The sequence below is a fragment of the Schistocerca gregaria genome, unplaced genomic scaffold, assembly GCF_023897955.1.
Source record: "Schistocerca gregaria isolate iqSchGreg1 unplaced genomic scaffold, iqSchGreg1.2 ptg000156l, whole genome shotgun sequence".
Taxonomy (NCBI): Eukaryota; Metazoa; Arthropoda; class Insecta; order Orthoptera; family Acrididae; genus Schistocerca; species Schistocerca gregaria.
The window spans coordinates 3814014-3874961 of record NW_026061720.1 but is presented as its reverse complement, the minus strand read 5'-3'; the positions used below and the strand labels follow the sequence as shown (position 1 = coordinate 3874961).

General features: G+C 49.7%; 7 non-coding genes across 7 annotated transcripts; all 7 read right to left on the bottom strand.

Moving 5' to 3' along the window:
• Positions 1-7981: 7981 nt before the first annotated feature.
• Trnat-agu (transfer RNA threonine (anticodon AGU)) lies at positions 7982-8055 on the bottom strand. The gene has a single exon. It is a non-coding gene; the product is annotated as a tRNA-Thr (tRNA).
• Positions 8056-9571: 1516 nt separating this feature from the next.
• On the bottom strand, positions 9572-9645 carry Trnat-agu (transfer RNA threonine (anticodon AGU)). The gene has a single exon. It is a non-coding gene; the product is annotated as a tRNA-Thr (tRNA).
• Positions 9646-11161: 1516 nt separating this feature from the next.
• On the bottom strand, positions 11162-11235 carry Trnat-agu (transfer RNA threonine (anticodon AGU)). Its single transcript has one exon. It is a non-coding gene; the product is annotated as a tRNA-Thr (tRNA).
• Positions 11236-12751: 1516 nt separating this feature from the next.
• Positions 12752-12825, bottom strand: Trnat-agu (transfer RNA threonine (anticodon AGU)). The gene has a single exon. It is a non-coding gene; the product is annotated as a tRNA-Thr (tRNA).
• Positions 12826-15920: 3095 nt separating this feature from the next.
• Positions 15921-15994, bottom strand: Trnat-agu (transfer RNA threonine (anticodon AGU)). The gene has a single exon. It is a non-coding gene; the product is annotated as a tRNA-Thr (tRNA).
• Positions 15995-30158: 14164 nt separating this feature from the next.
• Trnan-auu (transfer RNA asparagine (anticodon AUU)) lies at positions 30159-30232 on the bottom strand. Its single transcript has one exon. It is a non-coding gene; the product is annotated as a tRNA-Asn (tRNA).
• Positions 30233-33329: 3097 nt separating this feature from the next.
• Trnan-auu (transfer RNA asparagine (anticodon AUU)) lies at positions 33330-33403 on the bottom strand. Its single transcript has one exon. It is a non-coding gene; the product is annotated as a tRNA-Asn (tRNA).
• Between the last annotated feature and the right edge of the window lie 27545 nt (positions 33404-60948).

Here is a 60948-nt window from a genome sequence, read left to right as displayed (position 1 = left end):
CTTGCATGGCAAGGTGCGCATGTAGGAGTGTTAAAAATTCTGGAGGCGCTGGGTATCGATCCCAGTACCTCTCGCACACTAAGCGAGCGCTCTACCATCTGAGCTACGCCCACCCCCCCGTTGACTAATAGTGCTACATACAGCCACATCAACGTCACAGACCCTTACACTCCCATTATTCCGCAGACAAACACTACTCTCTATGTATCAGTGAGGGTGTCTTTCAGGTTTCGTGCATTCTGTATCGAATCGTAGTTGGCCACATTAAGAGTGGCACGCATAACGCCGAAAGTAGAATCCGGCACCGCTCTGAGTAAGACGAACGTGTTGTCCACTCTCTAGGCTTCAATGACGTTAAGCCGTGATACCTAAGACAGATCTGCACTCGATGACACCACGATAACAGCCGGTCGCCACACTTACATCTTGCTCTCCTTATAACAGTATACATCATATCAGTCTGTGACGCTGGTTTTGCAACTTCTTGCGTCCCTTTATGTTCGCCGCGACCAACACTTACCATGCACTGACCACAAAACATGGAGGAGCCGGAGCTTGAACCCGAGACCTTTCACACGCTAAGCGAACGATCTGCCAACTGAGCTACGGCTGCACACACGACCAAGGCTGGCTATTCTCCATTCTTTGGGACTCTGATGTGCACGGACACGTTGGTTGGTTGGTTTGTAGCGGCGAAGGTACCAGAGTACAAAGGCGCGGACACGTTCATATACACAAGAGTTCCAAGTAGTTTCGATACTCTGGTATTACGAATGCAAATTCCGTCTGTTTTTCACGTCTTAAATGGAAAGGGCGGTCACAAATTGGTCCATTTCACTCCTTGTCGACAATCACACAGCACCTGAGGTAACAAGCACATCTCGAGCCCCATTGTGCTCTCCATTGTTCATGCCAACTCAGTGCCTCGCTCTTTGCTACTGTGTAAAACTCTTGTCGTCCAACTGCAAAACACTGGGACACAACCAGTTTCCGCGTTTCCATTGCACTGATCATACTGCGAAACGCTCCCCAAACTTAGCAATCACCCATGCAGCCGACTTTTCCGACATTACACGACGCTCACGCTAGTGACAGCCTTACTTATAGTTCGACGTCGCGCCAAAGCGAATGAGCACATTTCGCCTACGGCTTAGGCCGCTCTCCTAGTGTGGCTGCTCTGTGTCTGCAGGCAGCGAGGGGTTGCAAGCTTCCTGTGTTCGCACCTATATCACCTGTGCTTGCTTGTCAGAGACAGATTATCGCAAAACATTCAACTCACTCCATGAAGTGATTGCTACGGCATCTGTTATCAGCAGTCACAACCAGCAACGCCAGTAGCAGCCGACTGCACGCAAAGAATGGGAACGTGCAGTGGGATTTACGTGAACTCGGCGCAAGGCAGATCTTTCCGACGTAGGCTTGAGAATCTTATGGGAACATTTGTACTGTTTCTAAGTTAAGTGTAGGTGTGCGAGGTGGGTGCTTCCTGCGCACGAATAAAAGAACGCTTGCCAATTGTGGATGCTAATCGTTCGCTTGTATCTGCCTAGACACCTCTGCTGGTTGGGAATTATTCCTCTTGCATGGCAAGGTGCGCATGTAGGAGTGTTAAAAATTCTGGAGGCGCTGGGTATCGATCCCAGTACCTCTCGCACACTAAGCGAGCGCTCTACCATCTGAGCTACGCCCACCCCCCCCCCGTTGACTAATAGTGCTACATACAGCCACATCAACGTCACAGACCCTTACACTCCCATTATTCCGCAGACAAACACTACTCTCTATGTATCAGTGAGGGTGTCTTTCAGGTTTCGTGCATTCTGTATCGAATCGTAGTTGGCCACATTAAGAGTGGCACGCATAACGTCGAAAGTAGAATTCGGACACCGCTCTGAGTAAGACGAACGTGTTGTCCACTCTCTAGGCTTCAATGACGTTAAGCCGTGATACCTAAGACAGATCTGCACTCGATGACACCACGATAACAGCCGGTCACCACACTTACATCTTGCTCTCCTTATAACAGTATACATCATATCAGTCTGTGACGCTGGTTTTGCAACTTCATGCGTCCCTTTATGTTCGCCGCGACCAACACTTACCATGCACTGACCACAAAACATGGAGGAGCCGGAGCTTGAACCCGAGACCTTTCACACGCTAAGCGAACGATCTGCCAACTGAGCTACGGCTGCACACACGTCCAAGCCTGGCTATTCTCCATTCTTTGGGACTCTGATGTGCACGGACACGTTGGTTGGTTGGTTTGTAGCGGCGAAGGTACCAGAGTACAAAGGCGCGGACACGTTCATATACACAAGAGTTCCAAGTAGTTTCGATACTCTGGTATTACGAATGCAAATTCCGTCTGTTTTTCACGTCTTAAATGGAAAGGGCGGTCACAAATTGGTCCATTTCACTCCTTGTCGACAATCACACAGCACCTGAGGTAACAAGCACATCTCGAGCCCCATTGTGCTCTCCATTGTTCATGCCAACTCAGTGCCTCGCTCTTTGCTACTGTGTAAAACTCTTGTCGTCCAACTGCAAAACACTGGGACACAACCAGTTTCCGCGTCTCCATTGCACTGATCATACTGCGAAACGCTCCCCAAACTTGGCAATCACCCATGCAGCCGACTTTTCCGACTTTACACGACGCTCACGCAACGCTCACGCTAGTGACAGCCTTACTTATAGTTCGACGTCGCGCCAAAGCGAATGAGCACATTTCGCCTACGGCTTAGGCCGCTCTCCTAGTGTGGCTGCTCTGTGTCTGCAGGCAGCGAGGGGCTGCAAGCTTCCTGTGTTCGCACCTATATCACCTGTGCTTGCTTGTCAGAGACAGACTATCGCAAAACATTCAACTCACTCCATGAAGTGATTGCTACGGCATCTGTTATCAGCAGTCACAACCAGCAACACCAGTAGCAGCCGACTGCACGCAAAGAATGGGAACGTGCAGTGGGATTTACGTGAACTCGGCGCAAGGCAGATCTTTCCGACGTAGGCTTGAGAATCTTATGGGAACATTTGTACTGTTTCTAAGTTAAGTGTAGGTGTGCGAGATGGGTGCTTCCTGCGCACGAATAAAAGAACGCTTGCCAATTGTGGATGCTAATCGTTCGCTTGTATCTGCCTAGACACCTCTGCTGGTTGGGAATTATTCCTCTTGCATGGCAAGGTGCGCATGTAGGAGTGTTAAAAATTCTGGAGGCGCTGGGTATCGATCCCAGTACCTCTCGCACACTAAGCGAGCGCTCTACCATCTGAGCTACGCCCACCCCCCCGTTGACTAATAGTGCTACATACAGCCACATCAACGTCACAGACCCTTACACTCCCATTATTCCGCAGACAAACACTACTCTCTATGTATCAGTGAGGGTGTCTTTCAGGTTTCGTGCATTCTGTATCGAATCGTAGTTGGCCACATTAAGAGTGGCACGCATAACGCCGAAAGTAGAATTCGGACACCGCTCTGAGTAAGACGAACGTGTTGTCCACTCTCTAGGCTTCAATGACGTTAAGCCGTGATACCTAAGACAGATCTGCACTCGATGACACCACGATAACAGCCGGTCGCCACACTTACATCTTGCTCTCCTTATAACAGTATACATCATATCAGTCTGTGACGCTGGTTTTGCAACTTCTTGCGTCCCTTTATGTTCGCCGCGACCAACACTTACCATGCACTGACCACAAAACATGGAGGAGCCGGAGCTTGAACCCGAGACCTTTCACACGCTAAGCGAACGATCTGCCAACTGAGCTACGGCTGCACACACGACCAAGGCTGGCTATTCTCCATTCTTTGGGACTCTGATGTGCACGGACACGTTGGTTGGTTGGTTTGTAGCGGCGAAGGTACCAGAGTACAAAGGCGCGGACACGTTCATATACACAAGAGTTCCAAGTAGTTTCGATACTCTGGTATTACGAATGCAAATTCCGTCTGTTTTTCACGTCTTAAATGGAAAGGGCGGTCACAAATTGGTCCATTTCACTCCTTGTCGACAATCACACAGCACCTGAGGTAACAAGCACATCTCGAGCCCCATTGTGCTCTCCATTGTTCATGCCAACTCAGTGCCTCGCTCTTTGCTACTGTGTAAAACTCTTGTCGTCCAACTGCAAAACACTGGGACACAACCAGTTTCCGCGTTTCCATTGCACTGATCATACTGCGAAACGCTCCCCAAACTTAGCAATCACCCATGCAGCCGACTTTTCCGACATTACACGACGCTCACGCAACGCTCACGCTAGTGACAGCCTTACTTATAGTTCGACGTCGCGCCAAAGCGAATGAGCACATTTCGCCTACGGCTTAGGCCGCTCTCCTAGTGTGGCTGCTCTGTGTCTGCAGGCAGCGAGGGGTTGCAAGCTTCCTGTGTTCGCACCTATATCACCTGTGCTTGCTTGTCAGAGACAGATTATCGCAAAACATTCAACTCACTCCATGAAGTGATTGCTACGGCATCTGTTATCAGCAGTCACAACCAGCAACGCCAGTAGCAGCCGACTGCACGCAAAGAATGGGAACGTGCAGTGGGATTTACGTGAACTCGGCGCAAGGCAGATCTTTCCGACGTAGGCTTGAGAATCTTATGGGAACATTTGTACTGTTTCTAAGTTAAGTGTAGGTGTGCGAGGTGGGTGCTTCCTGCGCACGAATAAAAGAACGCTTGCCAATTGTGGATGCTAATCGTTCGCTTGTATCTGCCTAGACACCTCTGCTGGTTGGGAATTATTCCTCTTGCATGGCAAGGTGCGCATGTAGGAGTGTTAAAAATTCTGGAGGCGCTGGGTATCGATCCCAGTACCTCTCGCACACTAAGCGAGCGCTCTACCATCTGAGCTACGCCCACCCCCCCATTGACTAATAGTGCTACATACAGCCACATCAACGTCACAGACCCTTACACTCCCATTATTCCGCAGACAAACACTACTCTCTATGTATCAGTGAGGGTGTCTTTCAGGTTTCGTGCATTCTGTATCGAATCGTAGTTGGCCACATTAAGAGTGGCACGCATAACGTCGAAAGTAGAATTCGGACACCGCTCTGAGTAAGACGAACGTGTTGTCCACTCTCTAGGCTTCAATGACGTTAAGCCGTGATACCTAAGACAGATCTGCACTCGATGACACCACGATAACAGCCGGTCACCACACTTACATCTTGCTCTCCTTATAACAGTATACATCATATCAGTCTGTGACGCTGGTTTTGCAACTTCATGCGTCCCTTTATGTTCGCCGCGACCAACACTTACCATGCACTGACCACAAAACATGGAGGAGCCGGAGCTTGAACCCGAGACCTTTCACACGCTAAGCGAACGATCTGCCAACTGAGCTACGGCTGCACACACGTCCAAGCCTGGCTATTCTCCATTCTTTGGGACTCTGATGTGCACGGACACGTTGGTTGGTTGGTTTGTAGCGGCGAAGGTACCAGAGTACAAAGGCGCGGACACGTTCATATACACAAGAGTTCCAAGTAGTTTCGATACTCTGGTATTACGAATGCAAATTCCGTCTGTTTTTCACGTCTTAAATGGAAAGGGCGGTCACAAATTGGTCCATTTCACTCCTTGTCGACAATCACACAGCACCTGAGGTAACAAGCACATCTCGAGCCCCATTGTGCTCTCCATTGTTCATGCCAACTCAGTGCCTCGCTCTTTGCTACTGTGTAAAACTCTTGTCGTCCAACTGCAAAACACTGGGACACAACCAGTTTCCGCGTCTCCATTGCACTGATCATACTGCGAAACGCTCCCCAAACTTGGCAATCACCCATGCAGCCGACTTTTCCGACTTTACACGACGCTCACGCAACGCTCACGCTAGTGACAGCCTTACTTATAGTTCGACGTCGCGCCAAAGCGAATGAGCACATTTCGCCTACGGCTTAGGCCGCTCTCCTAGTGTGGCTGCTCTGTGTCTGCAGGCAGCGAGGGGCTGCAAGCTTCCTGTGTTCGCACCTATATCACCTGTGCTTGCTTGTCAGAGACAGACTATCGCAAAACATTCAACTCACTCCATGAAGTGATTGCTACGGCATCTGTTATCAGCAGTCACAACCAGCAACACCAGTAGCAGCCGACTGCACGCAAAGAATGGGAACGTGCAGTGGGATTTACGTGAACTCGGCGCAAGGCAGATCTTTCCGACGTAGGCTTGAGAATCTTATGGGAACATTTGTACTGTTTCTAAGTTAAGTGTAGGTGTGCGAGATGGGTGCTTCCTGCGCACGAATAAAAGAACGCTTGCCAATTGTGGATGCTAATCGTTCGCTTGTATCTGCCTAGACACCTCTGCTGGTTGGGAATTATTCCTCTTGCATGGCAAGGTGCGCATGTAGGAGTGTTAAAAATTCTGGAGGCGCTGGGTATCGATCCCAGTACCTCTCGCACACTAAGCGAGCGCTCTACCATCTGAGCTACGCCCACCCCCCCGTTGACTAATAGTGCTACATACAGCCACATCAACGTCACAGACCCTTACACTCCCATTATTCCGCAGACAAACACTACTCTCTATGTATCAGTGAGGGTGTCTTTCAGGTTTCGTGCATTCTGTATCGAATCGTAGTTGGCCACATTAAGAGTGGCACGCATAACGCCGAAAGTAGAATTCGGACACCGCTCTGAGTAAGACGAACGTGTTGTCCACTCTCTAGGCTTCAATGACGTTAAGCCGTGATACCTAAGACAGATCTGCACTCGATGACACCACGATAACAGCCGGTCACCACACTTACATCTTGCTCTCCTTATAACAGTATACATCATATCAGTCTGTGACGCTGGTTTCGCAACTTCTTGCGTCCCTTTATGTTCGCCGCGACCAACACTTACCATGCACTGACCACAAAACATGGAGGAGCCGGAGCTTGAACCCGAGACCTTTCACACGCTAAGCGAACGATCTGCCAACTGAGCTACGGCTGCACACACGACCAAGCCTGGCTATTCTCCATTCTTTGGGACTCTGATGTGCACGGACACGTTGGTTGGTTGGTTTGTAGCGGCGAAGCTACCAGAGTACAAAGGCGCGGACACGTTCATATACACAAGTGTTCCAAGTAGTTTCGATACTCTGGTATTACGAATGCAAATTCCGTCTGTTTTTTACGTCTTAAATGGAAAGGGCGGTCACAAATTGGTCCATTTCACTCCTTGTCGACAATCACACAGCACCTGAGGTAACAAGCACATCTCGAGCCCCATTGTGCTCTCCATTGTTCATGCCAACTCAGTGCCTCGCTCTTTGCTACTGTGTAAAACACTTGTCGTCCAACTGCAAAACACTGGGACACAACCAGTTTCCACGTCTCCATTGCACTGATCATACTGCGAAACGCTCCCCAAACTTGGCAATCACCCATGCAGCCGACTTTTCCGACATTACACTTCGCTCACGCAACGCTCACGCTAGTGACAGCCTTACATGTAGTTCGACGTCGCGCCAAAGCGAATGAGCACATTTCGCCTACGGCTTAGGCCGCTCTCCTAGTGTGGCTGCTCTGTGTCTGCAGCCAGCGAGGGGCTGCAAGCTTCCTGTGTTCGCACCTATATCACCTGTGCTTGCTTGTCAGAGACAGACTATCGCAAAACATTCAACTCACTCCATGAAGTGATTGCTACGGCATCTGTTATCAGCAGTCACAACCAGCAACGCCAGTAGCAGCCGACTGCACGCAAAGAATGGGAACGTGCAGTGGGATTTACGTGAACTCGGCGCAAGGCAGATCTTTCCGACGTAGGCTTGAGAATCTTATGGGAACATTTGTACTGTTTCTAAGTTATGTGTAGGTGTGCGAGGTGGGTGCTTCCTGCGCACGAATAAAAGAACGCTTGCCAATTGTGGATGCTAATCGTTCGCTTGTATCTGCCTAGACACCTCTGCTGGTTGGGAATTAATCCTCTTGCATGGCAAGGTGCGCATGTAGGAGTGTTAAAAATTCTGGGGGCGCTGGGTATCGATCCCAGTACCTCTCGCACACTAAGCGAGCGCTCTACCATCTGAGCTACGCCCACCCCCCCGTTGACTAATAGTGCTACATACAGCCACATCAACGTCACAGACCCTTACACTCCCATTATTCCGCAGACAAACACTACTCTCTATGTATCAGTGAGGGTGTCTTTCAGGTTTCGTGCATTCTGTATCGAATCGTAGTTGGCCACATTAAGAGTGGCACGCATAACGCCGAAAGTAGAATTCGGACACCGCTCTGAGTAAGACGAACGTGTTGTCCACTCTCTAGGCTTCAATGACGTTAAGCCGTGATACCTAAGACAGATCTGCACTCGATGACACCACGATAACAGCCGGTCACCACACTTACATCTTGCTCTCCTTATAACAGTATACATCATATCAGTCTGTGACGCTGGTTTCGCAACTTCTTGCGTCCCTTTATGTTCGCCGCGACCAACACTTACCATGCACTGACCACAAAACATGGAGGAGCCGGAGCTTGAACCCGAGACCTTTCACACGCTAAGCGAACGATCTGCCAACTGAGCTACGGCTGCACACACGACCAAGCCTGGCTATTCTCCATTCTTTGGGACTCTGATGTGCACGGACACGTTGGTTGGTTGGTTTGTAGCGGCGAAGCTACCAGAGTACAAAGGCGCGGACACGTTCATATACACAAGTGTTCCAAGTAGTTTCGATACTCTGGTATTACGAATGCAAATTCCGTCTGTTTTTTACGTCTTAAATGGAAAGGGCGGTCACAAATTGGTCCATTTCACTCCTTGTCGACAATCACACAGCACCTGAGGTAACAAGCACATCTCGAGCCCCATTGTGCTCTCCATTGTTCATGCCAACTCAGTGCCTCGCTCTTTGCTACTGTGTAAAACACTTGTCGTCCAACTGCAAAACACTGGGACACAACCAGTTTCCACGTCTCCATTGCACTGATCATACTGCGAAACGCTCCCCAAACTTGGCAATCACCCATGCAGCCGACTTTTCCGACATTACACGACGCTCACGCAACGCTCACGCTAGTGACAGCCTTACATGTAGTTCGACGTCGCGCCAAAGCGAATGAGCACATTTCGCCTACGGCTTAGGCCGCTCTCCTAGTGTGGCTGCTCTGTGTCTGCAGCCAGCGAGGGGCTGCAAGCTTCCTGTGTTCGCACCTATGTCACCTGTGCTTGCTTGTCAGAGACAGACTATCGCAAAACATTCAACTCACTCCATGAAGTGATTGCTACGGCATCTGTTATCAGCAGTCACAACCAGCAACGCCAGTAGCAGCCGACTGCACGCAAAGAATGGGAACGTGCAGTGGGATTTACGTGAACTCGGCGCAAGGCAGATCTTTCCGACGTAGGCTTGAGAATCTTATGGGAACATTTGTACTGTTTCTAAGTTATGTGTAGGTGTGCGAGGTGGGTGCTTCCTGCGCACGAATAAAAGAACGCTTGCCAATTGTGGATGCTAATCGTTCGCTTGTATCTGCCTAGACACCTCTGCTGGTTGGGAATTAATCCTCTTGCATGGCAAGGTGCGCATGTAGGAGTGTTAAAAATTCTGGGGGCGCTGGGTATCGATCCCAGTACCTCTCGCACACTAAGCGAGCGCTCTACCATCTGAGCTACGCCCACCCCCCCGTTGACTAATAGTGCTACATACAGCCACATCAACGTCACAGACCCTTACACTCCCATTATTCCGCAGACAAACACTACTCTCTATGTATCAGTGAGGGTGTCTTTCAGGTTTCGTGCATTCTGTATCGAATCGTAGTTGGCCACATTAAGAGTGGCACGCATAACGCCGAAAGTAGAATTCGGACACCGCTCTGAGTAAGACGAACGTGTTGTCCACTCTCTAGGCTTCAATGACGTTAAGCCGTGATACCTAAGACAGATCTGCACTCGATGACACCACGATAACAGCCGGTCACCACACTTACATCTTGCTCTCCTTATAACAGTATACATCATATCAGTCTGTGACGCTGGTTTCGCAACTTCTTGCGTCCCTTTATGTTCGCCGCGACCAACACTTACCATGCACTGACCACAAAACATGGAGGAGCCGGAGCTTGAACCCGAGACCTTTCACACGCTAAGCGAACGATCTGCCAACTGAGCTACGGCTGCACACACGACCAAGCCTGGCTATTCTCCATTCTTTGGGACTCTGATGTGCACGGACACGTTGGTTGGTTGGTTTGTAGCGGCGAAGCTACCAGAGTACAAAGGCGCGGACACGTTCATATACACAAGTGTTCCAAGTAGTTTCGATACTCTGGTATTACGAATGCAAATTCCGTCTGTTTTTTACGTCTTAAATGGAAAGGGCGGTCACAAATTGGTCCATTTCACTCCTTGTCGACAATCACACAGCACCTGAGGTAACAAGCACATCTCGAGCCCCATTGTGCTCTCCATTGTTCATGCCAACTCAGTGCCTCGCTCTTTGCTACTGTGTAAAACACTTGTCGTCCAACTGCAAAACACTGGGACACAACCAGTTTCCACGTCTCCATTGCACTGATCATACTGCGAAACGCTCCCCAAACTTGGCAATCACCCATGCAGCCGACTTTTCCGACATTACACGACGCTCACGCAACGCTCACGCTAGTGACAGCCTTACATGTAGTTCGACGTCGCGCCAAAGCGAATGAGCACATTTCGCCTACGGCTTAGGCCGCTCTCCTAGTGTGGCTGCTCTGTGTCTGCAGCCAGCGAGGGGCTGCAAGCTTCCTGTGTTCGCACCTATATCACCTGTGCTTGCTTGTCAGAGACAGACTATCGCAAAACATTCAACTCACTCCATGAAGTGATTGCTACGGCATCTGTTATCAGCAGTCACAACCAGCAACGCCAGTAGCAGCCGACTGCACGCAAAGAATGGGAACGTGCAGTGGGATTTACGTGAACTCGGCGCAAGGCAGATCTTTCCGACGTAGGCTTGAGAATCTTATGGGAACATTTGTACTGTTTCTAAGTTATGTGTAGGTGTGCGAGGTGGGTGCTTCCTGCGCACGAATAAAAGAACGCTTGCCAATTGTGGATGCTAATCGTTCGCTTGTATCTGCCTAGACACCTCTGCTGGTTGGGAATTAATCCTCTTGCATGGCAAGGTGCGCATGTAGGAGTGTTAAAAATTCTGGGGGCGCTGGGTATCGATCCCAGTACCTCTCGCACACTAAGCGAGCGCTCTACCATCTGAGCTACGCCCACCCCCCCGTTGACTAATAGTGCTACATACAGCCACATCAACGTCACAGACCCTTACACTCCCATTATTCCGCAGACAAACACTACTCTCTATGTATCAGTGAGGGTGTCTTTCAGGTTTCGTGCATTCTGTATCGAATCGTAGTTGGCCACATTAAGAGTGGCACGCATAACGCCGAAAGTAGAATTCGGACACCGCTCTGAGTAAGACGAACGTGTTGTCCACTCTCTAGGCTTCAATGACGTTAAGCCGTGATACCTAAGACAGATCTGCACTCGATGACACCACGATAACAGCCGGTCACCACACTTACATCTTGCTCTCCTTATAACAGTATACATCATATCAGTCTGTGACGCTGGTTTTGCAACTTCTTGCGTCCCTTTATGTTCGCCGCGACCAACACTTACCATGCACTGACCACAAAACATGGAGGAGCCGGAGCTTGAACCCGAGACCTTTCACACGCTAAGCGAACGATCTGCCAACTGAGCTACGGCTGCACACACGACCAAGCCTGGCTATTCTCCATTCTTTGGGACTCTGATGTGCACGGACACGTTGGTTGGTTGGTTTGTAGCGGCGAAGCTACCAGAGTACAAAGGCGCGGACACGTTCATATACACAAGTGTTCCAAGTAGTTTCGATACTCTGGTATTACGAATGCAAATTCCGTCTGTTTTTTACGTCTTAAATGGAAAGGGCGGTCACAAATTGGTCCATTTCACTCCTTGTCGACAATCACACAGCACCTGAGGTAACAAGCACATCTCGAGCCCCATTGTGCTCTCCATTGTTCATGCCAACTCAGTGCCTCGCTCTTTGCTACTGTGTAAAACTCTTGTCGTCCAACTGCAAAACACTGGGACACAACCAGTTTCCACGTCTCCATTGCACTGATCATACTGCGAAACGCTCCCCAAACTTGGCAATCACCCATGCAGCCGACTTTTCCGACATTACACGACGCTCACGCAACGCTCACGCTAGTGACAGCCTTACATATAGTTCGACGTCGCGCCAAAGCGAATGAGCACATTTCGCCTACGGCTTAGGCCGCTCTCCTAGTGTGGCTGCTCTGTGTCTGCAGGCAGCGAGGGGCTGCAAGCTTCCTGTGTTCGCACCTATATCACCTGTGCTTGCTTGTCAGAGACAGACTATCGCAAAACATTCAACTCACTCCATGAAGTGATTGCTACGGCATCTGTTATCAGCAGTCACAACCAGCAACGCCAGTAGCAGCCGACTGCACGCAAAGAATGGGAACGTGCAGTGGGATTTACGTGAACTCGGCGCAAGGCAGATCTTTCCGACGTAGGCTTGAGAATCTTATGGGAACATTTGTACTGTTTCTAAGTTAAGTGTAGGTGTGCGAGGTGGGTGCTTCCTGCGCACGAATAAAAGAACGCTTGCCAATTGTGGATGCTAATCGTTCGCTTGTATCTGCCTAGACACCTCTGCTGGTTGGGAATTATTCCTCTTGCATGGCAAGGTGCTCATGTAGGAGTGTTAAAAATTCTGGGGGCGCTGGGTATCGATCCCAGTACCTCTCGCACACTAAGCGAGCGCTCTACCATCTGAGCTACGCCCACCCCCCCGTTGACTAATAGTGCTACATACAGCCACATCAACGTCACAGACCCTTACACTCCCATTATTCCGCAGACAAACACTACTCTCTATGTATCAGTGAGGGTGTCTTTCAGGTTTCGTGCATTCTGTATCGAATCGTAGTTGGCCACATTAAGAGTGGCACGCATAACGTCGAAAGTAGAATTCGGACACCGCTCTGAGTAAGACGAACGTGTTGTCCACTCTCTAGGCTTCAATGACGTTAAGCCGTGATACCTAAGACAGATCTGCACTCGATGACACCACGATAACAGCCGGTCACCACACTTACATCTTGCTCTCCTTATAACAGTATACATCATATCAGTCTGTGACGCTGGTTTTGCAACTTCTTGCGTCCCTTTATGTTCGCCGCGACCAACACTTACCATGCACTGACCACAAAACATGGAGGAGCCGGAGCTTGAACCCGAGACCTTCCACACGCTAAGCGAACGATCTGCCAACTGAGCTACGGCTGCACACACGACCAAGCTTGGCTATTCTCCATTCTTTGGGACTCTGATGTGCACGGACACGTTGGTTGGTTGGTTTGTAGCGGCGAAGCTACCAGAGTACAAAGGCGCGGACACGTTCATATACACAAGTGTTCCAAGTAGTTTCGATACTCTGGTATTACGAATGCAAATTCCGTCTGTTTTTTACGTCTTAAATGGAAAGGGCGGTCACAAATTGGTCCATTTCACTCCTTGTCGACAATCACACAGCACCTGAGGTAACAAGCACATCTCGAGCCCCATTGTGCTCTCCATTGTTCATGCCAACTCAGTGCCTCGCTCTTTGCTACTGTGTAAAACTCTTGTCGTCCAACTGCAAAACACTGGGACACAACCAGTTTCCACGTCTCCATTGCACTGATCATACTGCGAAACGCTCCCCAAACTTGGCAATCACCCATGCAGCCGACTTTTCCGACATTACACGACGCTCACGCTAGTGACAGCCTTACATATAGTTCGACGTCGCGCCAAAGCGAATGAGCACATTTCGCCTACGGCTTAGGCCGCTCTCCTAGTGTGGCTGCTCTGTGTCTGCAGGCAGCGAGGGGCTGCAAGCTTCCTGTGTTCGCACCTATATCACCTGTGCTTGCTTGTCAGAGACAGACTATCGCAAAACATTCAACTCACTCCATGAAGTGATTGCTACGGCATCTGTTATCAGCAGTCACAACCAGCAACGCCAGTAGCAGCCGACTGCACGCAAAGAATGGGAACGTGCTGTGGGATTTACGTGAACTCGGCGCAAGGCAGATCTTTCCGACGTAGGCTTGAGAATCTTATGGGAACATTTGTACTGTTTCTAAGTTAAGTGTAGGTGTGCGAGGTGGGTGCTTCCTGCGCACGAATAAAAGAACGCTTGCCAATTGTGGATGCTAATCGTTCGCTTGTATCTGCCTAGACACCTCTGCTGGTTGGGAATTATTCCTCTTGCATGGCAAGGTGCGCATGTAGGAGTGTTAAAAGTTCTGGAGGCGCTGGGTATCGATCCCAGTACCTCTCGCACACTAAGCGAGCGCTCTACCATCTGAGCTACGCCCACCCCCCCGTTGACTAATAGTGCTACATACAGCCACATCAACGTCACAGACCCTTACACTCCCATTATTCCGCAGACAAACACTACTCTCTATGTATCAGTGAGGGTGTCTTTCAGGTTTCGTGCATTCTGTATCGAATCGTAGTTGGCCACATTAAGAGTGGCACGCATAACGTCGAAAGTAGAATTCGGACACCGCTCTGAGTAAGACGAACGTGTTGTCCACTCTCTAGGCTTCAATGACGTTAAGCTGTGATACCTAAGACAGATCTGCACTCGATGACACCACGATAACAGCCGGTCACCACACTTACATCTTGCTCTCCTTATAACAGTATACATCATATCAGTCTGTGACGCTGGTTTTGCAACTTCTTGCGTCCCTTTATGTTCGCCGCGACCAACACTTACCATGCACTGACCACAAAACATGGAGGAGCCGGAGCTTGAACCCGAGACCTTCCACACGCTAAGCGAACGATCTGCCAACTGAGCTACGGCTGCACACACGACCAAGCCTGGCTATTCTCCATTCTTTGGGACTCTGATGTGCACGGACACGTTGGTTGGTTGGTTTGTAGCGGCGAAGGTACCAGAGTACAAAGGCGCGGACACGTTCATATACACAAGAGTTCCAAGTAGTTTCGATACTCTGGTATTACGAATGCAAATTCCGTCTGTTTTTCACGTCTTAAATGGAAAGGGCGGTCACAAATTGGTCCATTTCACTCCTTGTCGACAATCACACAGCACCTGAGGTAACAAGCACATCTCGAGCCCCATTGTGCTCTCCATTGTTCATGCCAACTCAGTGCCTCGCTCTTTGCTACTGTGTAAAACTCTTGTCGTCCAACTGCAAAACACTGGGACACAACCAGTTTCCACGTCTCCATTGCACTGATCATACTGCGAAACGCTCCCCAAACTTGGCAATCACCCATGCAGCCGACTTTTCCGACATTACACGACGCTCACGCAACGCTCACGCTAGTGACAGCCTTACATATAGTTCGACGTCGCGCCAAAGCGAATGAGCACATTTCGCCTACGGCTTAGGCCGCTCTCCTAGTGTGGCTGCTCTGTGTCTGCAGGCAGCGAGGGGCTGCAAGCTTCCTGTGTTCGCACCTATATCACCTGTGCTTGCTTGTCAGAGACAGACTATCGCAAAACATTCAACTCACTCCATGAAGTGATTGCTACGGCATCTGTTATCAGCAGTCACAACCAGCAACGCCAGTAGCAGCCGACTGCACGCAAAGAATGGGAACGTGCAGTGGGATTTACGTGAACTCGGCGCAAGGCAGATCTTTCCGACGTAGGCTTGAGAATCTTATGGGAACATTTGTACTGTTTCTAAGTTAAGTGTAGGTGTGCGAGGTGGGTGCTTCCTGCGCACGAATAAAAGAACGCTTGCCAATTGTGGATGCTAATCGTTCGCTTGTATCTGCCTAGACACCTCTGCTGGTTGGGAATTATTCCTCTTGCATGGCAAGGTGCGCATGTAGGAGTGTTAAAAATTCTGGGGGCGCTGGGTATCGATCCCAGTACCTCTCGCACACTAAGCGAGCGCTCTACCATCTGAGCTACGCCCACCCCCCCGTTGACTAATAGTGCTACATACAGCCACATCAACGTCACAGACCCTTACACTCCCATTATTCCGCAGACAAACACTACTCTCTATGTATCAGTGAGGGTGTCTTTCAGGTTTCGTGCATTCTGTATCGAATCGTAGTTGGCCACATTAAGAGTGGCACGCATAACGTCGAAAGTAGAATTCGGACACCGCTCTGAGTAAGACGAACGTGTTGTCCACTCTCTAGGCTTCAATGACGTTAAGCCGTGATACCTAAGACAGATCTGCACTCGATGACACCACGATAACAGCCGGTCACCACACTTACATCTTGCTCTCCTTATAACAGTACACATCATATCAGTCTGTGACGCTGGTTTTGCAACTTCTTGCGTCCCTTTATGTTCGCCGCGACCAACACTTACCATGCACTGACCACAAAACATGGAGGAGCCGGAGCTTGAACCCGAGACCTTCCACACGCTAAGCGAACGATCTGCCAACTGAGCTACGGCTGCACACACGACCAAGCTTGGCTATTCTCCATTCTTTGGGACTCTGATGTGCACGGACACGTTGGTTGGTTGGTTTGTAGCGGCGAAGCTACCAGAGTACAAAGGCGCGGACACGTTCATATACACAAGTGTTCCAAGTAGTTTCGATACTCTGGTATTACGAATGCAAATTCCGTCTGTTTTTTACGTCTTAAATGGAAAGGGCGGTCACAAATTGGTCCATTTCACTCCTTGTCGACAATCACACAGCACCTGAGGTAACAAGCACATCTCGAGCCCCATTGTGCTCTCCATTGTTCATGCCAACTCAGTGCCTCGCTCTTTGCTACTGTGTAAAACACTTGTCGTCCAACTGCAAAACACTGGGACACAACCAGTTTCCACGTCTCCATTGCACTGATCATACTGCGAAACGCTCCCCAAACTTGGCAATCACCCATGCAGCCGACTTTTCCGACATTACACGACGCTCACGCAACGCTCACGCTAGTGACAGCCTTACATGTAGTTCGACGTCGCGCCAAAGCGAATGAGCACATTTCGCCTACGGCTTAGGCCGCTCTCCTAGTGTGGCTGCTCTGTGTCTGCAGGCAGCGAGGGGCTGCAAGCTTCCTGTGTTCGCACCTATATCACCTGTGCTTGCTTGTCAGAGACAGACTATCGCAAAACATTCAACTCACTCCATGAAGTGATTGCTACGGCATCTGTTATCAGCAGTCACAACCAGCAACGCCAGTAGCAGCCGACTGCACGCAAAGAATGGGAACGTGCTGTGGGATTTACGTGAACTCGGCGCAAGGCAGATCTTTCCGACGTAGGCTTGAGAATCTTATGGGAACATTTGTACTGTTTCTAAGTTAAGTGTAGGTGTGCGAGGTGGGTGCTTCCTGCGCACGAATAAAAGAACGCTTGCCAATTGTGGATGCTAATCGTTCGCTTGTATCTGCCTAGACACCTCTGCTGGTTGGGAATTATTCCTCTTGCATGGCAAGGTGCGCATGTAGGAGTGTTAAAAGTTCTGGAGGCGCTGGGTATCGATCCCAGTACCTCTCGCACACTAAGCGAGCGCTCTACCATCTGAGCTACGCCCACCCCCCCGTTGACTAATAGTGCTACATACAGCCACATCAACGTCACAGACCCTTACACTCCCATTATTCCGCAGACAAACACTACTCTCTATGTATCAGTGAGGGTGTCTTTCAGGTTTCGTGCATTCTGTATCGAATCGTAGTTGGCCACATTAAGAGTGGCACGCATAACGTCGAAAGTAGAATTCGGACACCGCTCTGAGTAAGACGAACGTGTTGTCCACTCTCTAGGCTTCAATGACGTTAAGCCGTGATACCTAAGACAGATCTGCACTCGATGACACCACGATAACAGCCGGTCACCACACTCACATCTTGCTCTCCTTATAACAGTATACATCATATCAGTCTGTGACGCTGGTTTTGCAACTTCTTGCGTCCCTTTATGTTCGCCGCGACCAACACTTACCATGCACTGACCACAAAACATGGAGGAGCCGGAGCTTGAACCCGAGACCTTCCACACGCTAAGCGAACGATCTGCCAACTGAGCTACGGCTGCACACACGACCAAGCCTGGCTATTCTCCATTCTTTGGGACTCTGATGTGCACGGACACGTTGGTTGGTTGGTTTGTAGCGGCGAAGGTACCAGAGTACAAAGGCGCGGACACGTTCATATACACAAGAGTTCCAAGTAGTTTCGATACTCTGGTATTACGAATGCAAATTCCGTCTGTTTTTCACGTCTTAAATGGAAAGGGCGGTCACAAATTGGTCCATTTCACTCCTTGTCGACAATCACACAGCACCTGAGGTAACAAGCACATCTCGAGCCCCATTGTGCTCTCCATTGTTCATGCCAACTCAGTGCCTCGCTCTTTGCTACTGTGTAAAACTCTTGTCGTCCAACTGCAAAACACTGGGACACAACCAGTTTCCGCGTCTCCATTGCACTGATCATACTGCGAAACGCTCCCCAAACTTGGCAATCACCCATGCAGCCGACTTTTCCGACTTTACACGACGCTCACGCAACGCTCACGCTAGTGACAGCCTTACTTATAGTTCGACGTCGCGCCAAAGCGAATGAGCACATTTCGCCTACGGCTTAGGCCGCTCTCCTAGTGTGGCTGCTCTGTGTCTGCAGGCAGCGAGGGGCTGCAAGCTTCCTGTGTTCGCACCTATATCACCTGTGCTTGCTTGTCAGAGACAGACTATCGCAAAACATTCAACTCACTCCATGAAGTGATTGCTACGGCATCTGTTATCAGCAGTCACAACCAGCAACACCAGTAGCAGCCGACTGCACGCAAAGAATGGGAACGTGCAGTGGGATTTACGTGAACTCGGCGCAAGGCAGATCTTTCCGACGAAGGCTTGAGAATCTTATGGGAACATTTGTACTGTTTCTAAGTTAAGTGTAGGTGTGCGAGGTGGGTGCTTCCTGCGCACGAATAAAAGAGCGCTTGCCAATTGTGGATGCTAATCGTTCGCTTGTATCTGCCTAGACACCTCTGCTGGTTGGGAATTATTCCTCTTGAATGGCAAGGTGCGCATGTAGGAGTGTTAAAAATTCTGGAGGCGCTGGGTATCGATCCCAGTACCTCTCGCACACTAAGCGAGCGCTCTAACATCTGAGCTACGCCCACCCCCCCGTTGACTAATAGTGCTACATACAGCCACATCAACGTCACAGACCCTTACACTCCCATTATTCCGCAGACAAACACTACTCTCTATGTATCAGTGAGGGTGTCTTTCAGGTTTCGTGCATTCTGTATCGACTCGTAGTTGGCCACATTAAGAGTGGCACGCATAACGCCGAAAGTAGAATTCGGACACCGCTCTGAGTAAGACGAACGTGTTGTCCACTCTCTAGGCTTCAATGACGTTAAGCCGTGATACCTAAGACAGATCTGCACTCGATGACACCACGATAACAGCCGGTCACCACACTTACATCTTGCTCTCCTTATAACAGTATACATCATATCAGTCTGTGACGCTGGTTTTGCAACTTCTTGCGTCCCTTTATGTTCGCCGCGACCAACACTTACCATGCACTGACCACAAAACATGGAGGAGCCGGAGCTTGAACCCGAGACCTTTCACACGTTAAGCGAACGATCTGCCAACTGAGCTACAGCTGCACACACGACCAAGCCTGGCTATTCTCCATTCTTTGGGACTCTGATGTGCACGGACACGTTGGTTGGTTGGTTTGTAGCGGCGAAGGTACCAGAGTACAAAGGCGCGGACACGTTCATATACACAAGAGTTCCAAGTAGTTTCGATACTCTGGTATTACGAATGCAAATTCCGTCTGTTTTTCACGTCTTAAATGGAAAGGGCGGTCACAAATTGGTCCATTTCACTCCTTGTCGACAATCACACAGCACCTGAGGTAACAAGCACATCTCGAGCCCCATTGTGCTCTCCATTGTTCATGCCAACTCAGTGCCTCGCTCTTTGCTACTGTGTAAAACTCTTGTCGTCCAACTGCAAAACACTGGGACACAACCAGTTTCCGCGTCTCCATTGCACTGATCATACTGCGAAACGCTCCCCAAACTTAGCAATCACCCATGCAGCCGACTTTTCCGACATTACACGACGCTCACGCAACGCTCACGCTAGTGACAGCCTTACTTATAGTTCGACGTTGCGCCAAAGCGAATGAGCACATTTCGCCTACGGCTTAGGCCGCTCTCCTAGTGTGGCTGCTCTGTGTCTGCAGGCAGCGAGGGGTTGCAAGCTTCCTGTGTTCGCACCTATATCACCTGTGCTTGCTTGTCAGAGACAGACTATCGCAAAACATTCAACTCACTCCATGAAGTGATTGCTACGGCATCTGTTATCAGCAGTCACAACCAGCAACACCAGTAGCAGCCGACTGCACGCAAAGAATGGGAACGTGCAGTGGGATTTACGTGAACTCGGCGCAAGGCAGATCTTTCCGACGAAGGCTTGAGAATCTTATGGGAACATTTGTACTGTTTCTAAGTTAAGTGTAGGTGTGCGAGGTGGCTGCTTCCTGCGCACGAATAAAAGAGCGCTTGCCAATTGTGGATGCTAATCGTTCGCTTGTATCTGCCTAGACACCTCTGCTGGTTGGGAATTATTCCTCTTGAATGGCAAGGTGCGCATGTAGGAGTGTTAAAAATTCTGGAGGCGCTGGGTATCGATCCCAGTACCTCTCGCACACTAAGCGAGCGCTCTAACATCTGAGCTACGCCCACCCCCCCGTTGACTAATAGTGCTACATACAGCCACATCAACGTCACAGACCCTTACACTCCCATTATTCCGCAGACAAACACTACTCTCTATGTATCAGTGAGGGTGTCTTTCAGGTTTCGTGCATTCTGTATCGACTCGTAGTTGGCCACATTAAGAGTGGCACGCATAACGCCGAAAGTAGAATTCGGACACCGCTCTGAGTAAGACGAACGTGTTGACCACTCTCTAGGCTTCAATGACGTTAAGCCGTGATACCTAAGAAAGATCTGCACTCGATGACACCACGATAACAGCCGGTCACCACACTTACATCTTGCTCTCCTTATAACAGTATACATCATATCAGTCTGTGACGCTGGTTTTGCAACTTCTTGCGTCCCTTTATGTTCGCCGCGACCAACACTTACCATGCACTGACCACAAAACATGGAGGAGCCGGAGCTTGAACCCGAGACCTTTCACACGTTAAGCGAACGATCTGCCAACTGAGCTACAGCTGCACACACGACCAAGCCTGGCTATTCTCCATTCTTTGGGACTCTGATGTGCACGGACACGTTGGTTGGTTGGTTTGTAGCGGCGGAGGTACCAGAGTACAAAGGCGCGGACACGTTCATATACACAAGAGTTCCAAGTAGTTTCGATACTCTGGTATTACGAATGCAAATTCCGTCTGTTTTTCACGTCTTAAATGGAAAGGGCGGTCACAAATTGGTCCATTTCACTCCTTGTCGACAATCACACAGCACCTGAGGTAACAAGCACATCTCGAGCCCCATTGTGCTCTCCATTGTTCATGCCAACTCAGTGCCTCGCTCTTTGCTACTGTGTAAAACTCTTGTCGTCCAACTGCAAAACACTGGGACACAACCAGTTTCCGCGTCTCCATTGCACTGATCATACTGCGAAACGCTCCCCAAACTTAGCAATCACCCATGCAGCCGACTTTTCCGACATTACACGACGCTCACGCAACGCTCACGCTAGTGACAGCCTTACTTATAGTTCGACGTTGCGCCAAAGCGAATGAGCACATTTCGCCTACGGCTTAGGCCGCTCTCCTAGTGTGGCTGCTCTGTGTCTGCAGGCAGCGAGGGGTTGCAAGCTTCCTGTGTTCGCACCTATATCACCTGTGCTTGCTTGTCAGAGACAGACTATCGCAAAACATTCAACTCACTCCATGAAGTGATTGCTACGGCATCTGTTATCAGCAGTCACAACCAGCAACGCCAGTAGCAGCCGACTGCACGCAAAGAATGGGAACGTGCAGTGGGATTTACGTGAACTCGGCGCAAGGCAGATCTTTCCGACGTAGGCTTGAGAATCTTATGGGAACATTTGTACTGTTTCTAAGTTAAGTGTAGGTGTGCGAGGTGGGTGTTTCCTGCGCACGAATAAAAGAACGCTTGCCAATTGTGGATGCTAATCGTTCGCTTGTATCTGCCTAGACACCTCTGCTGGTTGGGAATTATTCCTCTTGCATGGCAAGGTGCGCATGTAGGAGTGTTAAAAGTTCTGGAGGCGCTGGGTATCGATCCCTGTACCTCTCGCACACTAAGCGAGCGCTCTACCATCTGAGCTACGCCCACCCCCCCCGTTCACTAATAGTGCTACATACAGCCACATCAACGTCACAGACCCTTACACTCCCATTATTCCGCAGACAAACACTACTGTCTATGTATCAGTGAGGGTGTCTTTCAGGTTTCGTGCATTCTGTATCGAATCGTAGTTGGCCACATTAAGAGTGGCACGCATAACGTCGAAAGTAGAATTCGGACACCGCTCTGAGTAAGACGAACGTGTTGTCCACTCTCTAGGCTTCAATGACGTTAAGCCGTGATACCTAAGACAGATCTGCACTCGATGACACCACGATAACAGCCGGTCACCACACTTACATCTTGCTCTCCTTATAACAGTATACATCATATCAGTCTGTGACGCTGGTTTTGCAACTTCTTGCGTCCCTTTATGTTCGCCGCGACCAACACTTACCATGCACTGACCACAAAACATGGAGGAGCCGGAGCTTGAACCCGAGACCTTCCACACGCTAAGCGAACGATCTGCCAACTGAGCTACAGCGGCACACACGACCAAGCCTGGCTATTCTCCATTCTTTGGGACTCTGATGTGCACGGACACGTTGGTTGGTTGGTTTGTAGCGGCGAAGGTACCAGAGTACAAAGGCGCGGACACGTCCATATACACAAGAGTTCCAAGTAGTTTCGATACTCTGGTATTACGAATGCAAATTCCGTCTGTTTTTCACGTCTTAAATGGAAAGGGCGGTCACAAATTGGTCCATTTCACTCCTTGTCGACAATCACACAGCACCTGAGGTAACAAGCACATCTCGAGCCCCATTGTGCTCTCCATTGTTCATGCCAACTCAGTGCCTCGCTCTTTGCTACTGTGTAAAACTCTTGTCGTCCAACTGCAAAACACTGGGACACAACCAGTTTCCGCGTCTCCATTGCACTGATCATACTGCGAAACGCTCCCCAAACTTAGCAATCACCCATGCAGCCGACTTTTCCGACATTACACGACGCTCACGCAACGCTCACGCTAGTGACAGCCTTACTTATAGTTCGACGTTGCGCCAAAGCGAATGAGCACATTTCGCCTACGGCTTAGGCCGCTCTCCTAGTGTGGCTGCTCTGTGTCTGCAGGCAGCGAGGGGTTGCAAGCTTCCTGTGTTCGCACCTATATCACCTGTGCTTGCTTGTCAGAGACAGACTATCGCAAAACATTCAACTCACTCCATGAAGTGATTGCTACGGCATCTGTTATCAGCAGTCACAACCAGCAACGCCAGTAGCAGCCGACTGCACGCAAAGAATGGGAACGTGCAGTGGGATTTACGTGAACTCGGCGCAAGGCAGATCTTTCCGACGTAGGCTTGAGAATCTTATGGGAACATTTGTACTGTTTCTAAGTTAAGTGTAGGTGTGCGAGGTGGGTGTTTCCTGCGCACGAATAAAAGAACGCTTGCCAATTGTGGATGCTAATCGTTCGCTTGTATCTGCCTAGACACCTCTGCTGGTTGGGAATTATTCCTCTTGCATGGCAAGGTGCGCATGTAGGAGTGTTAAAAGTTCTGGAGGCGCTGGGTATCGATCCCTGTACCTCTCGCACACTAAGCGAGCGCTCTACCATCTGAGCTACGCCCACCCCCCCGTTCACTAATAGTGCTACATACAGCCACATCAACGTCACAGACCCTTACACTCCCATTATTCCGCAGACAAACACTACTGTCTATGTATCAGTGAGGGTGTCTTTCAGGTTTCGTGCATTCTGTATCGAATCGTAGTTGGCCACATTAAGAGTGGCACGCATAACGTCGAAAGTAGAATTCGGACACCGCTCTGAGTAAGACGAACGTGTTGTCCACTCTCTAGGCTTCAATGACGTTAAGCCGTGATACCTAAGACAGATCTGCACTCGATGACACCACGATAACAGCCGGTCACCACACTTACATCTTGCTCTCCTTATAACAGTATACATCATATCAGTCTGTGACGCTGGTTTTGCAACTTCTTGCGTCCCTTTATGTTCGCCGCGACCAACACTTACCATGCACTGACCACAAAACATGGAGGAGCCGGAGCTTGAACCCGAGACCTTCCACACGCTAAGCGAACGATCTGCCAACTGAGCTACAGCGGCACACACGACCAAGCCTGGCTATTCTCCATTCTTTGGGACTCTGATGTGCACGGACACGTTGGTTGGTTGGTTTGTAGCGGCGAAGGTACCAGAGTACAAAGGCGCGGACACGTTCATATACACAAGAGTTCCAAGTAGTTTCGATACTCTGGTTTTACGAATGCAAATTCCGTCTGTTTTTCACGTCTTAAATGGAAAGGGCGGTCACAAATTGGTCCATCTCACTCCTTGTCGACAATCACACAGCACCTGAGGTAACAAGCACATCTCGAGCCCCATTGTGCTCTCCATTGTTCATGCCAACTCAGTGCCTCGCTCTTTGCTACTGTGTAAAACTCTTGTCGTCCAACTGCAAAACACTGGGACACAACCAGTTTCCGCGTCTCCATTGCACTGATCATACTGCGAAACGCTCCCCAAACTTGGCAATCACCCATGCAGCCGACTTTTCCGACTTTACACGACGCTCACGCTAGTGACAGCCTTACTTATAGTTCGACGTCGCGCCAAAGCGAATGAGCACATTTCGCCTACGGCTTAGGCCGCTCTCCTAGTGTGGCTGCTCTGTGTCTGCAGCCAGAGAGGGGCTGCAAGCTTCCTGTGTTCGCACCTATATCACCTGTGCTTGCTTGTCAGAGACAGACTATCGCAAAACATTCAACTCACTCCATGAAGTGATTGCTACGGCATCTGTTATCAGCAGTCACAACCAGCAACACCAGTAGCAGCCGACTGCACGCAAAGAATGGGAACGTGCAGTGGGATTTACGTGAACTCGGCGAAAGGCATATCTTTCCGACGTAGGCTTGAGAATCTTATGGGAACATTTGTACTGTTTCTAAGTTAAGTGTAGGTGTGCGAGGTGGGTGCTTCCTGCGCTTCCTGGTTGGGAATTATTCCTCTTGCATGGCAAGGTGCGCATGTAGGAGTGTTAAAAATTCTGGAGGCGCTGGGTATCGATCCCAGTACCTCTCGCACACTAAGCGAGCGCTCTACCATCTGAGCTACGCCCACCCCCCCGTTGACTAATAGTGCTACATACAGCCACATCAACGTCACAGACCCTTACACTCCCATTATTCCGCAGACAAACACTACTCTCTATGTATCAGTGAGGGTGTCTTTCAGGTTTCGTGCATTCTGTATCGAATCGTAGTTGGCCACATTAAGAGTGGCACGCATAACGCCGAAAGTAGAATTCGGACACCGCTCTGAGTAAGACGAACGTGTTGTCCACTCTCTAGGCTTCAATGACGTTAAGCCGTGATACCTAAGACAGATCTGCACTCGATGACACCACGATAACAGCCGGTCACCACACTTACATCTTGCTCTCCTTATAACAGTATACATCATATCAGTCTGTGACGCTGGTTTTGCAACTTCTTGCGTCCCTTTATGTTCGCCGCGACCAACACTTACCATGCACTGACCACAAAACATGGAGGAGCTGGAGCTTGAACCCGAGACCTTTCACACGCTAAGCGAACGATCTGCCAACTGAGCTACGGCTGCACACACGACCAAGCCTGGCTATTCTCCATTCTTTGGGACTCTGATGTGCACGGACACGTTGGTTGGTTGGTTTGTAGCGGCGAAGGTACCAGAGTACAAAGGCGCGGACACGTTCATATACACAAGAGTTCCAAGTAGTTTCGATACTCTGGTATTACGAATGCAAATTCCGTCAGTTTTTCACGTCTTAAATGGAAAGGGCGGTCACAAATTGGTCCATTTCACTCCTTGTCGACAATCACACAGCACCTGAGGTAACAAGCACATCTCGAGCCCCATTGTGCTCTCCATTGTTCATGCCAACTCAGTGCCTCGCTCTTTGCTACTGTGTAAAACTCTTGTCGTCCAACTGCAAAACACTGGGACACAACCAGTTTCCGCGTTTCCATTGCACTGATCATACTGCGAAACGCTCCCCAAACTTAGCAATCACCCATGCAGCCGACTTTTCCGACATTACACGACGCTCACGCAACGCTCACGCTAGTGACAGCCTTACTTATAGTTCGACGTCGCGCCAAAGCGAATGAGCACATTTCGCCTACGGCTTAGGCCGCTCTCCTAGTGTGGCTGCTCTGTGTCTGCAGGCAGCGAGGGGCTGCAAGCTTCCTGTGTTCGCACCTATATCACCTGTGCTTGCTTGTCAGAGACAGACTATCGCAAAACATTCAACTCACTCCATGAAGTGATTGCTACGGCATCTGTTATCAGCAGTCACAACCAGCAACGCCAGTAGCAGCCGACTGCACGCAAAGAATGGGAACGTGCAGTGGGATTTACGTGAACTCGGCGCAAGGCAGATCTTTCCGACGTAGGCTTGAGAATCTTATGGGAACATTTGTACTGTTTCTAAGTTAAGTGTAGGTGTGCGAGGTGGGTGCTTCCTGCGCACGAATAAAAGAACGCTTGCCAATTGTGGATGCTAATCGTTCGCTTGTATCTGCCTAGACACCTCTGCTGGTTGGGAATTATTCCCCTTGCATGGCAAGGTGCGCATGTAGGAGTGTTAAAAATTCTGGAGGCGCTGGGTATCGATCCCAGTACCTCTCGCACACTAAGCGAGCGCTCTACCATCTGAGCTACGCCCACCTCCCCCGTTGACTAATAGTGCTACATACAGCCACATCAACGTCACAGACCCTTACACTCCCATTATTCCGCAGATAAACACTAATCTCTATGTATCAGTGAGGGTGTCTTTCAGGTTTCGTGCATTCTGTATCGAATCGTAGTTGGCCACATTAAGAGTGGCACGCATAACGTCGAAAGTAGAATTCGGACACCGCTCTGAGTAAGACGAACGTGTTGTCCACTCTCTAGGCTTCAATGACGTTAAGCCGTGATACCTAAGACAGATCTGCACTCGATGACACCACGATAACAGCCGGTCACCACACTTACATCTTGCTCTCCTTATAACAGTATACATCATATCAGTCTGTGACGCTGGTTTTGCAACTTCTTGCGTCCCTTTATGTTCGCCGCGACCAACACTTACCATGCACTGACCACAAAACATGGAGGAGCCGGAGCTTGAACCCGAGACCTTTCACACGCTAAGCGAACGATCTGCCAACTGAGCTACGGCTGCACACACGACCAAGCCTGGCTATTCTCCATTCTTTGGGACTCTGATGTGCACGGACACGTTGGTTGGTTGGTTTGTAGCGGCGAAGGTACCAGAGTACAAAGGCGCGGACACGTTCATATACACAAGAGTTCCAAGTAGTTTCGATACTCTGGTATTACGAATGCAAATTCCGTCTGTTTTTCACGTCTTAAATGGAAAGGGCGGTCACAAATTGGTCCATTTCACTCCTTGTCGACAATCACACAGCACCTGAGGTAACAAGCACATCTCGAGCCCCATTGTGCTCTCCATTGTTCATGCCAACTCAGTGCCTCGCTCTTTGCTACTGTGTAAAACTCTTGTCGTCCAACTGCAAAACACTGGGACACAACCAGTTTCCGCGTCTCCATTGCACTGATCATACAGCGAAACGCTCCCCAAACTTGGCAATCACCCATGCAGCCGACTTTTCCGACTTTACACGACGCTCACGCAACGCTCACGCTAGTGACAGCCTTACTTATAGTTCGACGTCGCGCCAAAGCGAATGAGCACATTTCGCCTACGGCTTAGGCCGCTCTCCTAGTGTGGCTGCTCTGTGTCTGCAGGCAGCGAGGGGCTGCAAGCTTCCTGTGTTCGCACCTATATCACCTGTGCTTGCTTGTCAGAGACAGACTATCGCAAAACATTCAACTCACTCCATGAAGTGATTGCTACGGCATCTGTTATCAGCAGTCACAACCAGCAACGCCAGTAGCAGCCGACTGCACGCAAAGAATGGGAACGTGCAGTGGGATTTACGTGAACTCGGCGCAAGGCAGATCTTTCCGACGTAGGCTTGAGAATCTTATGGGAACATTTGTACTGTTTCTAAGTTAAGTGTAGGTGTGCGAGGTGGGTGCTTCCTGCGCACGAATAAAAGAACGCTTGCCAATTGTGGATGCTAATCGTTCGCTTGTATCTGCCTAGACACCTCTGCTGGTTGGGAATTATTCCTCTTGCATGGCAAGGTGCGCATGTAGGAGTGTTAAAAGTTCTGGAGGCGCTGGGTATCGATCCCAGTACCTCTCGCACACTAAGCGAGCGCTCTACCATCTGAGCTACGCCCACCTCCCCCGTTGACTAATAGTGCTACATACAGCCACATCAACGTCACAGACCCTTACACTCCCATTATTCCGCAGATAAACACTAATCTCTATGTATCAGTGAGGGTGTCTTTCAGGTTTCGTGGATTCTGTATCGAATCGTAGTTGGCCACATTAAGAGTGGCACGCATAACGTCGAAAGTAGAATTCGGACACCGCTCTGAGTAAGACGAACGTGTTGTCCACTCTCTAGGCTTCAATGACGTTAAGCCGTGATACCTAAGACAGATCTGCACTCGATGACACCACGATAACAGCCGGTCACCACACTTACATCTTGCTCTCCTTATAACAGTATACATCATATCAGTCTGTGACGCTGGTTTTGCAACTTCTTGCGTCCCTTTATGTTCGCCGCGACCAACACTTACCATGCACTGACCACAAAAGATGGAGGAGCCGGAGCTTGAACCCGAGACCTTTCACACGCTAAGCGAACGATCTGCCAACTGAGCTACGGCTGCACACACGACCAAGCCTGGCTATTCTCCATTCTTTGGGACTCTGATGTGCACGGACACGTTGGTTGGTTGGTTTGTAGCGGCGAAGGTACCAGAGTACAAAGGCGCGGACACGTTCATATACACAAGAGTTCCAAGTAGTTTCGATACTCTGGTATTACGAATGCAAATTCCGTCTGTTTTTCACGTCTTAAATGGAAAGGGCGGTCACAAATTGGTCCATTTCACTCCTTGTCGACAATCACACAGCACCTGAGGTAACAAGCACATCTCGAGCCCCATTGTGCTCTCCATTGTTCATGCCAACTCAGTGCCTCGCTCTTTGCTACTGTGTAAAACTCTTGTCGTCCAACTGCAAAACACTGGGACACAACCAGTTTCCGCGTCTCCATTGCACTGATCATACAGCGAAACGCTCCCCAAACTTGGCAATCACCCATGCAGCCGACTTTTCCGACTTTACACGACGCTCACGCAACGCTCACGCTAGTGACAGCCTTACTTATAGTTCGACGTCGCGCCAAAGCGAATGAGCACATTTCGCCTACGGCTTAGGCCGCTCTCCTAGTGTGGCTGCTCTGTGTCTGCAGGCAGCGAGGGGCTGCAAGCTTCCTGTGTTCGCACCTATATCACCTGTGCTTGCTTGTCAGAGACAGACTATTGCAAAACATTCAACTCACTCCATGAAGTGATTGCTACGGCATCTGTTATCAGCAGTCTCAACCAGCAACACCAGTAGCAGCCGACTGCACGCAAAGAATGGGAACGTGCAGTGGGATTTACGTGAACTCGGCGCAAGGCAGATCTTTCCGACGTAGGCTTGAGAATCTTATGGGAACATTTGTACTGTTTCTAAGTTAAGTGTAGGTGTGCGAGGTGGGTGCTTCCTGCGCACGAATAAAAGAACGCTTGCCAATTGTGGATGCTAATCGTTCGCTTGTATCTGCCTAGACACCTCTGCTGGTTGGGAATTATTCCTCTTGCATGGCAAGGTGCGCATGTAGGAGTGTTAAAAATTCTGGAGGCGCTGGGTATCGATCCCAGTACCTCTCGCACAATAAGCGAGCGCTCTACCATCTGAGCTACGCCCACCACCCCGTTGACTAATAGTGCTACATACAGCCACATCAACGTCACAGACCCTTACACTCCCATTATTCCGCAGACAAACACTAATCTCTATGTATCAGTGAGGGTGTCTTTCAGGTTTCGTGCATTCTGTATCGAATCGTAGTTGGCCACATTAAGAGTGGCACGCATAACGTCGAAAGTAGAATTCGGACACCGCTCGGAGTAAGACGAACGTGTTGTCCACTCTCTAGGCTTCAATGACGTTAAGCCGTGATACCTAAGACAGATCTGCACTCGATGACACCACGATAACAGCCGGTCACCACACTTACATCTTGCTCTCCTTATAACAGTATACATCATATCAGTCTGTGACGCTGGTTTTGCAACTTCTTGCGTCCCTTTATGTTCGCCGCGACCAACACTTACCATGCACTGACCACAAAACATGGAGGAGCCGGAGCTTGAACCCGAGACCTTTCACACGCTAAGCGAACGATCTGCCAACTGAGCTACGGCTGCACACACGACCAAGCCTGGCTATTCTCCATTCTTTGGGACTATGATGTGCACGGACACGTTGGTTGGTTGGTTTGTAGCGGCGAAGGTACCAGAGTACAAAGGCGCGGACACGTTCATATACACAAGAGTTCCAAGTAGTTTCGATACTCTGGTATTACGAATGCAAATTCCGTCTGTTTTTCACGTCTTAAATGGAAAGGGCGGTCACAAATTGGTCCATTTCACTCCTTGTCGACAATCACACAGCACCTGAGGTAACAAGCACATCTCGAGCCCCATTGTGCTCTCCATTGTTCATGCCAACTCAGTGCCTCGCTCTTTGCTACTGTGTAAAACTCTTGTCGTCCAACTGCAAAACACTGGGACACAACCAGTTTCCGCGTCTCCATTGCACTGATCATACAGCGAAACGCTCCCCAAACTTGGCAATCACCCATGCAGCCGACTTTTCTGACTTTACACGGCGCTCACGCAACGCTCACGCTAGTGACAGCCTTACTTATAGTTCGACGTCGCGCCAAAGCGAATGAGCACATTTCGCCTACGGCTTAGGCCGCTCTCCTAGTGTGGCTGCTCTGTGTCTGCAGGCAGCGAGGGGCTGCAAGCTTCCTGTGTTCGCACCTATATCACCTGTGCTTGCTTGTCAGAGACAGACTATTGCAAAACATTCAACTCACTCCATGAAGTGATTGCTACGGCATCTGTTATCAGCAGTCTCAACCAGCAACACCAGTAGCAGCCGACTGCACGCAAAGAATGGGAACGTGCAGTGGGATTTACGTGAACTCGGCGCAAGGCAGATCTTTCCGACGTAGGCTTGAGAATCTTATGGGAACATTTGTACTGTTTCTAAGTTAAGTGTAGGTGTGCGAGGTGGGTGCTTCCTGCGCACGAATAAAAGAACGCTTGCCAATTGTGGATGCTAATCGTTCGCTTGTATCTGCCTAGACACCTCTGCTGGTTGGGAATTATTCCTCTTGCATGGCAAGGTGCGCATGTAGGAGTGTTAAAAATTCTGGAGGCGCTGGGTATCGATCCCAGTACCTCTCGCACACTAAGCGAGCGCTCTACCATCTGAGCTACGCCCACCTCCCCCGTTGACTAATAGTGCTACATACAGCCACATCAACGTCACAGACCCTTACACTCCCATTATTCCGCAGACAAACACTAATCTCTATGTATCAGTGAGGGTGTCTTTCAGGTTTCGTGCATTCTGTATCGAATCGTAGTTGGCCACATTAAGAGTGGCACGCATAACGTCGAAAGTAGAATTCGGACACCGCTCTGAGTAAGACGAACGTGTTGTCCACTCTCTAGGCTTCAATGACGTTAAGCCGTGATACCTAAGACAGATCTGCACTCGATGACACCACGATAACAGCCGGTCACCACACTTACATCTTGCTCTCCTTATAACAGTATACATCATATCAGTCTGTGACGCTGGTTTTGCAACTTCTTGCGTCCCTTTATGTTCGCCGCGACCAACACTTACCATGCACTGACCACAAAACATGGAGGAGCCAGAGCTTGAACCCGAGACCTTTCACACGCTAAGCGAACGATCTGCCAACTGAGCTACGGCTGCACACACGACCAAGCCTGGCTATTCTCCATTCTTTGGGACTATGATGTGCACGGACACGTTGGTTGGTTGGTTTGTAGCGGCGAAGGTACCAGAGTACAAAGGCGCGGACACGTTCATATACACAAGAGTTCCAAGTAGTTTCGATACTCTGGTATTACGAATGCAAATTCCGTCTGTTTTTCATGTCTTAAATGGAAAGGGCGGTCACAAATTGGTCCATTTCACTCCTTGTCGACAATCACACAGCACCTGAGGTAACAAGCACATCTCGAGCCCCATTGTGCTCTCCATTGTTCATGCCAACTCAGTGCCTCGCTCTTTGCTACTGTGTAAAACTCTTGTCGTCCAACTGCAAAACACTGGGACACAACCAGTTTCCACGTCTCCATTGCACTGATCATACTGCGAAACGCTCCCCAAACTTGGCAATCACCCATGCAGCCGACTTTTCCGACTTTACACGACGCTCACGCTAGTGACAGCCTTACTTATAGTTCGACGTCGCGCCAAAGCGAATGAGCACATTTCGCCTACGGCTTAGGCCGCTCTCCTAGTGTGGCTGCTCTGTGTCTGCAGGCAGCAGAGGGGCTGCAAGCTTCCTGTGTTCGCACCTATATCACCTGTGCTTGCTTGTCAGAGACAGACTATTGCAAAACATTCAACTCACTCCATGAAGTGATTGCTACGGCATCTGTTATCAGCAGTCTCAACCAGCAACACCAGTAGCAGCCGACTGCACGCAAAGAATGGGAACGTGCAGTGGGATTTACGTGAACTCGGCGCAAGGCAGATCTTTCCGACGTAGGCTTGAGAATCTTATGGGAACATTTGTACTGTTTCTAAGTTAAGTGTAGGTGTGCGAGGTGGGTGTTTCCTGCGCACGAATAAAAGAACGCTTGCCTATTGTGGATGCTAATCGTTCGCTTGTATCTGCCTAGACACCTCTGCTGGTTGGGAATTATTCCTCTTGCATGGCAAGGTGCGCATGTAGGAGTGTTAAAAATTCTGGAGGCGCTGGGTATCGATCCCAGTACCTCTCGCACAATAAGCGAGCGCTCTACCATCTGAGCTACGCCCACCCCCCCGTTGACTAATAGTGCTACATACAGCCACATCAACGTCACAGACCCTTACACTCCCATTATTCCGCAGACAAACACTAATCTCTATGTATCAGTGAGGGTGTCTTTCAGGTTTCGTGCATTCTGTATCGAATCGTAGTTGGCCACATTAAGAGTGGCACGCATAACGTCGAAAGTAGAATTCGGACACCGCTCTGAGTAAGACGAACGTGTTGTCCACTCTCTAGGCTTCAATGACGTTAAGCCGTGATACCTAAGACAGATCGGCACTCGATGACACCACGATAACAGCCGGTCACCACACTTACATCTTGCTCTCCTTATAACAGTATACATCATATCAGTCTGTGACGCTGGTTTTGCAACTTCTTGCGTCCCTTTATGTTCGCCGCGACCAACACTTACCATGCACTGACCACAAAACATGGAGGAGCCGGAGCTTGAACCCGAGACCTTTCACACGCTAAGCGAACGATCTGCCAACTGAGCTACGGCTGCACACACGACCAAGCCTGGCTATTCTCCATTCTTTGGGACTATGATGTGCACGGACACGTTGGTTGGTTGGTTTGTAGCGGCGAAGGTACCAGAGTACAAAGGCGCGGACACGTTCATATACACAAGAGTTCCAAGTAGTTTCGATACTCTGGTATTACGAATGCAAATTCCGTCTGTTTTTCATGTCTTAAATGGAAAGGGCGGTCACAAATTGGTCCATTTCACTCCTTGTCGACAATCACACAGCACCTGAGGTAACAAGCACATCTCGAGCCCCATTGTGCTCTCCATTGTTCATGCCAACTCAGTGCCTCGCTCTTTGCTACTGTGTAAAACTCTTGTCGTCCAACTGCAAAACACTGGGACACAACCAGTTTCCACGTCTCCATTGCACTGATCATACTGCGAAACGCTCCCCAAACTTGGCAATCACCCATGCAGCCGACTTTTCCGACTTTACACGACGCTCACGCTAGTGACAGCCTTACTTATAGTTCGACGTCGCGCCAAAGCGAATGAGCACATTTCGCCTACGGCTTAGGCCGCTCTCCTAGTGTGGCTGCTCTGTGTCTGCAGGCAGCGAGGGGCTGCAAGCTTCCTGTGTTCGCACCTATATCACCTGTGCTTGCTTGTCAGAGACAGACTATCGCAAAACATTCAACTCACTCCATGAAGTGATTGCTACGGCATCTGTTATCAGCAGTCACAACCAGCAACGCCAGTAGCAGCCGACTGCACGCAAAGAATGGGAACGTGCAGTGGGATTTACGTGAACTCGGCGCAAGGCAGATCTTTCCGACGTAGGCTTGAGAATCTTATGGGAACATTTGTACTGTTTCTAAGTTAAGTGTAGGTGTGCGAGGTGGGTGCTTCCTGCGCACGAATAAAAGAACGCTTGCCAATTGTGGATGCTAATCGTTCGCTTGTATCTGCCTAGACACCTCTGCTGGTTGGGAATTATTCCTCTTGCATGGCAAGGTGCGCATGTAGGAGTGTTAAAAATTCTGGAGGCGCTGGGTATCGATCCCAGTACCTCTCGCACACTAAGCGAGCGCTCTACCATCTGAGCTACGCCCACCCCCCCGTTGACTAAAAGTGCTACATACAGCCACATCAACGTCACAGACCCTTACACTCCCATTATTACGCAGACAAACACTACTCTCTATGTATCAGTGAGGGTGTCTTTCAGGTTTCGTGCATTCTGTATCGAATCGTAGTTGGCCACATTAAGTGTGGCACGCATAACGTCGAAAGTAGAATTCGGACACCGCTCTGAGTAAGACGAACGTGTTGTTCACTCTCTAGGCTTCAATGACGTTAAGCCGTGATACCTAAGACAGATCTGCACTCGATGACACCACGATAACAGCCGGTCACCACACTTACATCTTGCTCTCCTTATAACAGTATACATCATATCAGTCTGTGACGCTGGTTTTGCAACTTCTTGCGTCCCTTTATGTTCGCCGCGACCAACACTTACCATGCACTGACCACAAAACATGGAGGAGCCGGAGCTTGAACCCGAGACCTTTCACACGCTAAGCGAACGATCTGCCAACTGAGCTACGGCTGCACACACGACCAAGCCTGGCTATTCTCCATTCTTTGGGACTCTGATGTGCACGGACACGTTGGTTGGTTGGGTTGTAGCGGCGAAGGTACCAGAGTACAAAGGCGCGGACACGTTCATATACACAAGTGTTCCAAGTAGTTTCGATACTCTGGTATTACGAATGCAAATTCCGTCTGTTTTTCACGTCTTAAATGGAAAGGGCGGTCACAAATTGGTCCATTTCACTCCTTGTCGACAATCACACAGCACCTGAGGTAACAAGCACATCTCGAGCCCCATTGTGCTCTCCATTGTTCATGCCAACTCAGTGCCTCGCTCTTTGCTACTGTGTAAAACTCTTGCCGTCCAACTGCAAAACACTGGGACACAACCAGTTTCCACGTCTCCATTGCACAGATCATACTGCGAAACGCTCCCCAAACTTGGCAATCACCCATGCAGCCGACTTTTCCGACTTTACACGACGCTCACGCAACGCTCACGCTAGTGACAGCCTTACTTATAGTTCGACGTCGCGCCAAAGCGAATGAGCACATTTCGCCTACGGCTTAGGCCGCTCTCCTAGTGTGGCTGCTCTGTGTCTGCAGGCAGCGAGGGGCTGCAAGCTTCCTGTGTTCGCACCTATATCACCTGTGCTTGCTTGTCAGAGACAGACTATCGCAAAACATTCAACTCACTCCATGAAGTGATTGCTACGGCATCTGTTATCAGCAGTCACAACCAGCAACGCCAGTAGCAGCCGACTGCACGCAAAGAATGGGAACGTGCAGTGGGATTTACGTGAACTCGGCGCAAGGCAGATCTTTCCGACGTAGGCTTGAGAATCTTATGGGAACATTTGTGCTGTTTCTAAGTTAAGTGTAGGTGTGCGAGGTGGGTGCTTCCTGCGCACGAATAAAAGAACGCTTGCGAATTGTGGATGCTAATCGTTCGCTTGTATCTGCCTAGACACCTCTCCTGGTTGGGAATTATTCCTCTTGCATGGCAAGGTGCGCATGTAGGAGTGTTAAAAATTCTGGAGGCGCTGGGTATCGATCCCAGTAACTCTCGCACACTAAGCGAGCGGTCTACCATCTGAGCTACGCCCACCCCCCCGTTGACTAATAGTGCTACATACAGCCACATCAACGTCACAGACCCTTACACTCCCATTATTCCGCAGACAAACACTACTCTCTATGTATCAGTGAGGGTGTCTTTCAGGTTTCGTGCATTCTGTATCGAATCGTAGTTGGCCACATTAAGAGTGGCACGCATAACGTCGAAAGTAGAATTCGGACACCGCTCTGAGTAAGACGAACGTGTTGTCCACTCTCTAGGCTTCAATGACGTTAAGCCGTGATACCTAAGACAGATCTGCACTCGATGACACCAAGATAACAGCCGGTCACCACACTTACATCTTGCTCTCCTTATAACAGTATACATCATATCAGTCTGTGACGCTGGTTTTGCAACTTCTTGCGTCCCTTTATGTTCGCCGCGACCAACACTTACCATGCACTGACCACAAAACATGGAGGAGCCGGAGCTTGAACCCGAGACCTTTCACACGCTAAGCGAACGATCTGCCAACTGAGCTACGGCTGCACACACGACCAAGCCTGGCTATTCTCCATTCTTTGGGACTCTGATGTGCACGGACACGTTGGTTGGTTGGTTTGTAGCGGCGAAGGTACCAGAGTACAAAGGCGCGGACACGTTCATATACACAAGAGTTCCAAGTAGTTTCGATACTCTGGTATTACGAATGCAAATTCCGTCTGTTTTTCATGTCTTAAATGGAAAGGGCGGTCACAAATTGGTCCATTTCACTCCTTGTCGACAATCACACAGCACCTGAGGTAACAAGCACATCTCGAGCCCCATTGTGCTCTCCATTGTTCATGCCAACTCAGTGCCTCGCTCTTTGCTACTGTGTAAAACTCTTGTCGTCCAACTGCAAAACACTGGGACACAACCAGTTTCCACGTCTCCATTGCACTGATCATACTGCGAAACGCTCCCCAAACTTGGCAATCACCCATGCAGCCGACTTTTCCGACTTTACACGACGCTCACGCTAGTGACAGCCTTACTTATAGTTCGACGTCGCGCCAAAGCGAATGAGCACATTTCGCCTACGGCTTAGGCCGCTCTCCTAGTGTGGCTGCTCTGTGTCTGCAGGCAGCGAGGGGCTGCAAGCTTCCTGTGTTCGCACCTATATCACCTGTGCTTGCTTGTCAGAGACAGACTATCGCAAAACATTCAACTCACTCCATGAAGTGATTGCTACGGCATCTGTTATCAGCAGTCACAACCAGCAACGCCAGTAGCAGCCGACTGCACGCAAAGAATGGGAACGTGCAGTGGGATTTACGTGAACTCGGCGCAAGGCAGATCTTTCCGACGTAGGCTTGAGAATCTTATGGGAACATTTGTACTGTTTCTAAGTTAAGTGTAGGTGTGCGAGGTGGGTGCTTCCTGCGCACGAATAAAAGAACGCTTGCCAATTGTGGATGCTAATCGTTCGCTTGTATCTGCCTAGACACCTCTGCTGGTTGGGAATTATTCCTCTTGCATGGCAAGGTGCGCATGTAGGAGTGTTAAAAATTCTGGAGGCGCTGGGTATCGATCCCAGTACCTCTCGCACACTAAGCGAGCGCTCTACCATCTGAGCTACGCCCACCCCCCCGTTGACTAAAAGTGCTACATACAGCCACATCAACGTCACAGACCCTTACACTCCCATTATTACGCAGACAAACACTACTCTCTATGTATCAGTGAGGGTGTCTTTCAGGTTTCGTGCATTCTGTATCGAATCGTAGTTGGCCACATTAAGTGTGGCACGCATAACGTCGAAAGTAGAATTCGGACACCGCTCTGAGTAAGACGAACGTGTTGTTCACTCTCTAGGCTTCAATGACGTTAAGCCGTGATACCTAAGACAGATCTGCACTCGATGACACCACGATAACAGCCGGTCACCACACTTACATCTTGCTCTCCTTATAACAGTATACATCATATCAGTCTGTGACGCTGGTTTTGCAACTTCTTGCGTCCCTTTATGTTCGCCGCGACCAACACTTACCATGCACTGACCACAAAACATGGAGGAGCCGGAGCTTGAACCCGAGACCTTTCACACGCTAAGCGAACGATCTGCCAACTGAGCTACGGCTGCACACACGACCAAGCCTGGCTATTCTCCATTCTTTGGGACTCTGATGTGCACGGACACGTTGGTTGGTTGGGTTGTAGCGGCGAAGGTACCAGAGTACAAAGGCGCGGACACGTTCATATACACAAGTGTTCCAAGTAGTTTCGATACTCTGGTATTACGAATGCAAATTCCGTCTGTTTTTCACGTCTTAAATGGAAAGGGCGGTCACAAATTGGTCCATTTCACTCCTTGTCGACAATCACACAGCACCTGAGGTAACAAGCACATCTCGAGCCCCATTGTGCTCTCCATTGTTCATGCCAACTCAGTGCCTCGCTCTTTGCTACTGTGTAAAACTCTTGCCGTCCAACTGCAAAACACTGGGACACAACCAGTTTCCACGTCTCCATTGCACAGATCATACTGCGAAACGCTCCCCAAACTTGGCAATCACCCATGCAGCCGACTTTTCCGACTTTACACGACGCTCACGCAACGCTCACGCTAGTGACAGCCTTACTTATAGTTCGACGTCGCGCCAAAGCGAATGAGCACATTTCGCCTACGGCTTAGGCCGCTCTCCTAGTGTGGCTGCTCTGTGTCTGCAGGCAGCGAGGGGCTGCAAGCTTCCTGTGTTCGCACCTATATCACCTGTGCTTGCTTGTCAGAGACAGACTATCGCAAAACATTCAACTCACTCCATGAAGTGATTGCTACGGCATCTGTTATCAGCAGTCACAACCAGCAACGCCAGTAGCAGCCGACTGCACGCAAAGAATGGGAACGTGCAGTGGGATTTACGTGAACTCGGCGCAAGGCAGATCTTTCCGACGTAGGCTTGAGAATCTTATGGGAACATTTGTGCTGTTTCTAAGTTAAGTGTAGGTGTGCGAGGTGGGTGCTTCCTGCGCACGAATAAAAGAACGCTTGCGAATTGTGGATGCTAATCGTTCGCTTGTATCTGCCTAGACACCTCTCCTGGTTGGGAATTATTCCTCTTGCATGGCAAGGTGCGCATGTAGGAGTGTTAAAAATTCTGGAGGCGCTGGGTATCGATCCCAGTAACTCTCGCACACTAAGCGAGCGCTCTACCATCTGAGCTACGCCCACCCCCCCGTTGACTAATAGTGCTACATACAGCCACATCAACGTCACAGACCCTTACACTCCCATTATTCCGCAGACAAACACTACTCTCTATGTATCAGTGAGGGTGTCTTTCAGGTTTCGTGCATTCTGTATCGAATCGTAGTTGGCCACATTAAGAGTGGCACGCATAACGTCGAAAGTAGAATTCGGACACCGCTCTGAGTAAGACGAACGTGTTGTCCACTCTCTAGGCTTCAATGACGTTAAGCCGTGATACCTAAGACAGATCTGCACTCGATGACACCAAGATAACAGCCGGTCACCACACTTACATCTTGCTCTCCTTATAACAGTATACATCATATCAGTCTGTGACGCTGGTTTTGCAACTTCTTGCGTCCCTTTATGTTCGCCGCGACCAACACTTACCATGCACTGACCACAAAACATGGAGGAGCCGGAGCTTGAACCCGAGACCTTTCACACGCTAAGCGAACGATCTGCCAACTGAGCTACGGCTGCACACACGACCAAGCCTGGCTATTCTCCATTCTTTGGGACTCTGATGTGCACGGACACGTTGGTTGGTTGGTTTGTAGCGGCGAAGGTACCAGAGTACAAAGGCGCGGACACGTTCATATACACAAGAGTTCCAAGTAGTTTCGATACTCTGGTATTACGAATGCAAATTCCGTCTGTTTTTCATGTCTTAAATGGAAAGGGCGGTCACAAATTGGTCCATTTCACTCCTTGTCGACAATCACACAGCACCTGAGGTAACAAGCACATCTCGAGCCCCATTGTGCTCTCCATTGTTCATGCCAACTCAGTGCCTCGCTCTTTGCTACTGTGTAAAACTCTTGTCGTCCAACTGCAAAACACTGGGACACAACCAGTTTCCGCGTCTCCATTGCACTGATCATACTGCGAAACGCTCCACAGACTTGGCAATCACCCATGCAGCCGACTTTTCCGACTTTACACGACGCTCACGCTAGTGACAGCCTTACTTATAGTTCGACGTCGCGCCAAAGCGAATGAGCACATTTCGCCTACGGCTTAGGCCGCTCTCCTAGTGTGGCTGCTCTGTGTCTGCAGGCAGCGAGGGGCTGCAAGCTTCCTGTGTTCGCACCTATATCACCTGTGCTTGCTTGTCAGAGACAGACTATCGCAAAACATTCAACTCACTCCATGAAGTGATTGCTACGGCATCTGTTATCAGCAGTCACAACCAGCAACACCAGTAGCAGCCGACTGCACGCAAAGAATGGGAACGTGCAGTGGGATTTACGTGAACTCGGCGCAAAGCAGATCTTTCCGACGTAGGCTTGAGAATCTTATGGGAACATTTGTACTGTTTCTAAGTTAAGTGTAGGTGTGCGAGGTGGGTGCTTCCTGCGCACGAATAAAAGAACGCTTGCCAATTGTGGATGCTAATCGTTCGCTTGTATCTGCCTAGACACCTCTGCTGGTTGGGAATTATTCCTCTTGCATGGCAAGGTGCGCATGTAGGAGTGTTAAAAATTCTGGAGGCGCTGGGTATCGATCCCAGTACCTCTCGCACACTAAGCGAGCGCTCTACTATCTGAGCTACGCCCACCCCCCCGTTGACTAATAGCGCTACATACAGCCACATCAACGTCACAGACCCTTACACTCCCATTATTCCGCAGACAAACACTACTCTCTATGTATCAGTGAGGGTGTCTTTCAGGTTTCGTGCATTCTGTATCGAATCGTAGTTGGCCACATTAAGAGTGGCACGCATAACGTCGAAAGTAGAATTCGGACACCGCTCTGAGTAAGACGACGTGTTGTCCACTCTCTAGGCTTCAATGACGTTAAGCCGTGATACCTAAGACAGATCTGCACTCGATGACACCAAGATAACAGCCGGTCACCACACTTACATCTTGCTCTCCTTATAACAGTATACATCATATCAGTCTGTGACGCTGGTTTTGCAACTTCTTGCGTCCCTTTATGTTCGCCGCGACCAACACTTACCATGCACTGACCACAAAACATGGAGGAGCCGGAGCTTGAACCCGAGACCTTTCACACGCTAAGCGAACGATCTGCCAACTGAGCTACGGCTGCACACACGACCAAGCCTGGCTATTCTCCATTCTTTGGGACTCTGATGTGCACGGACACGTTGGTTGGTTGGTTTGTAGCGGCGAAGGTACCAGAGTACAAAGGCGCGGACACGTTCATATACACAAGAGTTCCAAGTAGTTTCGATACTCTGGTATTACGAATGCAAATTCCGTCTGTTTTTCACGTCTTAAATGGAAAGGGCGGTCACAAATTGGTCCATTTCACTCCTTGTCGACAATCACACAGCACCTGAGGTAACAAGCACATCTCGAGCCCCATTGTGCTCTCCATTGTTCATTCCAACTCAGTGCCTCGCTCTTTGCAACTGTGTAAAACTCTTGTCGTCCAACTGCAAAACACTGGGACACAACCAGTTTCCGCGTCTCCATTGCACTGATCATACTGCGAAACGCTCCCCAAACTTGGCAATCACCCATGCAGCCGACTTTTCCGACTTTACACGACGCTCACGCAACGCTCACGCTAGTGACAGCCTTACTTATAGTTCGACGTCGCGCCAAAGCGAATGAGCACATTTCGCCTACGGCTTAGGCCGCTCTCCTAGTGTGGCTGCTCTGTGTCTGCAGGCAGCGAGGGGCTGCAAGCTTCCTGTGTTCGCACCTATATCACCTGTGCTTGCTTGTCAGAGACAGACTATCGCAAAACATTCAACTCACTCCATGAAGTGATTGCTACGGCATCTGTTATCAGCAGTCACAACCAGCAACGCCAGTAGCAGCCGACTGCACGCAAAGAATGGGAACGTGCAGTGGGATTTACGTGAACTCGGCGCAAGGCAGATCTTTCCGACGTAGGCTTGAGAATCTTATGGGAACATTTGTACTGTTTCTAAGTTAAGTGTAGGTGTGCGAGGTGGGTGCTTCCTGCGCACGAATAAAAGAACGCTTGCCAATTGTGGATGCTAATCGTTCGCTTGTATCTGCCTAGACACCTCTGCTGGTTGGGAATTATTCCTCTTGCATGGCAAGGTGCGCATGTAGGAGTGTTAAAAATTCTGGAGGCGCTGGGTATCGATCCCAGTACCTCTCGCACACTAAGCGAGCGCTCTACTATCTGAGCTACGCCCACCCCCCCGTTGACTAATAGTGCTACATACAGCCACATCAACGTCACAGACCCTTACACTCCCATTATTCCGCAGACAAACACTACTCTCTATGTATCAGTGAGGGTGTCTTTCAGGTTTCGTGCATTCTGTATCGAATCGTAGTTGGCCACATTAAGAGTGGCACGCATAACGTCGAAAGTAGAATTCGGACACCGCTCTGAGTAAGACGAACGTGTTGTCCACTCTCTAGGCTTCAATGACGTTAAGCCGTGATACCTAAGACAGATCTGCACTCGATGACACCAAGATAACAGCCGGTCACCACACTTACATCTTGCTCTCCTTATAACAGTATACATCATATCAGTCTGTGACGCTGGTTTTGCAACTTCTTGCGTCCCTTTATGTTCGCCGCGACCAACACTTACCATGCACTGACCACAAAACATGGAGGAGCCGGAGCTTGAACCCGAGACCTTTCACACACTAAGCGAACGATCTGCCAACTGAGCTACGGCTGCACACACGACCAAGCCTGGCTATTCTCCATTCTTTGGGACTCTGATGTGCACGGACACGTTGGTTGATTGGTTTGTAGCGGCGAAGGTACCAGAGTACAAAGGCGCGGACACGTTCATATACACAAGAGTTCCAAGTAGTTTCGATACTCTGGTATTACGAATGCAAATTCCGTCTGTTTTTCACGTCTTAAATGGAAAGGGCGGTCACAAATTGGTCCATTTCACTCCTTGTCGACAGTCACACAGCACCTGAGGTAACAAGCACATCTCGAGCCCCATTGTGCTCTCCATTGTTCATGCCAACTCAGTGCCTCGCTCTTTGCTACTGTGTAAAACTCTTGTCGTCCAACTGCAAAACACTGGGACACAACCAGTTTCCGCGTCTCCATTGCACTGATCATACTGCGAAACGCTTTACAAACTTGGCAATCACCCATGCAGCCGACTTTTCCGACTTTACACGACGCTCACGCTAGTGACAGCCTTACTTATAGTTCGACGTCGCGCCAAAGCGAATGAGCACATTTCGCCTACGGCTTAGGCCGCTCTCCTAGTGTGGCTGCTCTGTGTCTGCAGGCAGCGAGGGGCTGCAAGCTTCCTGTGTTCGCACCTATATCACCTGTGCTTGCTTGTCAGAGACAGACTATCGCAAAACATTCAACTCACTCCATGAAGTGATTGCTACGGCATCTGTTATCAGCAGTCACAACCAGCAACACCAGTAGCAGCCGACTGCACGCAAAGAATGGGAACGTGCAGTGGGATTTACGTGAACTCGGCGCAAAGCAGATCTTTCCGACGTAGGCTTGAGAATCTTATGGGAACATTTGTACTGTTTCTAAGTTAAGTGTAGGTGTGCGAGGTGGGTGCTTCCTGCGCACGAATAAAAGAACGCTTGCCAATTGTGGATGCTAATCGTTCGCTTGTATCTGCCTAGACACCTCTGCTGGTTGGGAATTATTCCTCTTGCATGGCAAGGTGCGCATGTAGGAGTGTTAAAAATTCTGGAGGCGCTGGGTATCGATCCCAGTACCTCTCGCACACTAAGCGAGCGCTCTACTATGTGAGCTACGCCCACCCCCCCGTTGACTAATAGTGCTACATACAGCCACATCAACGTCACAGACCCTTACACTCCCATTATTCCGCAGACAAACACTACTCTCTATGTATCAGTGAGGGTGTCTTTCAGGTTTCGTGCATTCTGTATCGAATCGTAGTTGGCCACATTAAGAGTGGCACGCATAACGTCGAAAGTAGAATTCGGACACCGCTCTGAGTAAGACGACGTGTTGTCCACTCTCTAGGCTTCAATGACGTTAAGCCGTGATACCTAAGACAGATCTGCACTCGATGACACCAAGATAACAGCCGGTCACCACACTTACATCTTGCTCTCCTTATAACAGTATACATCATATCAGTCTGTGACGCTGGTTTTGCAACTTCTTGCGTCCCTTTATGTTCGCCGCGACCAACACTTACCATGCACTGACCACAAAACATGGAGGAGCCGGAGCTTGAACCCGAGACCTTTCACACGCTAAGCGAACGATCTGCCAACTGAGCTACGGCTGCACACACGACCAAGCCTGGCTATTCTCCATTCTTTGGGACTCTGATGTGCACGGACACGTTGGTTGGTTGGTTTGTAGCGGCGAAGGTACCAGAGTACAAAGGCGCGGACACGTTCATATACACAAGAGTTCCAAGTAGTTTCGATACTCTGGTATTACGAATGCAAATTCCGTCTGTTTTTCACGTCTTAAATGGAAAGGGCGGTCACAAATTGGTCCATTTCACTCCTTGTCGACAATCACACAGCACCTGAGGTAACAAGCACATCTCGAGCCCCATTGTGCTCTCCATTGTTCATTCCAACTCAGTGCCTCGCTCTTTGCAACTGTGTAAAACTCTTGTCGTCCAACTGCAAAACACTGGGACACAACCAGTTTCCGCGTCTCCATTGCACTGATCATACTGCGAAACGCTCCCCAAACTTGGCAATCACCCATGCAGCCGACTTTTCCGACTTTACACGACGCTCACGCAACGCTCACGCTAGTGACAGCCTTACTTATAGTTCGACGTCGCGCCAAAGCGAATGAGCACATTTCGCCTACGGCTTAGGCCGCTCTCCTAGTGTGGCTGCTCTGTGTCTGCAGGCAGCGAGGGGCTGCAAGCTTCCTGTGTTCGCACCTATATCACCTGTGCTTGCTTGTCAGAGACAGACTATCGCAAAACATTCAACTCACTCCATGAAGTGATTGCTACGGCATCTGTTATCAGCAGTCACAACCAGCAACGCCAGTAGCAGCCGACTGCACGCAAAGAATGGGAACGTGCAGTGGGATTTACGTGAACTCGGCGCAAGGCAGATCTTTCCGACGTAGGCTTGAGAATCTTATGGGAACATTTGTACTGTTTCTAAGTTAAGTGTAGGTGTGCGAGGTGGGTGCTTCCTGCGCACGAATAAAAGAACGCTTGGCAATTGTGGATGCTAATCGTTCGCTTGTATCTGCCTAGACACCTCTGCTGGTTGGGAATTATTCCTCTTGCATGGCAAGGTGCGCATGTAGGAGTGTTAAAAATTCTGGAGGCGCTGGGTATCGATCCCAGTACCTCTCGCACACTAAGCGAGCGCTCTACTATCTGAGCTACGCCCACCCCCCCGTTGACTAATAGTGCTACATACAGCCACATCAACGTCACAGACCCTTACACTCCCATTATTCCGCAGACAAACACTACTCTCTATGTATCAGTGAGGGTGTCTTTCAGGTTTCGTGCATTCTGTATCGAATCGTAGTTGGCCACATTAAGAGTGGCACGCATAACGTCGAAAGTAGAATTCGGACACCGCTCTGAGTAAGACGAACGTGTTGTCCACTCTCTAGGCTTCAATGACGTTAAGCCGTGATACCTAAGACAGATCTGCACTCGATGACACCAAGATAACAGCCGGTCACCACACTTACATCTTGCTCTCCTTATAACAGTATACATCATATCAGTCTGTGACGCTGGTTTTGCAACTTCTTGCGTCCCTTTATGTTCGCCGCGACCAACACTTACCATGCACTGACCACAAAACATGGAGGAGCCGGAGCTTGAACCCGAGACCTTTCACACACTAAGCGAACGATCTGCCAACTGAGCTACGGCTGCACACACGACCAAGCCTGGCTATTCTCCATTCTTTGGGACTCTGATGTGCACGGACACGTTGGTTGGTTGGTTTGTAGCGGCGAAGGTACCAGAGTACAAAGGCGCGGACACGTTCATATACACAAGAGTTCCAAGTAGTTTCGATACTCTGGTATTACGAATGCAAATTCCGTCTGTTTTTCACGTCTTAAATGGAAAGGGCGGTCACAAATTGGTCCATTTCACTCCTTGTCGACAATCACACAGCACCTGAGGTAACAAGCACATCTCGAGCCCCATTGTGCTCTCCATTGTTCATGCCAACTCAGTGCCTCGCTCTTTGCTACTGTGTAAAACTCTTGTCGTCCAACTGCAAAACACTGGGACACAACCAGTTTCCGCGTCTCCATTGCACTGATCATACTGCGAAACGCTCCCCAAACTTGGCAATCACCCATGCAGCCGACTTTTCCGACTTTACACGACGCTCACGCAACGCTCACGCTAGTGTCAGCCTTACTTATAGTTCGACGTCGCGCCAAAGCGAATGAGCACATTTCGCCTACGGCTTAGGCCGCTCTCCTAGTGTGGCTGCTCTGTGTCTGCAGGCAGCGAGGGGCTGCAAGCTTCCTGTGTTCGCACCTATATCACCTGTGCTTGCTTGTCAGAGACAGACTATCGCAAAACATTCAACTCACACCATGAAGTGATTGCTACGGCATCTGTTATCAGCAGTCACAACCAGCAACACCAGTAGCAGCCGACTGCACGCAAAGAATGGGAACGTGCAGTGGGATTTACGTGAACTCGGCGCAAGGCAGATCTTTCCGACGTAGGCTTGAGAATCTTATGGGAACATTTGTACTGTTTCTAAGTTAAGTGTAGGTGTGCGAGGTGGGTGCTTCCTGCGCACGAATAAAAGAACGCTTGCCAATTGTGGATGCTAATCGTTCGCTTGTATCTGCCTAGACACCTCTGCTGGTTGGGAATTATTCCTCTTGCATGGCAAGGTGCGCATGTAGGAGTGTTAAAAATTCTGGAGGCGCTGGGTATCGATCCCAGTACCTCTCGCACACTAAGCGAGCGCTCTACTATCTGAGCTACGCCCACCCCCCCGTTGACTAATAGTGCTACATACAGCCACATCAACGTCACAGACCCTTACACTCCCATTATTCCGCAGACAAACACTACTCTCTATGTATCAGTGAGGGTGTCTTTCAGGTTTCGTGCATTCTGTATCGAATCGTAGTTGGCCACATTAAGAGTGGCACGCATAACGTCGAAAGTAGAATTCGGACACCGCTCTGAGTAAGACGAACGTGTTGTCCACTCTCTAGGCTTCAATGACGTTAAGCCGTGATACCTAAGACAGATCTGCACTCGATGACACCAAGATAACAGCCGGTCACCACACTTACATCTTGCTCTCCTTATAACAGTATACATCATATCAGTCTGTGACGCTGGTTTTGCAACTTCTTGCGTCCCTTTATGTTCGCCGCGACCAACACTTACCATGCACTGACCACAAAACATGGAGGAGCCGGAGCTTGAACCCGAGACCTTTCACACGCTAAGCGAACGATCTGCCAACTGAGCTACGGCTGCACACACGACCAAGCCTGGCTATTCTCCATTCTTTGGGACTCTGATGTGCACGGACACGTTGGTTGGTTGGTTTGTAGCGGCGAAGGTACCAGAGTACAAAGGCGCGGACACGTTCATATACACAAGAGTTCCAAGTAGTTTCGATACTCTGGTATTACGAATGCAAATTCCGTCTGTTTTTCACGTCTTAAATGGAAAGGGCGGTCACAAATTGGTCCATTTCACTCCTTGTCGACAATCACACAGCACCTGAGGTAACAAGCACATCTCGAGCCCCATTGTGCTCTCCATTGTTCATGCCAACTCAGTGCCTCGCTCTTTGCTACTGTGTAAAACTCTTGTCGTCCAACTGCAAAACACTGGGACACAACCAGTTTCCGCGTCTCCATTGCACTGATCATACTGCGAAACGCTCCACAAACTTGGCAATCACCCATGCAGCCGACTTTTCCGACTTTACACGACGCTCACGCTAGTGACAGCCTTACTTATAGTTCGACGTCGCGCCAAAGCGAATGAGCACATTTCGCCTACGGCTTAGGCCGCTCTCCTAGTGTGGCTGCTCTGTGTCTGCAGGCAGCGAGGGGCTGCAAGCTTCCTGTGTTCGCACCTATATCACCTGTGCTTGCTTGTCAGAGACAGACTATCGCAAAACATTCAACTCACTCCATGAAGTGATTGCTACGGCATCTGTTATCAGCAGTCACAACCAGCAACGCCAGTAGCAGCCGACTGCACGCAAAGAATGGGAACGTGCAGTGGGATTTACGTGAACTCGGCGCAAGGCAGATCTTTCCGACGTAGGCTTGAGAATCTTATGGGAACATTTGTACTGTTTCTAAGTTAAGTGTAGGTGTGCGAGGTGGGTGCTTCCTGCGCACGAATAAAAGAACGCTTGCCAATTGTGGATGCTAATCGTTCGCTTGTATCTGCCTAGACACCTCTGCTGGTTGGGAATTATTCCTCTTGCATGGCAAGGTGCGCATGTAGGAGTGTTAAAAATTCTGGAGGCGCTGGGTATCGATCCCAGTACCTCTCGCACACTAAGCGAGCGCTCTACTATCTGAGCTACGCCCACCCCCCCGTTGACTAATAGTGCTACATACAGCCACATCAACGTCACAGACCCTTACACTCCCATTATTCCGCAGACAAACACTACTCTCTATGTATCAGTGAGGGTGTCTTTCAGGTTTCGTGCATTCTGTATCGAATCGTAGTTGGCCACATTAAGAGTGGCACGCATAACGTCGAAAGTAGAATTCGGACACCGCTCTGAGTAAGACGAACGTGTTGTCCACTCTCTAGGCTTCAATGACGTTAAGCCGTGATACCTAAGACAGATCTGCACTCGATGACACCAAGATAACAGCCGGTCACCACACTTACATCTTGCTCTTCTTATAACAGTATACATCATATCAGTCTGTGACGCTGGTTTTGCAACTTCTTGCGTCCCTTTATGTTCGCCGCGACCAACACTTACCATGCACTGACCACAAAACATGGAGGAGCCGGAGCTTGAACCCGAGACCTTTCACACACTAAGCGAACGATCTGCCAACTGAGCTACGGCTGCACACACGACCAAGCCTGGCTATTCTCCATTCTTTGGGACTCTGATGTGCACGGACACGTTGGTTGGTTGGTTTGTAGCGGCGAAGGTACCAGAGTACAAAGGCGCGGACACGTTCATATACACAAGAGTTCCAAGTAGTTTCGATACTCTGGTATTACGAATGCAAATTCCGTCTGTTTTTCACGTCTTAAATGGAAAGGGCGGTCACAAATTGGTCCATTTCACTCCTTGTCGACAATCACACAGCACCTGAGGTAACAAGCACATCTCGAGCCCCATTGTGCTCTCCATTGTTCATGCCAACTCAGTGCCTCGCTCTTTGCTACTGTGTAAAACTCTTGTCGTCCAACTGCAAAACACTGGGACACAACCAGTTTCCGCGTCTCCATTGCACTGATCATACTGCGAAACGCTCCCCAAACTTGGCAATCACCCATGCAGCCGACTTTTCCGACTTTACACGACGCTCACGCAACGCTCACGCTAGTGTCAGCCTTACTTATAGTTCGACGTCGCGCCAAAGCGAATGAGCACATTTCGCCTACGGCTTAGGCCGCTCTCCTAGTGTGGCTGCTCTGTGTCTGCAGGCAGCGAGGGGCTGCAAGCTTCCTGTGTTCGCACCTATATCACCTGTGCTTGCTTGTCAGAGACAGACTATCGCAAAACATTCAACTCACACCATGAAGTGATTGCTACGGCATCTGTTATCAGCAGTCACAACCAGCAACACCAGTAGCAGCCGACTGCACGCAAAGAATGGGAACGTGCAGTGGGATTTACGTGAACTCGGCGCAAGGCAGATCTTTCCGACGTAGGCTTGAGAATCTTATGGGAACATTTGTACTGTTTCTAAGTTAAGTGTAGGTGTGCGAGGTGGGTGCTTCCTGCGCACGAATAAAAGAACGCTTGCCAATTGTGGATGCTAATCGTTCGCTTGTATCTGCCTAGACACCTCTGCTGGTTGGGAATTATTCCTCTTGCATGGCAAGGTGCGCATGTAGGAGTGTTAAAAATTCTGGAGGCGCTGGGTATCGATCCCAGTACCTCTCGCACACTAAGCGAGCGCTCTACTATCTGAGCTACGCCCACCCCCCCGTTGACTAATAGTGCTACATACAGCCACATCAACGTCACAGACCCTTACACTCCCATTATTCCGCAGACAAACACTACTCTCTATGTATCAGTGAGGGTGTCTTTCAGGTTTCGTGCATTCTGTATCGAATCGTAGTTGGCCACATTAAGAGTGGCACGCATAACGTCGAAAGTAGAATTCGGACACCGCTCTGAGTAAGACGAACGTGTTGTCCACTCTCTAGGCTTCAATGACGTTAAGCCGTGATACCTAAGACAGATCTGCACTCGATGACACCAAGATAACAGCCGGTCACCACACTTACATCTTGCTCTCCTTATAACAGTATACATCATATCAGTCTGTGACGCTGGTTTTGCAACTTCTTGCGTCCCTTTATGTTCGCCGCGACCAACACTTACCATGCACTGACCACAAAACATGGAGGAGCCGGAGCTTGAACCCGAGACCTTTCACACGCTAAGCGAACGATCTGCCAACTGAGCTACGGCTGCACACACGACCAAGCCTGGCTATTCTCCATTCTTTGGGACTCTGATGTGCACGGACACGTTGGTTGGTTGGTTTGTAGCGGCGAAGGTACCAGAGTACAAAGGCGCGGACACGTTCATATACACAAGAGTTCCAAGTAGTTTCGATACTCTGGTATTACGAATGCAAATTCCGTCTGTTTTTCACGTCTTAAATGGAAAGGGCGGTCACAAATTGGTCCATTTCACTCCTTGTCGACAATCACACAGCACCTGAGGTAACAAGCACATCTCGAGCCCCATTGTGCTCTCCATTGTTCATGCCAACTCAGTGCCTCGCTCTTTGCTACTGTGTAAAACTCTTGTCGTCCAACTGCAAAACACTGGGACACAACCAGTTTCCGCGTCTCCATTGCACTGATCATACTGCGAAACGCTCCACAAACTTGGCAATCACCCATGCAGCCGACTTTTCCGACTTTACACGACGCTCACGCTAGTGACAGCCTTACTTATAGTTCGACGTCGCGCCAAAGCGAATGAGCACATTTCGCCTACGGCTTAGGCCGCTCTCCTAGTGTGGCTGCTCTGTGTCTGCAGGCAGCGAGGGGCTGCAAGCTTCCTGTGTTCGCACCTATATCACCTGTGCTTGCTTGTCAGAGACAGACTATCGCAAAACATTCAACTCACTCCATGAAGTGATTGCTACGGCATCTGTTATCAGCAGTCACAACCAGCAACGCCAGTAGCAGCCGACTGCACGCAAAGAATGGGAACGTGCAGTGGGATTTACGTGAACTCGGCGCAAGGCAGATCTTTCCGACGTAGGCTTGAGAATCTTATGGGAACATTTGTACTGTTTCTAAGTTAAGTGTAGGTGTGCGAGGTGGGTGCTTCCTGCGCACGAATAAAAGAACGCTTGCCAATTGTGGATGCTAATCGTTCGCTTGTATCTGCCTAGACACCTCTGCTGGTTGGGAATTATTCCTCTTGCATGGCAAGGTGCGCATGTAGGAGTGTTAAAAATTCTGGAGGCGCTGGGTATCGATCCCAGTACCTCTCGCACACTAAGCGAGCGCTCTACTATCTGAGCTACGCCCACCCCCCCGTTGACTAATAGTGCTACATACAGCCACATCAACGTCACAGACCCTTACACTCCCATTATTCCGCAGACAAACACTACTCTCTATGTATCAGTGAGGGTGTCTTTCAGGTTTCGTGCATTCTGTATCGAATCGTAGTTGGCCACATTAAGAGTGGCACGCATAACGTCGAAAGTAGAATTCGGACACCGCTCTGAGTAAGACGAACGTGTTGTCCACTCTCTAGGCTTCAATGACGTTAAGCCGTGATACCTAAGACAGATCTGCACTCGATGACACCAAGATAACAGCCGGTCACCACACTTACATCTTGCTCTCCTTATAACAGTATACATCATATCAGTCTGTGACGCTGGTTTTGCAACTTCTTGCGTCCCTTTATGTTCGCCGCGACCAACACTTACCATGCACTGACCACAAAACATGGAGGAGCCGGAGCTTGAACCCGAGACCTTTCACACACTAAGCGAACGATCTGCCAACTGAGCTACGGCTGCACACACGACCAAGCCTGGCTATTCTCCATTCTTTGGGACTCTGATGTGCACGGACACGTTGGTTGGTTGGTTTGTAGCGGCGAAGGTACCAGAGTACAAAGGCGCGGACACGTTCATATACACAAGAGTTCCAAGTAGTTTCGATACTCTGGTATTACGAATGCAAATTCCGTCTGTTTTTCACGTCTTAAATGGAAAGGGCGGTCACAAATTGGTCCATTTCACTCCTTGTCGACAATCACACAGCACCTGAGGTAACAAGCACATCTCGAGCCCCATTGTGCTCTCCATTGTTCATGCCAACTCAGTGCCTCGCTCTTTGCTACTGTGTAAAACTCTTGTCGTCCAACTGCAAAACACTGGGACACAACCAGTTTCCGCGTCTCCATTGCACTGATCATACTGCGAAACGCTCCCCAAACTTGGCAATCACCCATGCAGCCGACTTTTCCGACTTTACACGACGCTCACGCAACGCTCACGCTAGTGTCAGCCTTACTTATAGTTCGACGTCGCGCCAAAGCGAATGAGCACATTTCGCCTACGGCTTAGGCCGCTCTCCTAGTGTGGCTGCTCTGTGTCTGCAGGCAGCGAGGGGCTGCAAGCTTCCTGTGTTCGCACCTATATCACCTGTGCTTGCTTGTCAGAGACAGACTATCGCAAAACATTCAACTCACACCATGAAGTGATTGCTACGGCATCTGTTATCAGCAGTCACAACCAGCAACACCAGTAGCAGCCGACTGCACGCAAAGAATGGGAACGTGCAGTGGGATTTACGTGAACTCGGCGCAAGGCAGATCTTTCCGACGTAGGCTTGAGAATCTTATGGGAACATTTGTACTGTTTCTAAGTTAAGTGTAGGTGTGCGAGGTGGGTGCTTCCTGCGCACGAATAAAAGAACGCTTGCCAATTGTGGATGCTAATCGTTCGCTTGTATCTGCCTAGACACCTCTGCTGGTTGGGAATTATTCCTCTTGCATGGCAAGGTGCGCATGTAGGAGTGTTAAAAATTCTGGAGGCGCTGGGTATCGATCCCAGTACCTCTCGCACACTAAGCGAGCGCTCTACTATCTGAGCTACGCCCACCCCCCCGTTGACTAATAGTGCTACATACAGCCACATCAACGTCACAGACCCTTACACTCCCATTATTCCGCAGACAAACACTACTCTCTATGTATCAGTGAGGGTGTCTTTCAGGTTTCGTGCATTCTGTATCGAATCGTAGTTGGCCACATTAAGAGTGGCACGCATAACGTCGAAAGTAGAATTCGGACACCGCTCTGAGTAAGACGAACGTGTTGTCCACTCTCTAGGCTTCAATGACGTTAAGCCGTGATACCTAAGACAGATCTGCACTCGATGACACCAAGATAACAGCCGGTCACCACACTTACATCTTGCTCTCCTTATAACAGTATACATCATATCAGTCTGTGACGCTGGTTTTGCAACTTCTTGCGTCCCTTTATGTTCGCCGCGACCAACACTTACCATGCACTGACCACAAAACATGGAGGAGCCGGAGCTTGAACCCGAGACCTTTCACACGCTAAGCGAACGATCTGCCAACTGAGCTACGGCTGCACACACGACCAAGCCTGGCTATTCTCCATTCTTTGGGACTCTGATGTGCACGGACACGTTGGTTGGTTGGTTTGTAGCGGCGAAGGTACCAGAGTACAAAGGCGCGGACACGTTCATATACACAAGAGTTCCAAGTAGTTTCGATACTCTGGTATTACGAATGCAAATTCCGTCTGTTTTTCACGTCTTAAATGGAAAGGGCGGTCACAAATTGGTCCATTTCACTCCTTGTCGACAATCACACAGCACCTGAGGTAACAAGCACATCTCGAGCCCCATTGTGCTCTCCATTGTTCATGCCAACTCAGTGCCTCGCTCTTTGCAACTGTGTAAAACTCTTGTCGTCCAACTGCAAAACACTGGGACACAACCAGTTTCCGCGTCTCCATTGCACTGATCATACTGCGAAACGCTCCCCAAACTTGGCAATCACCCATGCAGCCGACTTTTCCGACTTTACACGACGCTCACGCAACGCTCACGCTAGTGACAGCCTTACTTATAGTTCGACGTCGCGCCAAAGCGAATGAGCACATTTCGCCTACGGCTTAGGCCGCTCTCCTAGTGTGGCTGCTCTGTGTCTGCAGGCAGCGAGGGGCTGCAAGCTTCCTGTGTTCGCACCTATATCACCTGTGCTTGCTTGTCAGAGACAGACTATCGCAAAACATTCAACTCACTCCATGAAGTGATTGCTACGGCATCTGTTATCAGCAGTCACAACCAGCAACGCCAGTAGCAGCCGACTGCACGCAAAGAATGGGAACGTGCAGTGGGATTTACGTGAACTCGGCGCAAGGCAGATCTTTCCGACGTAGGCTTGAGAATCTTATGGGAACATTTGTACTGTTTCTAAGTTAAGTGTAGGTGTGCGAGGTGGGTGCTTCCTGCGCACGAATAAAAGAACGCTTGCCAATTGTGGATGCTAATCGTTCGCTTGTATCTGCCTAGACACCTCTGCTGGTTGGGAATTATTCCTCTTGCATGGCAAGGTGCGCATGTAGGAGTGTTAAAAATTCTGGAGGCGCTGGGTATCGATCCCAGTACCTCTCGCACACTAAGCGAGCGCTCTACTATCTGAGCTACGCCCACCCCCCCGTTGACTAATAGTGCTACATACAGCCACATCAACGTCACAGACCCTTACACTCCCATTATTCCGCAGACAAACACTACTCTCTATGTATCAGTGAGGGTGTCTTTCAGGTTTCGTGCATTCTGTATCGAATCGTAGTTGGCCACATTAAGAGTGGCACGCATAACGTCGAAAGTAGAATTCGGACACCGCTCTGAGTAAGACGAACGTGTTGTCCACTCTCTAGGCTTCAATGACGTTAAGCCGTGATACCTAAGACAGATCTGCACTCGATGACACCAAGATAACAGCCGGTCACCACACTTACATCTTGCTCTCCTTATAACAGTATACATCATATCAGTCTGTGACGCTGGTTTTGCAACTTCTTGCGTCCCTTTATGTTCGCCGCGACCAACACTTACCATGCACTGACCACAAAACATGGAGGAGCCGGAGCTTGAACCCGAGACCTTTCACACGCTAAGCGAACGATCTGCCAACTGAGCTACGGCTGCACACACGACCAAGCCTGGCTATTCTCCATTCTTTGGGACTCTGATGTGCACGGACACGTTGGTTGGTTGGTTTGTAGCGGCGAAGGTACCAGAGTACAAAGGCGCGGACACGTTCATATACACAAGAGTTCCAAGTAGTTTCGATACTCTGGTATTACGAATGCAAATTCCGTCTGTTTTTCACGTCTTAAATGGAAAGGGCGGTCACAAATTGGTCCATTTCACTCCTTGTCGACAATAACACAGCACCTGAGGTAACAAGCACATCTCGAGCCCCATTGTGCTCTCCATTGTTCATGCCAACTCAGTGCCTCGCTCTTTGCTACTGTGTAAAACTCTTGTCGTCCAACTGCAAAACACTGGGACACAACCAGTTTCCGCGTCTCCATTGCACTGATCATACTGCGAAACGCTCCCCAAACTTGGCAATCACCCATGCAGCCGACTTTTCCGACTTTACACGACGCTCACGCAACGCTCACGCTAGTGACAGCCTTACTTATAGTTCGACGTCGCGCCAAAGCGAATGAGCACATTTCGCCTACGGCTTAGGCCGCTCTCCTAGTGTGGCTGCTCTGTGTCTGCAGGCAGCGAGGGGCTGCAAGCTTCCTGTGTTCGCACCTATATCACCTGTGCTTGCTTGTCAGAGACAGACTATCGCAAAACATTCAACTCACACCATGAAGTGATTGCTACGGCATCTGTTATCAGCAGTCACAACCAGCAACACCAGTAGCAGCCGACTGCACGCAAAGAATGGGAACGTGCAGTGGGATTTACGTGAACTCGGCGCAAGGCAGATCTTTCCGACGTAGGCTTGAGAATCTTATGGGAACATTTGTACTGTTTCTAAGTTAAGTGTAGGTGTGCGAGGTGGGTGCTTCCTGCGCACGAATAAAAGAACGCTTGCCAATTGTGGATGCTAATCGTTCGCTTGTATCTGCCTAGACACCTCTGCTGGTTGGGAATTATTCCTCTTGCATGGCAAGGTGCGCATGTAGGAGTGTTAAAAATTCTGGAGGCGCTGGGTATCGATCCCAGTACCTCTCGCACACTAAGCGAGCGCTCTACTATCTGAGCTACGCCCACCCCCCCGTTGACTAATAGTGCTACATACAGCCACATCAACGTCACAGACCCTTACACTCCCATTATTCCGCAGACAAACACTACTCTCTATGTATCAGTGAGGGTGTCTTTCAGGTTTCGTGCATTCTGTATCGAATCGTAGTTGGCCACATTAAGAGTGGCACGCATAACGTCGAAAGTAGAATTCGGACACCGCTCTGAGTAAGACGAACGTGTTGTCCACTCTCTAGGCTTCAATGACGTTAAGCCGTGATACCTAAGACAGATCTGCACTCGATGACACCAAGATAACAGCCGGTCACCACACTTACATCTTGCTCTCCTTATAACAGTATACATCATATCAGTCTGTGACGCTGGTTTTGCAACTTCTTGCGTCCCTTTATGTTCGCCGCGACCAACACTTACCATGCACTGACCACAAAACATGGAGGAGCCGGAGCTTGAACCCGAGACCTTTCACACGCTAAGCGAACGATCTGCCAACTGAGCTACGGCTGCACACACGACCAAGCCTGGCTATTCTCCATTCTTTGGGACTCTGATGTGCACGGACACGTTGGTTGGTTGGTTTGTAGCGGCGAAGGTACCAGAGTACAAAGGCGCGGACACGTTCATATACACAAGAGTTCCAAGTAGTTTCGATACTCTGGTATTACGAATGCAAATTCCGTCTGTTTTTCACGTCTTAAATGGAAAGGGCGGTCACAAATTGGTCCATTTCACTCCTTGTCGACAATCACACAGCACCTGAGGTAACAAGCACATCTCGAGCCCCATTGTGCTCTCCATTGTTCATGCCAACTCAGTGCCTCGCTCTTTGCTACTGTGTAAAACTCTTGTCGTCCAACTGCAAAACACTGGGACACAACCAGTTTCCGCGTCTCCATTGCACTGATCATACTGCAAAACGCTCCCCAAACTTGGCAATCACCCATGCAGCCGACTTTTCCGACTTTACACGACGCTCACGCTAGTGACAGCCTTACTTATAGTTCGACGTCGCGCCAAAGCGAATGAGCACATTTCGCCTACGGCTTAGGCCGCTCTCCTAGTGTGGCTGCTCTGTGTCTGCAGGCAGCGAGGGGCTGCAAGCTTCCTGTGTTCGCACCTATATCACCTGTGCTTGCTTGTCAGAGACAGACTATCGCAAAACATTCAACTCACACCATGAAGTGATTGCTACGGCATCTGTTATCAGCAGTCACAACCAGCAACACCAGTAGCAGCCGACTGCACGCAAAGAATGGGAACGTGCAGTGGGATTTACGTGAACTCGGCGCAAGGCAGATCTTTCCGACGTAGGCTTGAGAATCTTATGGGAACATTTGTACTGTTTCTAAGTTAAGTGTAGGTGTGCGAGGTGGGTGCTTCCTGCGCACGAATAAAAGAACGCTTGCCAATTGTGGATGCTAATCGTTCGCTTGTATCTGCCTAGACACCTCTGCTGGTTGGGAATTATTCCTCTTGCATGGCAAGGTGCGCATGTAGGAGTGTTAAAAATTCTGGAGGCGCTGGGTATCGATCCCAGTACCTCTCGCACACTAAGCGAGCGCTCTACCATCTGAGCTACGCCCACCCCCCCGTTGACTAATAGTGCTACATACAGCCACATCAACGTCACAGACCCTTACACTCCCATTATTCCGCAGACAAACACTACTCTCTATGTATCAGTGAGGGTGTCTTTCAGGTTTCGTGCATTCTGTATCGAATCGTAGTTGGCCACATTAAGAGTGGCACGCATAACGTCGAAAGTAGAATTCGGACACCGCTCTGAGTAAGACGAACGTGTTGTCCACTCTCTAGGCTTCAATGACGTTAAGCCGTGATACCTAAGACAGATCTGCACTCGATGACACCACGATAACAGCCGGTCACCACACTTACATCTTGCTCTCCTTATAACAGTATACATCATATCAGTCTGTGACGCTGGTTTTGCAACTTCTTGCGTCCCTTTATGTTCGCCGCGACCAACACTTACCATGCACTGACCACAAAACATGGAGGAGCCGGAGCTTGAACCCGAGACCTTTCACACGCTAAGCGAACGATCTGCCAACTGAGCTACGGCTGCACACACGACCAAGCCTGGCTATTCTCCATTCTTTGGGACTCTGATGTGCACGGACACGTTGGTTGGTTGGTTTGTAGCGGCGAAGGTACCAGAGTACAAAGGCGCGGACACGTTCATATACACAAGTGTTCCAAGTAGTTTCGATACTCTGGTATTACGAATGCAAATTCCGTCTGTTTTTCACGTCTTAAATGGAAAGGGCGGTCACAAATTGGTCCATTTCACTCCTTGTCGACAATCACACAGCACCTGAGGTAACAAGCACATCTCGAGCCCCATTGTGCTCTCCATTGTTCATGCCAACTCAGTGCCTCGCTCTTTGCTACTGTGTAAAACTCTTGTCGTCCAACTGCAAAACACTGGGACACAACCAGTTTCGTCGTCTCCATTGCACTGATCATACTGCGAAACGCTCCCCAAACTTGGCAATCACCCATGCAGCCGACTTTTCCGACTTTACACGACGCTCACGCTAGTGACAGCCTTACTTATAGTTCGACGTCGCGCCAAAGCGAATGAGCACATTTCGCCTACGGCTTAGGCCGCTCTCCTACTGTGGCTGCTCTGTGTCTGCAGGCAGCGAGGGGCTGCAAGCTTCCTGTGTTCGCACTTATATCACCTGTGCTTGCTTGTCAGAGACAGACTATCGCAAAACATTCAACTCACACCATGAAGTGATTGCTACGGCATCTGTTATCAGCAGTCAGAACCAGCAACACCAGTAGCAGCCGACTGCACGCAAAGAATGGGAACGTGCAGTGGGATTTACGTGAACTCGGCGCAAGGCAGATCTTTCCGACGTAGGCTTGAGAATCTTATGGGAACATTTGTACTGTTTCTAAGTTAAGTGTAGGTGTGCGAGGTGGGTGCTTCCTGCGCACGAATAAAAGAACGCTTGCCAATTGTGGATGCTAATCGTTCGCTTGTATCTGCCTAGACACCTCTGCTGGTTGGGAATTATTCCTCTTGCATGGCAAGGTGCGCATGTAGGAGTGTTAAAAATTCTGGAGGCGCTGGGTATCGATCCCAGTACCTCTCGCACACTAAGCGAGCGCTCTACCATCTGAGCTACGCCCATCCCCCCGTTGACTTATAGTGCTACATACAGCCACATCAACGTCACAGACCCTTACACTCCCATTATTCCGCAGACAAACACTACTCTCTATGTATCAGTGAGGGTGTCTTTCAGGTTTCGTGCATTCTGTATCGAATCGTAGTTGGCCACATTAAGAGTGGCACGCATAACGTCGAAAGTAGAATTCGGACACCGCTCTGAGTAAGACGAACGTGTTGTCCACTCTCTAGGCTTCAATGACGTTAAGCCGTGATACCTAAGACAGATCTGCACTCGATGACACCACGATAACAGCCGGTCACCACACTTACATCTTGCTCTCCTTATAACAGTATACATCATATCAGTCTGTGACGCTGGTTTTGCAACTTCTTGCGTCCCTTTATGTTCGCCGCGACCAACACTTACCATGCACTGACCACAAAACATGGAGGAGCCGGAGCTTGAACCCGAGACCTTTCACACGCTAAGCGAACGATCTGCCAACTGAGCTACGGCTGCACACACGACCAAGCCTGGCTATTCTCCATTCTTTGGGACTCTGATGTGCACGGACACGTTGGTTGGTTGGTTTGTAGCGGCGAAGGTACCAGAGTACAAAGGCGC